The sequence below is a fragment of the Agelaius tricolor genome, unplaced genomic scaffold, assembly GCF_023055355.1.
Source record: "Agelaius tricolor isolate 1412-34295 unplaced genomic scaffold, bAgeTri1.0.p SCAF_9, whole genome shotgun sequence".
NCBI classification, from domain to species: Eukaryota; Metazoa; Chordata; class Aves; order Passeriformes; family Icteridae; genus Agelaius; species Agelaius tricolor.
The window spans coordinates 34,539,819-34,605,339 of NW_027269269.1; the positions used below are offsets into that span (position 1 = coordinate 34,539,819).

Sequence of the window (65,521 nt, forward strand, 5' to 3'; positions counted from 1 at the left end):
AAAGAGTTATGGACAGTCCGGATACCTTTTTCTGGGCAGCATAAGCCCGAAAAAGGACACACATTAACAGAGGATTAACCCTTAAAAGCAACAGCCTGTTGCATATTCATACACCTCATACATGATGCATAAATTCCATTCAAACACAGAATTCTGTCTGGTCAGTGTCAACTTCTTCTGAATCCCAACGGCGTGTTCAGGGCTGAGCGAGGTGAGAAGAAGTTCGTTTATTCTGATAATTGAGCAATAAATTCTCTTTCTCTGAAAGATTTAAGTGTCCTGTGGCTGCTATCTCGGTGCGAGTCCTTTCTTTAGAAAAAGTATCTTACATAGCATTGTTTTTATTTTAACATTATGTTATAACCTAAAACGATATTTAACACACTACTTAAGAAAATTAATACAGAATAACTTTCTAACATAACTCACATAATATTCATTTTAATATTTGTGAAAAGCCAGTTATAAAATACGCATTTTTCACACCTGTCTTATGCTAATTTCTTCTGCTTGTTTATGTAAAACAAAGTCCTTATTTTTAAAGGGTTAAAGCATTGTGCCTAGGCATTCTTGGGCAAGAATAAGATACACTATAACCAATATAGAAGCTAGATGAAACTTGGCAAGAAACAGGGAACAAAACTTGAAAAAAAATGGAGGGCAAAGCTTGCTAAAAACCAGTGAGGAAATCGCTGAAACAGCTAACAAGAGATGGCGCATGCCTACAGGAGAAGGGTGAAAGGGCACGGCAAGGAAGACGTCCAGCCTTCATCAAAGGAACACCAAGGAAGAGGTGGAGCCCTCCTCAGTGCGACCACCAGGGTGTCCTACACCTGCTAACAAAATGATGAGTTCTAAGGAATAGTTTGCCTAACCACACCTTTTCTGAGGAAAACAATGAATATGCATGAGTTATAACCATATATTGTAATCTGCTGTGTACCGATGTGCGCGTATTCAGGGGAGACATCCCCGCACACCTGGCACACTGAATAAAGCAAATATCCACTTCTTGGACTTTGTCTCAGAAAAATCTCTTGGCCTCATTTGGGGCAATTCAATTTCAAGGCACAAAATATCCAATAGCTCTTTTTAATGCCATGAATATCATGTTGAGTTTGGTTGGTTCCCTCCCCTCCTCCAGTGATTCCTAGATGACTTATGGTTCCTTGTTTTGTCAAGACTCTTATAAATCCTAATTTGAATTATTTAACCCCCATTCACTCCCCCTTTCCTCCACTGACTTTTATCTTTTGTTTCCTTTACCCTGATGTGTTTATTTTCTGCTCTGCCATTCCAGTCACTTAATTTCTCCTTCTACTCTTATGCATCTTTCATAATTTACCCCACTTTTCTCTGGCAAGGGGCAGGTTTTCCTACTGGTGGAGTCAATTTTTGTGGCATATCTAGGTTACTGTCAGGACTTCTTTCCTGTGTAAAATGTCTTTCATTTTGTATGAATCTGCTTTAATATTTTATCCCACATCAAAGAAGTATAATGAAATCATTGTCCTGAAATGGCTTTTCTGTGTTGCAGTAAAGGAGCAGAGATGGGCTGGAAGGTATTATCCCCAGATAGTATTTTGGTGCAAAATAAGCCACAAGATTCGGGGGAAGGAGAAGGCTGGAACAGCAGAGAAGATGCTCATGTTTGGAGTCTGGATTAGAAGAGAAAGGAATGGATCCATCTGTACTTTGCCTTATAGTGGAGAACACCAAAAGCCTAAGAACAAAATTATCCCTATCCCAGCCAAAAGCAGGACAGATGTGAAACACTGAAATACTTTCACTCATGACCTTTGTCTCAGAGCTAAGCAGCACACAGATGAACTACTTTAAAGAGAAAGATCCAAACATCTTTGCCATAAAATTTTATTCACACATCTCAGGATTACAAAACCACTCAGGATTCCATTACTTACCTTTCCTGAACAGCACATTTCCCCAAGCTGGTCCAAAATGGATCACGAGATGTAAATGATGCTTATGACCCTCATTCATAATGACAGGAGAGCTGCTCCAGTCCTGGTGATCTAGGGATACCTGTGAGGCAAGGTTGGTAGTTGTTTAATCTTTTTTTGGAAGAGTGTATTTGATTTGGCTGAGATGGAGTTCATTTTTCCATAGCAGCCTTCACAATGCTGTGTTTTGCATTGGTAGATAGAAAAGTGTTGATAACACACAAGTGTTTTGGCTACTTCTGAGCAGTGCTATCTCTCTAATATTGCCATTCCCCATCAAGGGGCTGGGAGTGGGCAAGATCCTGGAAGGGGGCAGAACCAGGCCAGCAGATCCAATTAACCAAAGGGAAATTCCACACTGTATGCTGTTAGTTCAGATATAAAAGCTAAGGGAGGGAGGAAGAACAGTGGGCATTCCTTATCCTATAGCATTTGCTTTCCAGAGCAACTGCTATGCATGCTAAAGTCCTGCTTCTGGGGAAGTGACTGAGCATTGGAAGTAGACATTAAACTTTCTTCCCCTGTTCTTATGCATGCAAAAAAAATTGCTTTCTTTTTGCTTTAGTAAACTGCCTTATCTCAACCTAATAATTGTCTTTTTGTCTTATTTTCCCTCTCCTGCCCGCTGGGAAGGGGAGTGATAGAGTGGCTTACTGAGCACCTGGCATCCAGCCAAAGTCAACCCACTACAAAGAGGAACAAGGGTTTGAGAAGACACTTTCTCAGGATCACAACTGCTGCACCAAACTGAATTGGGCCAGACCCTTCCAGTGTCCTTGGAAGGGTTGATTAAGAAGTCAAATACACACATGCAATATTTTAATAGGCACAAGCAATTATAAGGCACAAGCAAAGTACTCTTAATTTTCAGGATAGTGAGGCCTGGGCACAGGCTGCCCAGAGAAGTTGTGGTTGCCCCATCCCTGGAAGTGTCCAAGAACAGTCTGGATGGGGCTTGGAGCACCTTGGTCTAGTGGAAGGCATCCCTGCTCATGGCAGGGGTTGGAAGAGGATGATCTTTAAGGTCTCTGCCAACCCAAACAATTATGTGATTCTATGGTTCTAGAGTTGTTTCTATGGTTCTATAGTTGTACGCATGAATAAAGGCAACCAGGACCTGAAAGCATCACCCGAGCCATATTTTATTCAGATTCTTCTCGGTTTACCACAGATGCCTCTATTGAACTTCACTTGTAATTAGAGTGACTGGGGACATCCTGAAAAGATGACTGGTCCAGCCTCAGCCTAGAAGGAGGTGGAAAGAGAGGCAGATTTCCCTGCAGGCCCAGGTAGTGACCAAGCAGTGACCTGGGAGATTGTCAGCAGAAGAGAAGGGCAGAGGGTTGGAAATTGCAAGGAGGGATTTATCCAAGTACACAAGTCCACAGCACCCATGATGTTCACTCCAGCTTTCTTCAGAGCCAAAGAGAGAAACAAGCACTTCCAGGAAACAACACAACTCATCCTAAGGGAAATGGTAAAAATAGCTTGCATGAATCATGTCCCAGAGAACTGAGCCGGAGATGATAATCTCAAATATTTAAATTTATATTTAGATGTTTGATGTCCAGGGAATTGAACTCCCTAGTGTTGGCATCCTGTGGCCCAGAGAAGCATACAGAAAAGTCTGGAAGCATCTCACATGAAGTACGCATTGCATGAAGGATTGCACAAAAAATGGGAGGACAAAGCCTTGCTACAATAGCAAAATGTGAATTCTTTGCATCTAAATTTAATACATATACACACCAACCCCAAACAATGCCAGGGCTCCATCTGTTAACACAACATTATATGATCTACTCTGATGCTGTAAAAAAGCAAGACACTTTTTTTTTTTTTTGCTTGTTTACAAATAGAAAACCAAATCACAAAGCATTTAATTACTTTCATGCATTTGGATACTATAGCTATGGCACATTCCCAACCTTAGAAATGAGTGAGTAATGGGCTTCCTGCTTAAGTCTAGATGCACACAAATTATTCATAATTACTTCAGCAACATTTGCATTTGTCTCAATTTGTGTAACATTATGTACATGATATGCTGGATTTCCCAGTAAAAAATGCAAGGAAATGGTTAAACCAAAGGTGTACTACAAAGAGATATGGGAAGAACTTGATGATCCTTATGTATCCACCCTCCTCACAGTGCTCACCACTTCTTCCAAACAGACTTTGGAGTCAGAACCTTAGAAAACTTCATATGTCACAAAATCAAGGAATCACAGAATAATCTAGGTTGGTAGGGGCCTTAAAGATTGTCCAATTCCACCCCCTGCCATGGGCAGGGACATCTTTCACTAAACCAGGTTGCTCCAAGCCCTGTCCAACCTGGCCTTGAACACTACCAGGGATGTGGGAAGCCACAGCTTCTCTGGGAAGCCTGAGCCAGGGCCTCACCACGCTCACAGGGAAGAATTTCCTCTTAATATCCAATGTAACCCCGCCCTCTAGCCATGGGAAGCCATTCTCCCTTGTCCTGTCACTCCAAGCCCTTGTAAACAGTCTCCCTCTATCTTTCCTGTGGACTCCCTTCAGGTAGTGGACGGCCACAATTAGGTAATCTCTAAGCCTTCTTCAGACTGAACAATCCCAACTCTCTCCACCTTTCCTCACAGAGGTGCTCCATCTCTCTGATCAACTTGGTGGCCTCCTCTGGATTCGCTCCAACAAGTCAATGTCTTTCCTGTCTATACCTTTATGGACCTGTAAATAGGTGCTCTTGCTTCAATAAGGGTAGTAATGGAAGATAATATTAATAACATTATTTTTAAAAGTAAAAACTTGAACAAGTGCACATAGTAGCAGCCCAGAATAAGCAGTTCTTTCAGTGGAAGTTTGTTGTCTCCAGAGTCAGGGTCCATCTGTGCATCAATTGCATATTTGATGCTTGCAAAAGAAATTTGAAAGTGCCTCACTTTCAAGGCTGTTGTTCTTTAATCACCATACCTTAAAACCCTATCTATCATGCACAGCATATCACAGGATTCTAAACATTTTTCCACTTAATTGTTTCAAACACTTAAACACTTCCCCTATTAATATTTTCTCTCAGTTAAGTCCTCAAATCACTTCACAATGCTCCCAACAGCAACGGCAGGTCACGGGCTCTTCACCACACAGACCTGCCATGGATGTGCTCCCTGCATACTTTACAAGAGGCTCCAAACCAGCAAGGCTCCCTTGCAAGCCTTATGGGGGACCCCAGCCCCCTGAATGATTTGCAAGAGACCCCAAAGCCCTGCCTGCCTTATTGGGGGATCCAAGGCCCTGCAGGCCTAGGGAGGGCTCCTGTCTGCTTTACACTGATCAGGCTGCACACTCATACTCAGCCCACTCCAGCTATTTCACCCACTGCACCAACAGAGAGACCAAAATCACCAGACAAACATAGTAGCAGACATTTGGAATTCAGATGGAATCTGCTCAGGGAATTTTAACATGGATACTTTGGCTCCTTCATGCTCCAGAGTTCCAAGGTGAACTCATGTGATGCTGAGAGTCAGATGCTGGTAGAAGAGACTCCAAAGGTAGTGGCCTAGGGTCCTATGTGAGTCAGCAGATTGTTGAGGAAACTTCCATATTGGACCATCCAGGACCCACTGTGGCACTCACACCACCTGAGCTGGGACCGAGGCCCCTCGGCAGCTCCACCTTCTACACTCACACAGTCAGACTGGGTTTCCTTACTGGAAACTCAACCCCTGGTTTCCCATAGCATAGTCTCAGACATCTGGATCCTTCAAATAATTTAATTGTGCAAGAACAAAATAAAAGCTTGGGGTGAGAGCCTCCAAAAGCAAGGAGGAATCCCCAGGAGAAGAAACCCTGGATCAATGGGGACTGTGAGGCCCATGAGGGCTCTGACGGATATGGGGGATGTTCTCACCAAGCACAGGAAAACCCTAACCCTAACAGGACAATTGGATGCAGGGGGATACATTGTCCCTAAGGATGATGAAAAGGCTGAAAATACAAAGGTTGTGTCCCCAGGATGTGGTTGTTCATAGCATCCTCCTCATGGTCCAGTGGAGTGACTGGACTAAGGCATCTTGTCTTTGGGTGGTGATATACCTGTGGTAGTGTGTTTTTATAAGTTTTGCAGTTGTTTTATTGTAAAAGTTGGTTCAATGTTGGTTAAGTACAATGGTTCAGTCCATGTACCCCTGTTTTATCCCCTCATGATGGTTTCTCCCAAGTTGTTTACTCCTAAGTTTTCCCGCTGCTTGTCACTCAGTGTATCCATCTCCCTCTCCTCTCCTTGTATGGCCCTGTCAATCCAAGTAGTGCTGCCTCCCCTCTCCTGTCTGTCAACCCAGAGCCACCCATTTTATTCCAGAATGTTCTATGGCAATCACCCTGGTTCTAACAGCTGATTTGTCCTTAAGACTTCTCCCCTCCCCTGTGTTAACTCCATTGGTTTTGTCACGTTCCATACTGCTCCCCAAGTGTTTCCCCATTGGTTGTGTGATGTCCCCACCCCTTAGAGTGGCTCCCTTTAAGAACCCTAGCCAGGCCCATTTTCTTTGTCCCTGGTCCCTGACCCATCATGGGAATAAATTTTCCTTGGACTGCAAACAACTGTCCTCTCCTTCAATCCTTTGCCTCGGTATCCTCACGGTGACCTGCTGCAGTGTCACCCACACCGCTGCAGTCACTGCCACCTGAGAAGCCTCGGCAGAGGCTTAGGGGCAGCCTCTCTCATGTGTTCCCCTGGTCACTCAGGGAGCTTTGCTAGCTAGTATTCCACTGCTCTGTGACCACAGGAGAACCACACATACCCTCACTCTTGCTGATTGCCTGAGTTTCTGTGAAGCAACAGGAAGTGACAGTCAAGAAAGTAGCATTCAAGGAAAGCCCCAACATTTCCTATATCAGAACAAGAACTGGAGAACAAGTATTGGTATTGCTGCCATTACATTTATTTCTCTTTCCTTTCTTCAACCTCTTGCATGTCTGCTCCCTGGGTCTTCCCATTATTTATCCTGGACACATGACCATTAGAGCAAGTAATCGAAATTAATTTCATTTCTAGTGAAGGAGATATCCTTGAACATTTTGCGCGAGAACCTTGGAAAGCACCATGATTTCCCCATGCTTTATGGCTGAAAAACATCTGCAGCATCTGGACAGCATATCTGGGGAAGGAGAGAGACTTAAAACATGAGCCTTGTCTTGCCAAACTGCAAAATAAGGGAGGCGAAAAGGTTCTTTGTATAGAATGGGGTGGGTTGGACAAAGATGTTTTCAGAGAGTCCATCCTCCCTTCCCAATTTACCTACTTGTCCCTGCCTTTGGAATGATCAGAATTCTCAGAGCTCTCCTGTTATCATTGCTGCATGGCTGAAGGCAGGAGAGCAAAGCAGAGCGGTGCAGTCAGGACAGATGCCATAACAAGCTCCTTCCAAACAGGCTAAACCCTGCTGAGCTGGGGCTGTGGGTTGTTGCCACAAGTTCCAGGGTTAGCAAAATATTGCCCAGAATGTTCACAGGCATCCTCAGTTGCAGCCAGGAGCTCTTCAACTGGGCATAACAGCTACAAGGCTTGACTGACAGCTGTCAAATGAGTAATTGGCTTACAGGGGTAACAAACGCGTCAGAATCAGGCAGCTGAAACACACCGCTGTTCTGACCAACATGGAGAGGTGATGCTCTGGATTCTGCCAGGAGGAGAGGAAAGAAAATCAGGAAGGGAGAGAAACTTCCTCCTTCCATTGCACATTGTCCAGAAGGACACATCAAGCTGTGCCCAGTATCTCTTCTGCTTCTCCTGTGGGTTCCCCGCCCTTGTCCGAGGTCATGCCATTGAAAATGTTCCTTGCTGAAGACACTGGTTCACGAGAGCAGAGGCTCCCTGGTTTTCTTGCCTTTGGCTGAGCGGCTTTACAAGCAGCCTAGTCTTCAAGATCATCTTTGCACAGGCTAGGTGGAGTTCAGGCAGGCTGCTGTACTTCATCAGAACTCTTGCCACATGGGCAGTGAACATCCAAAATGTCTGGCACCAGCAAGGGTAGGTCATGATCAACCACATTTTCAATGACCTCTTTGATGATCTCTTCTGGAGCCAGCATGCCATCTGGGCTGTTGGAGCTACCTGCTTTACTAGGAAGCTAGGAGGACTCTTCCTTTTGTTGCTTCCAGTACGCACTTGGGAGAGGAATGCTCTTTTTCAGCAGTGTGCTCTCCCATGTTCTTTGCAGTGTTGCGGCTGTTAAGTAACAGGTTAGAGAGAAAATCCAAGTTTTGTTTAGACCATGCTTAGCTTTGGTTTCTTTTGGTGTGGGCTCTTCTCTGCTTTGACATTGCCTAACAGCTCAAGTCTTCTGCCAGGTTCTCCTGGCTGTCCCAGAAGCAGTTACCAGCAAGAGCAAGCCAAGGAGAGGGATATGAAGGGGCTCTCTGGGTCAGTGGGTATCGATGATTGGAGAGACAGGGAAGATGAGTCAAGGGGTCAGCTGGAAATATATGTAGGATAATTGAAAACTGTAGATGACTCGAGGGGCCAGCTGGGAATACAATTGGGATAGTAGCAGATAGCATATTTTAGTTAAGATTTTAAAACTAGTTAAGAAGCTAAGTTAGTAATATAGGTGGCAAGAATCAAGTACCTCAGTTAAAGAGTAACAAATGCATTAGGAAAGAGAAGCTAGGAGTGACAGGGATAGATGTAACAATTGTGAAGGAGCAGAGACCATAGAAATACCTTGCATTAAGAATAATTAAACAGGAAGGCTTGGACCATGACCAGCAGATCAAAAAGTCCTGCCAAGTGGCCATGGGTGAAGAGTTCACCATGAGGAAGACAGCTTTCTTCCTCCCATACGCCCACTCCCTTATTTCAAAATCCCACTGACCCAATTAAGGGAGTACAGTTGTGCAGGCATAATGGATATTCAGCTGATAATAATAAGAAGCAGGCAGGTAATGATAATGTACTATCATTAGAAACTGCTTGGATATGTAAAACCTTTTCTGTATAAAAAGAGAGCAGGAGTCTGCGACTCCTTGCACAGGTATTTGGAAATGATTCCACACGTGTCCAGCATGCTGCAATAAATACCCTTCTTTTCAACTTTAATTAGTTAAAGAGTCATCTGTCTGTGCATCAAAGACTTTGAGATGGTTAAAGAATACAAATTTATTGTGGAGTACAAATGCTTATATACTATTTTAGGAAGGTTAGTAATGTTTTACTACAATGATTTGGTTAATCCTCACATAAACAAACTTATACATTTTACAACATCTTTTGCTTGCAGAGCTTGATGTAATTTCTTTTCTTTTTCTTTTCTTTTTCCTTTCTTTTTCCTTTCCTTTCTTTTACCTTTCCTTTCTTTTACCTTTCCTTTTCTTTTCTTGTGAGTCTGTCTGATTTAATCTTCTTTCAATCTTGAAAGCTGTCTGTTCTTGCCAAGGCATTTTGTTTACCACATCTCTTATGCTAACCAGGTCCAAAGTCCATCATCTGTATCCCAGTCAGCGGGTACCCACAAGATGATCCCATCCACAGTGGTCAGGCCAGCATGGCACCAGTCCAGCAGCTGGTGCCATGGGGAGACCAGGAGTGCTGGAAGTGCTTCCAGGAGTGCCTTGGGCACAGGTCCACTGCCAGTAGCAAAGCCAGAAGGAGCAGAACACACATGGGATGTGTGAGCAGGTCTAAACAATGACTGCCTGTTGCCACCTGGTAACAGAGGAGGCAGAGTTGGGACATTGCTGTGGCAGTGCTCATGTGTCACGGCTTGGAGCAGGACTGGGGCTCTGGGGATGGAATGTCCATCACCAAGAGACTATTTCATACTCAGAGAGCCACAGCATAGTATCCTACAATGGTCTGGCTTAAGAAGAATTTTGCAATTCCACCCCCCTGCCTTGGGAAGGAACACCTTCCACCAGAACAGGTTGCTCCAAGCCCCATCCAGTCTGGCTGTGAACACTTCCAGGGATGGGGCAATCACAGCTTCTCTGAGTACCTTTGACAGGTCTTCACCACCTTCATATTGAAAAATAAAGATAAAACACAGCAGGACCTTTTCCCAGGACCTTTTCCCAGAACCTTTTCCAAAGAAATGTCTCTGGAAATTCATCTTTGGGGATACAAGCCTATTCCTCCTTCTCTTGCACTTTATTCTTTATTGCATTCTGTTCCTTCAAGCCTTAAATCCAACCATCAGTACCAGCTCCACATGTTTTGGTCCAACTTTATCCCTTCCAACCCAAAATCCACCTCCTTAAATCTATCCTCGGCACCAAATCCATATCCCAGCTCAAAATCCGCACTCCCTAGTACGAAATCCACGCTCCTCAGACTCAAATCCACACTTCAGCCCCAAATCTACTCCCAAATTCCTCCCCAGCTCCAAATCTACCCAGAGTCCCAAACCTACCCCCAGTACAAAGCTATCCCTAAATCTGCTTCCCTATCCCCCAAAGCTCCAAATATGCTTCTTTAATCCCAAATACACATCCTAAGCCCCAAATCCACCCTCTCCTGTTGGATGCTCCTCCCTCCCAGCCCCTCACAGAAGCCTGTCCCACCCCAAAAAGCAGACATGTTGGCAGTAGCAGGTTTATTCTCCAATTTTCTTTCAGAGGAATAGGACAGCCATGGTCAGCAAGAGGCTGGAGCAGGAAGGGAACTGTCACCGGTGTCAAATGGTGCAGTTCCCCTCTCCATAGCGCCGGCACTTCATCACCTTCAGGTAGGTCTCCACTTTGTGCAGGTCCTTCTTGAAGCAGGAGAGCAAGCCATAGTTCTGCAGTAGCGCGTCCTCACTGCGCAGGTGGATGTCAAATTTCTCATACGTGGCTTTGAGGATCTGGGGACCCCGGGGGCTTCGGTCCTGCAGCTCCTGCAAGAGGATTGCGAGGTTCTGGGGGAGGTGCTGGGGGCCTGGGAATGACATGGGCCACAAAAACCTCATGCAGGCTGGGGCAGAGTGGCTGGGAATGGCCCTGAGAGTGCTGGTTGCCAGTGGCTGAACATGAGCCTGTGTGTGCCCAGGTAGGCAAGGAGCCAATGGCACCTGGCTGGCATTAGTCATGGTGTGTTCAGCAGGACCAGGGCAGGAACAGCCCCCCGGCCCTGGGCACTGCTGGGGTACCTCCAGTCCCGGGGGCAGTTATGGGCCCCTCCTGGCAAGAGAGACACTGAGGTGCTTGAGCATGTCCAGGGAAGGGAACAGAGCTGGGGAAGGTTCTGGACCACCAGGAGCAGCTGAAGTAGCTGGGGAGGCTCAGACTAGCAAAGAGAAGCTCTGGGTGGACCTTCTCACTCTCTGTAACTCCCTGATGGGAGCATGGAGTCGGGTGGGGATCAGGCTCTGCTCCCAGGGAACAAGTGACAGGACAACAGGACACAACCTCAAGCTGTGCCAGAGGTGTTTCAGGTTGAACATCAGGAAGAATTTCTTTGCAGAAAGGATTGTTAAACATTGGAAAGGACTGCACAGGGAGGTGGTGAAGTCACTGTCCCTGGGGGTGTTCATGGAATGGCTGGACATGGCATTCAGTCCTCTGGTCTAGTTGACAAGGCAGTGGTCAGTCTTGGACTTGGTGATCTTGGAGGTCTTTTCCAACCTCAGTGATTCTGTGATCTTCCACAGGCCCAGTGCCACAGTTCCCACTGAACTTTAAATGAGAACAGGGGTTTCTCCCTCCAGTCTTAAAGAATATTTCAAACATGTTTTTGAGTGTATGTGTTTTCAGGAAGAGCAGTGATGCAGGGGTGATGCTACAGTGAGAAGGGAGCTGGGCACAGGGCTGCAGGGAGGGAGGAGCGTGTCTTTGGGGTTTTAAAATAAAGAGTAAGTTGCAGGGTCTCTCTGTACCTCCTCCAGTCAAGGAGACAGAACCAGGGAAATAATTCTCTCTTCTCTCCCCCTTTGTCAGAAAACAAAGCTCTAACCCAGACCCAAGCCATGTACATCTGGATCTGAGATCTGCACTCCTCCTGCCCTGCTGTGGTCACCAGCTGCCACAAACAGGAAAATTTTGGTTAAGGAAAAGGAGCCTTAAAGGGGTGAAATATGATAGTTTGGCTGGTTTCCGTGTACCATTTTCTAATGCGCCCAAGCACATCCCAAATGGGGACCAAAATCATAGAATCCTGAAGTCACAAACTGGTTTGGGTTGGAAGGGACCTTAAAGACCATCTCATTTGAAGCCTCCCTGCCATGGGCCAGAACACTTTCCACTAGACCAGGTTGCTCCAAGCCCCATTTAACCTGGTCTTGAACACTTTTAGGGATGGGCAGCCACAGCTTCTCTGGGCAACCTGTGCCAGGGCCTCACCACCCTCACAGTAAAGAATTTCTCACCCACACAAAAATCTGGATGTGGTACTGATACCTATCCCTACTTTCTCCTGCTGAAGTGCCAGGACAGAAGTCTGTTTACTCTCTGAGTCTGACTTTCAGAGTCATTTTAATGCTGGAAGATACAAACAATATTCCAGACTCATTTTCCACAGCTGCAGGTCTCAGAGCTCTAGCTACAGGGTGAGCCTGCCAGATAAACTTAATTACAGAATAAACATAACTGAAAAGGTGTCCTGGCAGATAATACACAATTTCATTTAAAGCAACAAAGCAAAAATGAAGTAGATTATAAAGGGGACTTAAGGCAAAGGTAGAGAGTGGCTTTTTACATGGACAGATAGAGACAGGACACGGGGGAATGGTTTTTACAAAAAGAGGAGAGATTTAGATTAGGTATTAGGAAGAAATTCTTCCCTATGAGGGTGGTGAGGCCCTGGCACAGGCTGCCCAGAGAAGCTGCGGCTGCCCCATCCCTGGAAGTGTTCAAGTCCAAGTTGGACATGGCTTGGAGCAATCTGGTCTAGTGCAAGGTGTCCCTGCCCATGGTGTGGGGCAGCTTTAAGGTCCCTTCCAGCCCCACACCATTCTGTGAATCTGTGACTAGTTCTTCCTTGAAGAGGATCACCCCACAGCTTTCAGCTCTCTGGATGCTGTAATGGTGTATGAGAGAAACACCAGGGTGCAGGTTTCCATCTGTACACAGATGTTTTTATAAAATATTGTATCATCACCAAATTTGCCACATTTTGAAGTATTTTACATGGAGATGTAGCAAACATTATTTTGCTGTTAGTACAACTGAATATTTTTTTGTTGCTGGGTTTGGGAAGACTTTATGTGTGAATTGTTCTGATTCCTGAGCAGTAGTGCTTTGTGATGGGTGTTTTCTTATCCTCCCTAGTGATGAAACCCAGTGTGCAGTATCATGATCTCATTATCTAAAGGTAAACAAAGTCCTAAGGATGCCACTGGTCTTCAGAGTGGAAGGTGGTGAGATATCTCAAGGATGTGTGAGAGCTGAGTGCCCTCTGTCTAGGAGATCTCTGCAATTCTATAGTCATGCTACATGCTGCAACTTACCCTCATCAGAGCTTGGATCCCTTCTTCCAGGTCCTTTAGTTTTTCATACACTCTGTCTGAGGTGCCAAAAACCAGATTGTTTGTGAACATCTTGCTTAGGTACTGCACCGGCGTCAGCCAGGACTGGATGAGAACCAGGGAAAACTGAAGAAGCTCCATGTCCTGAAATTGGGCAAGAAAAGGTCAGAGCTGTGCAGGGGTATTTGATAGCATGTCCTGCTCCCTCTGGAACACCTGGAGATGGGCTACCACTCCTACAGCTTCAGCAGACACAAATTTTTCTGGCTGAAGAGCACCACCCAGACCTATGTCCTGTGCAGACAATGGTTTTTCTCATGCTTAGGGTGGGAATGTGATTTACAGTGTAGCCCAGAAAAGGATTTCTTTCTTCATGCAGGGTTCAAGTAATCAAAAAGGGAGGAGAGGGATGAAGCACACTCTAGTGTTCACAGATGAAAACACTGTTCCTGCAGTGAAGCACAGCTGGGCTCTTCAGGCAGGCCTGTGCTTGTCCTGAGAGTGAAAAAAACTTACTGATTTCTGCTGAGCATCATCCTTCTTCATGGGAGCAGGGATGGTTTCCGAGTAACAAAATGCTACCTGGGAATTCTTGTTTGTGTGTCTTTGGTCCTCTGGAATATAGGTGCGTTCCTATGGAGACATCCCAAATACACACAGATCAATTGCCCATGTTCTGAAGAAGATCTCCAACACTTCCCAAGCTGTTCTGAATGGTTACTCTTTGCAAGAAATAAATTATGAGGTGCCTTTGGACAGGCTTGGCAGGTAGGAATATTGTGTTGGCATGATACCTACTGGGCCTAAAGGTCTTCCTATGTCAAGATGTTGAGGTGAACAGAAACCACATCTAAATTAGGTTCTCCCAAGGAGTAAATGATCCCAAAGGACAGCTCATGCCAGCTCCTGTCAGCAGAAGAAACTAGATAGTTTTAAGCACTCAGACTCTCCCAGGGCCAGAGGTGACCAAGGCAGGAAATTTTTGTCACATATCTGTGCCATGTCCCAGCTGATCTTGTGCAGCCATAGTCCTGGGAAGGGGGGATGAGCAGGATCAGAGTAGGAGGGCAGAGGGCTAAGAGGAGGAAACAGGGTCCAGTCTGATGGGACATAACCTGTGCTATCCTGTTTACACCCTGTCTCCTCATCAAAAGAGGACAAAGCAGACACCAGTAGATGAAAGGTGTCTGTTACACAGTCCTGAAGCCATCAGACTAAAGCAGAGGAGATGACCAGAGACCACAGCACTTACAAACTCCTTGTATGTCTCGGCAGCCAGGAGGTGAAGGTGCTGAGCCCTCAGCACAGCGTTGGCAAACAGGCTGGAAAGGGGCACGGTCGGGAAGGCGGCAGCTTGCTGTGGCCACTGCAGTCCCAGAGTCATCATGGCAATGGTGAGAGGAGAGAACCATGACCCTGCAGCAAAGCACAGCAAAAGGTGTTAGCCATCCTCAGGAAACTGGGTTGAGGAGGGAGTGGCACCTGGGAATTAATTCCCAGTCTCTTCTGTCCATGCTGTCTGAAGGCTCGTCTTCCTTGGTGCCTCTTTGCACCAAGAGTAGGCTTAGCCTTCTCCAAAATTCTTTGAAACCTTTTCACCAAGACCTGCCCCCACCAAGAGCCTGTGCTTCTCCTAGTGTTACCAGCACTGTATTCCTGGGTGGAGTCATGGTTGCTCCATGAAAACTAGTATGTGTCCCAATGTTTTTCCCTGATAGAGTCATGGTTTTCCTTTTCTCATGAAAAGAGCACGGTGCACTCTGGTTACACGAGCAAGCAGGGGATGATGAGTGCCAGCTGAAGGCCTGGGAGCACCTCGCTGTAGCCATGGTTTATGCTGTACTGCTGATGGGATGCTGGCTGTCTGCCTCGCTGGGGTGAGAGATGGTGGCACAGGATTACCTGTGCTCTGACTGGCTCTCTGGGATATGACTGCAGAATTTGGTGATCTTTGTCAGCCTGAAATGTTTTCAGCCTTTGACACCTGACTCACACTAGTGTCTGTCTGCTGTGAAGACCACAAACTTAATCTCAGACAAATACCCCTTGGAGGAGAAATGCCCTGGAGCCTGTAGGACTTGGCCTATTCAGACTAAAGATTAATTCATGAATTAAAGTCACATTGCAGGGAAAGGTATTCTTTTTCATTGGTTTATAAATTGCCATATTTAAGTCAGGGCTATCAGAGAGTTGTGTATCCCACCACATACCACCCCATCATCATCTCCTCTCACCCTACACACATGGCAGCACTGACAAATCCATTAAAACTGTAATAAAAAGTACCTGGAGCCATTTCTGCCTGGTGAGTTGTTCGGGTGTTGCTTGACAGTGAATATTTCCTCCTTTCACCTGTCAAGGGGAACTGTTGAGCCACCCTTTATATAGCAGGGAGTCTGTTTAAAATGGATCTGTGTGTCTACGACCACAACAACTGTGCATCTTCTCCGTGCATAAATGCACAGCTGTTGACAGTGGTGTTGCCTCATTGCAGTAATTTATACACAAATGTACAAGTTGGGAAGGTTGTTTGCCTCAGGATAAAGTCAGTGCTCAATGATTTTGTCATATCCTACTGTTTATCGAAAACAGAAGTTTTCTGGTCATTGGAGTACCCATCCCAAGTCACATCAATGCTTTTTTATGGTGGAATTTGCTTTGTCCACCTGCTCTTTCCTGTCTGGCTCTGCAGCCTTGGCTCACAGTTCACAGGCCTGACTGACCATTTTGGGAGATTTCTGACTTAAAGCAAGTGGCTAGTTGTGCCAGGGGAGGTTCAGGTTGGATATGAGGGAAAATGACTCCTCAAAAGGGTTGTACAGCCCTGGCACAGGCTGTCATGGGCAGTGGTGGAGTCCCCATTACTGGAGGGACTCAGAAGCTTTGTGGATGTGGCACTTGGGGACATAGGTTAGTGGTGTGCTTAGCAGTGCTGGGGGATGGAACAGTTTGTCTCAGTGGGGCTTTTCCAACCTAAACAATTCTGTGATCCTATGTTTTCCCCTTTTTTGTTAGTGGGGATAGAGCTGGATGGATGTTGTCAGATTAATCCTATTTCTTTCAATTTCTACAAAAATATCAAATGTTCAGCGAATAGTATTGCTGAGCTGGTTTGCTGTAGGTGTGACAAAGAGCTGCCATGCCTAGGCACTTGTTTGGGTTCCAGCCTACCCACTGCAAATCCAACTGCCAGAGCTCTGGGAAGTTTCCCTCATTCTCAGTCTGTGAGGAGATCTGGTTGTGAACATCTTCCTGCTCCTGAACAGACTAAGCAGAGGCTTGCTGTGGAAAGGAGGTAGAAGAGATAGGGAAGAAAAGGTGGGGAAGAGAATCATAGAATCATGGGATAGTTTGGGTTGAAAGAAACCTTAAAGCTCATCTCATTCCTAGCCCCTGCCATGGCATACCTTCCACTAGACCAGGTTGCTCCAAGCCCAGTCCAGCCTGGCCCCACAGCACACCTATACTTTCTTTTGAGCAAAATGAAACAGAACCTCAGATGGGCAAATACAGGGGGATCTTAAAGGCCTTTTATTCCTCATAAGGCACTGATTACCCCAAACCACACTGATTTGAACTTTTATTGGGAGTTCAGGGTCTATTTCTTTCTGGTCAAGTGGTGATTTGTTTTCTCCAGACCCTGTGTTTGCCATGCCTCCCCCAGACCCTGTGTTTGTCATGCCTCCCACTGCGGGTCCAGTTTCCAAGAGGCAGCATCGTCCCTGGTGCAGCTGGAGCATAGGGTGGAGAGGTGGTTAATAAACATGCTGTGGAGAGCATGGTCTGTTCTGAAAAGCCCCTGGGGTGGAGATGTGGTGGTGTCACAAGGTAAATGTCAGTCCTTGCACAAGTGGGAATGGCTATCAGGTATCCCGTCACCCAAGAGCCAGCAACATCTGGTTGTGTTTTTCTAGTCCAGGATATGTTTAAATAGATCAATATTTGTCAGAGATGAGCAGAGCAGCAGTACCTCAGCACAACCCACGCCCTGCTGCCTGTGAATGATGATAATGTACCACTGCAGCACCTTGCACCCATGTTCTGCTGCCTCTCGCTGTCACTGGCTGGCTCTCTAGTTTTGTTAGTGAAAGCTTGGTGCTAAGTCAACGTTTTTTATGTTGTAGCCAAGCATGGAGATGCTGGGATGATCAGCCTGTGGAATTCCCCTGAGCCTTGGGTTGTCCCCAATAATTTCTGGGCATTAAATGAGAAAGAAGCATTGTGGGGAAGGCAGTGTGACTGAAGTGTTGGGCTTGGGCACACCACTGGCAAAACTATAGTTGCATAAGCTCTTAAATATCAACTTAGCCTTTTTTTAGATTTCAGACACAGGCATTTGCAACCTAAAGGAGTATCTCTTAAAATCACGTGACATTTTCAAGTTCCTTTTCTTTTTTGAAAGAGAGAAAAACCCCACTTCTCTTCAGCATGTTCACACATCCACCCACCTTATCCTGAGCATCACCTACTCTAACAAGTTTCATTAAAGAAGTGAAACAATTCTCCTTGCAGGTTTATGTGCTCCCTGATTCCCAGAAGCCCCCCATTTTGGGATGGCTGTGTGGAGAGGACCTTCCCAGCCTGGCCTTACCTTCCTACCCCAACCTTCCTTACCTGGACCTTCCCGGATAAGCACAGCTGGTAAGTCCTGACCAAGGAGCCACTGCCAGCCCACAGCCTAGGCTCTATACATTGTAGGACAATGACATGACTGACAGAGGATTGAAGTGGCAGTTGATACCTCTTCTAGCTCACTGCTCGGAAGGTAAATTCCTTCTGGAATTTATGGATTTTGCTTAATGGAGGTAGGACTGCACAATTTCCCGGAACCCATTTGGAAAGATTTTAGAAACATAAATTCATAGAATGACCAGGATTGAAGGGGACCTTAAAAATGATCTTGTTACAACTCTGTCCACTAGACCAAGTGGCTCCAAGCCCCATCCATTTCGGCCTGGAACACTTTCAAGCAACAGCTTCTCTGGGAAACCTCTGCCAGGGCCTCACCACCCTCACAGCCAAGAATTTCTTCTCAATGTCATCCAACTCATCCCTCTGTCAGTGTGAAACCATTCCCCCTTGTTCTGTCACTACACTGCCTTGTAAATAGTGTCTCTCCATCTTTCTTGTAGTTTCTTTTATGCTAAAGAGGTCCAGGACTGCAACTCAGTCTATGCAAAACCAGCCACCCTTGTTCAAGCAGCCCTGATTCCAGTTTCCAACATGTGGAAATGTATTTTGCGATTATTTTTTTCTGAAAACCCTCCTGTTTTCTGCATCCATAAACGTTGGCTGGAGTTTTTAGCCCGCTTCCTTACTAAACCAATCTAAACCATGCTGTTTTTCTGCCTTACCAGTCAGCCTGGAGGTCTGCTGCTCATGCTCATTTGCCACATGGACCATTACCTCCCTCCCCTGCTTCTGCAATTGTTTTTCCATAATAATTACCCATAAGAAAAATCATATACAGAGAAGTGTGCATAAGCAGTCAGTAAGACTGCTATCTATGAAGTGCAATTTCCATATGACTGGCTTGGGGTTAGGGTTAGATTAAAGGGGTTTCAGGCCCAAGGAATAATCCTACCCATGTCCTGGGGAATCTCACAGTCACTGCCTGTGCCTCAGTTCCTCCATTAGTAAAATGATGGTCCTGACACTCATTAGCAACACAGGTGGAAAGCAGGTAATGATTGCGTAGACACAGGTAAATTAAAAATAAATCTCGCCGCTTCTGCTGAAAACAAAGCAAAGTCAGTCAATTTTGCCCCTTTCCAGTGATTTTTTAATAAGTCTTTTAAATTGAAATGCAGCAACAGCAAGTTGTCCAGGAACAGGCAGCAGCAGGGAATAAAATACAGACTCTGGGAAGAGTAATTCATTCCCATTTTTTAGTTTCTCTTTCCACCAGTGGATCTGACATCATCATGTGTCTCCCAGTATGAGCTGCCACTCAGGAACCTTCAGCCTTAACCCTCCTGGGCTGAATTTCTTGGTCAGTGCCTCTCCAAATAAATGCACTGTCCTAGGAGATGCCAGTGGGTCGGAGAGGGAAGGTGCTGAGGTCAGACCCCAGCTCTAGCTGTGCCACAGTCCCATGGAGATTCCCAAAACAGGTTCTGCTGAAGGGTTTTCTGTAGGGTGTGGAGAGGAGCCATCCCAAGGCACACAGTATGAGGAGGACTGGAGCCTCTCCACTCTGGGGATGGACTGTGAGAGGTGGAATTGTTCAGCCTGGAGAAGAGGAGGCTCTGGGGACAACTTATAGGCCCTTCCAGGGCCTAAGGGGGCTCCAAGAGACCTGGAGAAGCACTTTGGACAAGGCTATGGAGTGACAAGACAAGGGGGAATGGCTTCACACTGACAGAAGGCAGGGTTAGGTGGGATACTGGGGAGAAATTCCTGTCTGTCATGGTGGTGAGGCCCTGGCACAGATTTCCCAGAGGAACTGTGGCTGCCCCATCTCTGGAAGTGTTCCAGGCCAAACTGGATGGGGCTTGAAGTAATTCCAATAGTGAAAGGTGTCCCTGCCCATGGCAGGAGTGTGGAAGATGTTTTATAAGGTCTCTTCCAACCCAAACCATTCTGTGATTCTATGGCTCAGGGTGTTCAGCACAAGATGTCACAGACCTGCTGACTGCTGGGTGCTCAGTTTTGGCTTGATCTTGGCTTCCATTCCAAAAAAAGGCACTTTCTACTCCAGTGGTGCTACTGGGGGTGGTCAGCAAATACAGAAACTGCTGGCATGGTTCAACTGCAATTTTATAAGTCTGCAAGAGGGCTTGCTCAGTTTGTAATTTAATTTTGGAAAAGTCATCTTACTGCCTGCCTCAGTTTCCCCATGTATGAAAAGGGGTTTTGAAGAGGAGCCACTTTCAGAAACATTCCCCACTGGTTCAGCTCCCAGCTGGCAGAGTTAGGAAGAACCCTTTTCCTAGGATGCTCAAGAGGTGAATTGGACCAGCCCTGAGATGGGAAAGGATGTTGTGTGACCACGTACCTGACCTCTGTGCATTTCTCAACCCATTTACAACAACAAGCTCAGAGGTAGTCATATATTACCCATTTATTAAAATGTACATTTCTGGGGAAAACCCACAGAAGTCAAAGATTTGGTCCTTCAAACTGTGTTCTGGGTAGACTGCTTCTCAGGGTATTAGGGTTGTGATTCCTTCCTTTTTGTTGTTATGGTTCACTAATGCATGTTCATGGTCTAATATCTGCTTGGTTTTGTGCTCTGATTTTCTTCCTGCTTCCCTGCATCACTGTTTTCAATCTGACTCCATCTCATCAGACAAATTCAATCTGAAATGCTGGCAAATGTTTTCAAGTGAATTAAAAATTTGATTTATTTGGTGTTTCTGCTGCCTCAAGAAAGGCCATATATTCTCCTGATATTATGGGGAAATTGCTCTGAATTTATGAGAAAGCCAAGCTCAAATTATGGTTATTGAATATTTCCATTAGCAAGACTCTCTGCAACTATGAGATTTTTCTTCTTCTTTGCTTAAAGAGACGCTTGAATGAAAACCCTGGGCTGTTTAGAACTTGACATACTCAAAATTTGGCCCTTCCTGACTCCTCAGGGTTCTCATGCACCCAGCCAAGAGCTCTCAGTTACTCCTCTCTTAAGGCATTATTTATTTTTTACATTTAAATCCTTAGCTGAGATTTCCAGGACCTTTAATTGTTTTTATTTTTGCTGAGGGTTTCAACCCAATGTTTAACCCATTCCCCAGGAAGAGGCAAGGAAAACACCCTGTTTTACTGCCTTACACTTCAACCACCATTTCCTGAGCCACTTTCCTCTCTCTTCCTTGCACATCAGTATTTCAGTGTGCAGCTCTAATTTCAGTACTAAAATCTTGCAACTACAACCACTAGTCTCCACAGGGAAAAGCTATCTGAATTTGCATGACACTGGCAAATTCTTGGGGCAAACCCACAAGATTGCATCACTCAGTGGGGAAACCTGGCAGCTAAATTCTTCTAAGATGCCATCTTTGAAGGAACCATGGAATCACAGAAAGGTTTGGGTGAGAAGGGACACGGCAGTTGATCTCATTCCAGTCACTGCCATGGACTGGAGCACCTTCCATTAGACCAGGTTGCTCCTAGCCCTGACCAACCTGGTCATGAATACTTCCAGAGATGGGACATGTGCCATGGACATGTCCTACTCCCACTGTGCCCACTGTGAATCCCAAATGCATGGCTCATTTCCTCTGGACACAACAACTAAATTGCTTGTGGACTTCATGCCACTGGCTTCTCTCACCTATTGATCCCTCTTTTAAGTCCTGACTGTGACACTCAGGCTGGGTGGAAGAAGGTGCTTCGTTCAAAATGTTCTGTAAGGGCATTAGAGATTTCCCAGATGCTTTTCAATCTTAAGAGCATCCAAGCAATTTGGAGATACACTGCACTTTGTGTCTGCTGTTTGGCAATCAATGAAAGAGTCTGGATGAATTTGAGGAGAAGAAACAGAATAGTCCCCCTTGGTGGAAATAAGCTTATTGCTATAGAAAAGCACAATTATACAGTGATGACTATTAAAAAATAATTAAATAAGGATAATTAGTACAACGCTACATTAGCTATCAGATACTGATGATAGTCAGGACCAGCTGTTGATGATGTCTCCAGACTTCAGCAATGTATTACTACACAAGACAGGTGGTTTCTGCTCTGTGAAACACCTCATGGTTTTATAGCTCACTAGTGGTCTATTGACCACAGGTTAACACTGGATCAGTGCAGCAGAGCCTGTGCTTCACCACATGAGACACTTCTGCTCACATCTGCTTATTTCTAGGGTAATTTCATTGATGATGTGTCAGAACAGAGTCATAAAGCCATCCAAATGCTATCAAGCACAGCTGACACCTTTATGATGCTTTTTGCAAGTTAATCACTCACAGCTTTAATGACTGAAATGGTCATTGCTTTTATAGTCTGGATTTCCTCTCCCTTTGAAGGAGAGTCTGAGTTGCTTCTACCACCACAAGAGAAGGCAAAAGGGAAGCATTGACCAAGCAGAGGCTTAGGGAAAACCAAGAATCTAATACCTAAATTTTTCCAGAAAAAAAATTACATGACAAAGCAGGGCAGGATTTTCCCAAAAGTGAACTTGGCCCTTGGGGCAACCCCAAGTTGGGAGCTGCTGGTGACTTGTTTGTGCATCCAACATCTTGTAAATGTCAGACAGTGAGCAAATGGAAAGGGAATGCCAACACACGCCCAGTGGCTGGAAAGTCAGGGTGAAACTGGATTGTGGTGTCTAAACATTTCCCCAAAGAGCCTGTATTTACAAGGTTTGTCTTTTTACAGCAACAACTATGAATAACCCTGTTCATTTGGAGTGGAAATTCATGTCACAAGCCCTCTGGTTTGGTTGTGGACCACATGGCCTTTCCATCCCTATCTCCTAATGTAAATCTATTCAGATTGTGTCAGCTGCTTAAGTAGTTGGTCAGTTCTGCTGACATAACTGTCTAATTGTCCTCATTTATCGTGGCTCTTCTGGATGGGATTGCATTGTGAATTTGTAATTCAGCGCATCTCTCAGAGACTGGGGGCAGATGAGTGTCAGATGGGGAATGGACAGACACATAACTGGCTGCAAAAGGAAGTCGTAATTCATTCCCATTACAGCTTCTTGGCTCCATCTAGGCTGGGAGTTTAGGCAGGCAAAAGATCTAGAAAGATTTCCCTTCTAGTAAAACCTGCCATTCCTCATCAGACAAATTACCTTGCTGGATTTAGCAATTTAAGCTTCATCTTAAATTACATATGTTTTTCTAAAGGTATTTTATATAGGGTATTTAATAACATTTTATATGTGTTTTTTTAAATCCCATTTCTTAACTGTGCCATGCTTTATTTTTTTCACCTCACAACTTACCTCAATGAACATTGTCTTTCCATCCCATTTCTTTCATACAATTTCCCACAGAGTTAGTTTCAATCATAATGTTTCTCTCGAAATCATCCCTGCAGAAACACTGCCTGCAGGTGAAGGCAGATGCAAGTCAATCATAGAATGGTTTGGGTTGGAAGGGACCTTAAAGACCACCCAGTCCAGACCCATCAGCCTGGGTTACCTTGCGATCCCCTGAGAGGGCTGGTCTGGTGGTCACAGTAGGTCCCTGCCCGGGAGGGGATGGAATTTAGTCCATCCTCATCATCTCCTTCCAGAAAATAATAATTTTCTGGAAGGAAAATAATAATTTTCTGGAAGGAAAATAATAATTCCAGAAAATAATAATTTATATTGCTCTTAGATGAACTAGTGGCATGAGAAACCAAAGCCTCTCTCACTTTTAGTTTCATTTTGCTGTCAGAGAGCACTAGCAAACTATCCCCATATCCTTTACTTGTCCAGAACAAATACATGAGCAACAAAAACTTGTCATAAACAAAGTAAAAGCAAGTGGCTTTGAAAACATGCCATCAACAGTCTCTTTTCCCTTGTGTCATTTCTCAGCATACCCCTGCTACCAAACATGCTCACACACATCTCTTCCGCAGTGGGTTTCCCTGTGTAGGTGCTTCAGGATTCCTGGGTGTATTTGAGACCAATTCCATTTATCTTCCCCATCATAGTAAAACTGAGAGCAATCTGTACCTGGGATGGGGCTTAAACATTGATGAACTTGTGGGTTAAATAACTATTGGAGGTCATGGGTTTTTCCCTATTTGCTTTCCAAACTCATGTTTACATATGAGATACCTGTGCTTGTTCCTGGGTACAATTCGAACAGCCTGTGCAAGCTCAGAGATTAAACAGATGTGCAAGCTCCACCTTTTTAAAAAGTGTAATGCAGTAATTTGGTGGCTGAAAAGACCTTTGTAGACAGGTCCCAAAATTGCAGTCATGCCCATCATGTGAGGAGGAGGAGGCAGTATGTTCTCCCATGCATCCTTGAACCTCTTGGCAACTGCGTGGCTGCATCTTTCCCTCCTCTGTAGAAAAAAACAGCAGAGAGACAGCTTGGTTTCTGCCCAATGTTCTTGATTTTTGCAGGGAATGCTATGGCAAAAGTCTGGGATCTGAACTGGAAAAGCTCTGGAGATTCTTGGTGAAACAGAGCTGCTAAAGAAGGATGGAAATTCCCTCTCAGCTGCATCAGCACTTGGAGCCACCTACCCCAGCCACCCCTATGAGCTCTTCCCTCTCCTTCCTTGCCCCTCTGGTTTGATAGTCACAGGGAAAGGAGCCTTTTAATCTCTGTGTCTCACCCTGCCCATTCCCAAAACATGATTGCAAGTTTTCCTAGGCCATGCTGATGTTCTGTGCCATAACCAGGATATGTAACAGACCTTCACATGGAGGGCAGGTCCTAACTACCACCCCCTGCCTTAATCTTTTTCCTCATTCTGTATTTAGACTCCATAAAATTTTATATTTAATTTATATGGAGAAGTTAGGGAGATGGAAGGAAATAGTGATCAACTCTATAAATAAAGGGATAAAAACCACATGCACCATAAAGGAAGGGATAATCTGGACAGGAGAGGAGGTAATGCCCTAAGGGAAACTTACTAAAGGGAAAATCAAAGCAGAGCTAGCCAAGGCTAGGAGAAGGACTGTGGAGGGGGTTGTAATGAGATGATCCTGAAGTTCCCCTTCCAACCCAAACCATTCTGAGATTTTGTGAGGAAAAAATAAGTTTTTTGCATTGCAGGAGCTGGCCTGGTTTTGATGTGGTACATAAAGTCCTAGATATTCCATAATGTCATTGCTGGCCAGATGAGAACCACAAAATAAATGATCCACAAAATTATGGCTTTAGCTCGAGGGTGAGATGTGCTGTGACTTCACTGAGGGGTGCCTACTGGGTGGGCACATGATTCACTAAAATTGTTTAGAAGAGAGCAAGTATTTTCTTCAAGGAAAAAAAGACACCACCTTATTCAGAAAGAGTTAAAAGGTTCTGCTGCTTAAGAAATTTAAATCCCTTCACAGTTGTCAAAAGTAAAAAAAAAAAAACAGTGGGGGGGAAAGGGAGGGAAAATTACTGGTAGGTAGGTTCCTTCTCTTTGGCGTGACTGAGACCCAAGAGAAAGGCTAACACCAGAGATGCAGAAAGTATCTTTTTCATGTCCAAAGAAATCCCTTCAAGACAGGATACACAGCTCTTACGATACAGTTATTAAAGTTATTAGAAATGCCTTTGCCCAAATGAAGGTGGAAACGAGACCATACGCCAAAGTCAATAGTATGGATTTTACCTGATACTAAATATGAGAGGACACCTGTCTGCACCTCTTGGGATGCAGCTAGAGAGGTTGGGGAGAAGCAGGCTGGCACAGCACTGATCAGGATGGGCTGCAACAGCACAGCATGTTCCCCTTGGCATTCCCTGGTAAAACACCTTCCTGCAAATTTGAATCCTGTATTTGGTCCAGAAATCACCTCTTGGCTGCAAGAAACCAACATCTGCTTGCTTTCCTTGCCAGCTCCACACATCCTGCCAGGGCATCTTGGTTAGTGAAAGGAAAGACTTGGGCATCACCAGTGAAGTACCTTTGGGTTGCAAGGCTCCTGAGATTTTGGATGGATGGGAGGTCTGTCAGATTTGCCCAAGATTTGCAGCTTTGGGTCCTTGTGAGGCAGATATCTGCTCAAACATGGTCTGAGCCAGCTCACAAGGGACACAAAACATGGTACAGCTTTCTTCCCCAGAGGGGAAGGATCCCTGTTGCATTTTTCCATTCAAGGACAAGGACATGCTTTTGTCCAAACCCAGTTGTGTTGTTTACTCTTTGCCCAGAGCCTGCTCTGTCATTACCTTTAAGAGAGGACCAGGCAAAAAATGTCCTGTTGTGGAGGAGGCTGGTGACTCAGACAACAGGCACAAGGACAAGGTGTGCAGCCTTTCCACAGTGCAAATATCCTCATTAATCATCATTACAAAATCCAGGCAGTCACGAGGACCATTGAATGTGACAGAATAAGAGAAGGAAGGGGAGGGAAAGCAGAAAGTCAAGGAGGATCCTTGCTCCAAGGCTTCCAAACATCCTTGAGCTGGCCTAGTGCTTTTCTAGTAATACTTGGGGAGTTTGAGGTAATACATGCCCTGATCTTCCTGTTTCATCTTCCTGTTTCATTTTTCCTTTTTCTGATCACTGTTGCTAGGTAGATATGCTCAGGGCATCCTCTCTGTTTGAGGGATGGCACTGGAAGATCCACATTTTGCTATGGAGCACTTCTGAGCTTTCCTTGAATGCCAAAGGGTCAAAGAAGTAGAGAAGTATCCCATTTTTTTTTCTCTTTTTTTCCCCCAGGAGAGGGAGAAAAAGAGAAATTGTATATGTATTTGAGTATTTCCAACCATCTGCTCCTTCCAGGGACAGCAGTCCAACACATACCCATCTGCCCAGCATGCACTGCCTCACCTGCCTGCTCAGGGTCCTGGTTCAGCTGTTTCCATGACAAGAAACAGTGAGATGTAATTGGAGGCTCTTCCTTCCCAAGTCAGTGGGATGCTGATGAAAACAAATGCAGATGCCATGTTCTGAGATGCCTCCCTGCCTCTCTCTCTGTCCTGTGACCTGTCCCACCTCAGCTGTTAGGGGATTTATTATCATGAAACCTCTATCATAAAGATAAATAAACTTGAGGCTTTTTTCAAGGAAAGAGGCTCTGTTGAGCTGTAGATCCTCTTCTCTGCGAGATGCCTACATGCTGCTGTGACAGTCTCTTTTTTGCATGTGAGGACCCATCTGTAATGAGGCTGAGAGTTTTGACCAAGGTGAGATTTGTAGTGGATCTGGGTGATGGAGCTTCAGTGCTTCTCCTAGGGGCCCAAAAGCCACCCTTCCTCCTCTCCATGTACCCCTCATGTTTACCTCTATGTATCTTTAGACAGATGTAACCAGAGGCGAACTTGATTTGGTTTTGGGAAGGAATCTCGACCCATGTTTAATATTTGGGCTGTAATCAAACACCAGCTTTGACCCCTCTTTTTTCCCACAGTACATCCATGCTCTCATTGCGTCCATCTGCTACAAAGCAAGGCCATAAGTCTGCTTCAAACTTTTCTGCTCAAGGTGCTAAAATGCTACAGAAAGAATTCTGTACAGAGAATTCTGTACAGACAGCACAGGGCACCCATGAAGGGTTTTTACATTCACATGTAGACCATTTTCCACCATCTAGTAATCTGGATTAAAACAGACTTGTCTTGGCCACTCTGATCTAAGTTTATTTAAAACAAACTTCATCTGGGATTAAAAAAAAAAAAAAAAAAAAGCCCCAAACACACTCTTTTCCCCAGCAGCCATTTCCAGACTTTTGCTGCCATTACCGTGAGTTTCACTGAATCACAGAATGGTTTGGGTTGGAAGGGACTTTTAAAGGTCCCCCAGTTCCAACCCCCCTGCAATGAGCAGGGACACCTCTAACTAGTTCAGAGTGCTCAGAGCCCCAGCCAACTTGACCTGAAATGTTTCCAGGGATGGGACAGCCACAGATTCTCTGGGTAAACTGTGCCAGTGCCTCACCACCTTCAGAATGAAATAATTTCTTCCTCATGTCTAGTCTGAATATATCCTTTTGCAGTTGAAAACCATTCACACTTGTTCTATTACTGCAGGTCAAATAAAATCTCTGCCTCCATTTCTTACAAGCCTCCTTATTCCCATGCTCCATACTGTACAAACCCAGACTGCTGGACCTCTGCCTGCATTTGCAATTTCAAGGATACTCATAGCAGTAGGGAAAAGAGGACAGCACCTTTATCAAGAAATTCCTATTGGAGAGCACAGCAAGAATAGACTGAAACACAGCCTAGATAAAGCTATAGAGTCCAGGACTGGTGGTTTTAAGATGACACCCAATGGTGTGAAGCAAGACTGCAGCTAAGGTGTTCTGGCCACTAGGCCAGGAATAACCTTAAGTGTGCAAACTGTCCTTAAAAGATATCAGATTTAACTGGAACATGAAAATAATTTTTTTTTAAGTGAATGCAGGTGTAATTTCAGCCTGTGGCTGGTCTGGAACTGCCTATCCCTTCCATCTTCAGAGATGTTCATGGTGGTTTTGTAGTGATTTTTATTTTACTTTATTTTATTTTATTTCATTTCAGTTCATTTTATTTCATTTTATTGTATTTTATTGTATTTTATTTTGATCAGCGGAATATTTAAAAGACCTAGGCAGGAACAATGGTCCTCACACTGTCCAATGGGGATAGATGGTCATCCTCTAGTACAAAATAGGGATGTGCTTTCCATTCCTCAGAGGTGGTCTTCTGAAATTCTGGCACTGCCCTTACTTTGGCCAAGGTAAGCACTGTGCATGCTCGGTGTTGGAATGCAGCTGATACAGGCCTGGGGGCAGGGAATGCTTGGTAACAAGTGCTCTGGCACCTTCGTATGGGATCAGTCCCTGGAGGCTGACTGTTTAGGAGGCTGACTGTTTAGGAGGAGAGTATGCCACTTCTTTTGAGAAGGGCTTTGGGAAGTTCTTCTCTTCGATGGATGCAGTTGGATGGGTTTGGTTGAAGTTGTAGGTGGCAAGAGCTTTTTCAGCTGACATATTTGTGAGCTGTTTTTTGCCTGATATGTTCAAGTTTGTAACTGACTTGTTGAGAGTGAAAAGAGTTATTAGCACAAAGGAGTTTGTGTTGCCTTTTGAGTGTGGTGCAAATACGAGTCTGCACTTGGGAGGAGAAGATCAGCGAAATATTTTTGTCCTGACAAAGTTGATTGGAGAGCAGTGGCATTTGCAACTTGGATCTGCACTGGGTGTGGATTAGAGCTAGGCGAGGTGAATGTCCTTTGAAAAATTTGTTTTCTTTTCAAGTGGACAGCGTCATCATGTGGTTGTTTTTATGAGTGCTCATGGCGCCCAGGAAAAAGCCAAGTGTTTTTCTGTCCCGTTAGTGTGGGAGCAGTTAGGGTAAGATCTCTGTTGTGGATCCTGGCTCTTTGAGACCGAAAGAACATGACCGGGTATAGCGCTGGGAAGGAAAACAAATCATTTTATTGTTGGCTGTGCAGCTGGTAGGCTGCAAAAAAAAAGGGAATTCTAGCTCGGCTCATTTTCTTCTAGGACTTCTTTCTGTGGGACCAGCTGCTGAATATTTCTACTTTTGTAACTGCTCTTTGGCCTGAGATTTGGATTGTTTGTCCTTGGTCCCCAGCTAGAGAAGGAATTGTTTTGTCTACCTACACTATGAAGAGAGCTTCCTAACTCCTACTATGCTCAGAAGCTCAGAACTACACACTAAAGCAGTACAGAATTGAAAAATATAAAAGCTAAAACCCAAGGCATAGGCCTACCAACCGAATTCACCTTGGCAGTCATAAGGATTAAAATTCAGCAAGAGCTACTTGTGCTGCTACCTATGCCTCTTCCAACCCCTCTGTGGAAACAATTGTGCCTACCTTTAGGCTCCAGGATCAATGGTAAATGCAGTGGAGAAGGCAAGGACAGGTGAGTTGGTGTGGTTTATGTGGGGCACGTGAAAGGTGCAGCCCTGCACCTGGCTTTTACTTCTAGAGCCTTTTTCAATTAGAGCAGCTAGTGGATGCTTGCAACAAAGACATGAGAGTGAAAGAAGTGATGGCAGGTCTATCTGGGAAAGAAGATTCATTGTATGTTTCTGTGTCAGCCTTCCCCTCAGAGCAGCCAACAGCAGGAAACCTTTAATGAGCAAAAAAAACCTGTGGATGTTTTTCATTTTTTGTGTGCATATTTCAGCCTTCCAAAGCACATTCTTCAACCTGCAGCTGTTCATGCGAAGTCAGAGCTAACTCTTCTGATTTGTGAGACCACAAAGCAAATATTTTTGGCCTCTGGGCCCCATCTGTGGAAATTTTTACACGGGGGCGAGTTTTGGCAGCATTTAAATAGTTATCAAAAATCACTCCTGAAGAGCACTTAGGAGCATTGTTCTGGCCTGGTCACAGAACACATTCATTGCTGGGCAGCACGGACAAGGCTGTCTGAGGTTTGGGAACACACTGAGGCACAAACAGGCCATGCCTCTGATCTCAGGTCACAAACAACCTGTGAAAAGTACATATTATATGGCTCTACGCAGATATTTACTATATGTATTTTGTTGTATTGATTAGTAGAGCCGTATTAACATTTTAATAGTATGATAAATGTAGTTTTGTAGTTAAAAGGTAACTTTTGTATTTAAAATAGGAACTATGTAAGTGGGATATTTTTTTTTCTAAAGAAAGGAATGAGGTACTCGCACCAGATAGCAGCCACAGGACACCTAAATCTTTCAGAGAAAGAATTTATTGCGCCATTATCAGAAGAAGCTGACTTCTTCCTGCCTCGCTCAGGATCGAAGGCGCCGTTAGGATTCAGAGGAAGAAGTCGACACTGACCAGACAGAATCCTTTGTTTGAATGGAATTTATGCATCATGTATGAGGTGTATGAATATGCAACAGGCTATTGTTTTTAAGGGTTAATCCTTTGTTAATGTGTGTCCTTTTTCGGGCTTATGCTGCCCAGAAAAAGGTACCCGGACCGTCCGTAACTCTTTTTTTCTGTTGTCTCATATTGTCCTAATCCAAATAGTCCAAATTATTATTACTCTAATTGTATTACTATTTTTATAACCATTTTATTATTATTAAACTTTTAAAATTTTAAAAACAAGTGATAGGCGTTTTTCACACAACCACAGTTTCAATCCCACTTTAAAGACAATCTCGATTTAAATCACGGCAGGAGCCCCCCTCGAACACCGCATGATCAAAGCGGCGCAAACAACACCGGCGCCGCCTTTCAGCCCTCCGGTGTGACACCGGTACCGGGTCACCCCACGGCGGCCGAGCAGGACAAAGGCAGCGGGAAGGCAGAAAAGAGACGACCGGAGTGAGACACAGGCCGCCACCACTCCAGGAGCCGCCGGCCCCGCTCGGGGGCGGTCGCAGAGGACGAGGGGCCCCGCCCGGCTCCGCCTGCCCTCATCCCCCGCCATGGGGCTGACCCGCCCCCGCCATGAGGCGGACGGCGGCTCCGTGCAGCAGCCGGCATGGAGCGGCTGGGGCGGCGCGGCCGGACGGAGAGGTACCCGGCCTTGGGGGTGTTGTTTCCCCCTATCCTCCTCCTCCTCCTCCTTCTGGCAGGTCAGCGGGACGGGCGTGGGGCGGGGGACGGGCGCGGAGCTGCGGGCAGCGGGTGTGAGCGGGGCCGGCGAAGTTTAGCTCCGATGTGGAAGCTTTTCCGATTGAATTGGCATAGGGAGTTGCAAGGGGGTCCCCGGGCTGTCCCAGCAGAGCGGGAGCCCCTCTCTGGCTGCAGGGAGAGTGAACCTCGAGGAGACAGGGCTGAGGGAGGACCTCATTAACGTGTATAAATATCTGTAAATATCTGAAGGGGGTGTGCCAAGAGGATGGAGCAGAGGCTCGGTGGTACGGAGCAGTGGAGCGGGGAGGGGGGGCAACGTGCAGAAGGTGATGCACGGAAGTAACACCTGATCATGAGGAAGAACTCGACTATGAGGATGTCCACACAATGGAACAGATGGCCCAGAGTGGTTGTGGAGTTTCCCTGAAAAGAGATAAGTCAGGAACCGTCTGGATGCAATTCCGTGCCACGTGTGCTCTAGGAGGATTCGGCTTGAGCAGTCAGGTTGGACCAGATGATCTACTGTGGTCCCTTCCCACCTGACCCATTCTATGGTTCTGTGATTCTGTGAACCCACCCGTGTAGAATAGACCCATGATGTGAAGGGTGAAGGCACCTCTGCCCTTTTGCCAGGGCAGAGCCTGGAGGTGTCCTGGCATGGCATAGCTGGAGCCATGAGTACCCATGCCAGGAAGAGGTGACATTGCAAAAGCCTGGAGCTGCTGGCACAGGGCTGTGCCAAAGCCTTGGTATGGGGTGTCCTGAGATGGCAGCCCTGCCAGAGCCATGGTGTGGGGTGTCCTGTGTGGCAGTCATCCTGCATTGCTGCTTCCTATAGAAGTGCCTGTGCTACCCATGGCCTGCTGTTCTCCCTCTGGAGATGGGTGTCCTGCTGGCTGCCCCGATTGACTTGCTGGCAGGGCTGGTTAGTAGGATGATGGGTTGGTTGTTCTGGGTTTTTTCATGTGTTTTTTTAATCCAGCGGTCATCTCACAGGGTTAGGGTGTGTCTGCCTGGGCTGCCCCATGTGCTGTGTTGCACAGCCCTCTTCAGCCCACGCTTGGTGCTCATTTTCAAGTGAAGACCGAGTGTGAGCAGGTTCAGAGAGCTGACCTGCTAAAATCCTGTGAGCAGTCAGGCTGTGAGATTGGTCAGCAGCATGAGTCAGTGAGCAAAGGAGTCTCAGGGCAAGGTGGGAACTTTCACCTGCTTGGGGCAGGAATGGGAGCATGGCAGAAGCCGAGATGAGGAAGGGTTGCCCGGATCCCAGCACACCAACCAAAAGGGTCAGCACAGATGAAAGGCAGTAATGGCAGTGGGAGAATTAGAACCTCTCAGTGAGTTGCAGCCTGGGAAAGGGGAGCTACAGTGCACTGGGAATGCAGAAGCATGGTTTGCCATCTTTGATTTCAAGTCTCTGCCACTGCAGTATGTGACCAAATAGGTCACCAAGGGTGATGGTGTATGGGGCACAGAGTCTCTCTGAATTTATCCAGGGTGCAGCTGAAGCCTTGACTGTGGGGACAGTGATCCCCAAGAATGTTTTTACAGTGCAGTGGCAGTACAGTGTCATCTTCTTGGGGGAACCCGACTTAGGGCTTTGAAACCACTAAATGTCATGACCGCACAAGAGGTAGATACTGTTAAAATAGCTTCTCGTAGGAATAAAAAGATAGCTGCTCTTCTGTGTTTCTTAGTTGTAAAGAGCTCTCTTATTGTTGTTTCACAGATTGCTCGGTCCAGCAGAGCATTGTGGCTGGGAGCACTTGTGGCCTCAAGTGCCCTCAGTGGGGCAGGGAGGGCGCTGCTGGCCCCTGTGCCAGGCACTGCCCTGCCACCCTGGCCATGGCCCTGTGCTGGAGCACAGTGAGGGGAGCTGCTGCCACATGGCAAGGGATGAGGGATCCCCGGGCTGGGACTGGGCAGGGACTGGGAGAAACAGCCTGTTCTCAGACAGCTTCATTCTCTCCTGCCACCCTCCAGATCAACAAGAAAAGCAGTCCAGACTCAGGTTTCTTCTGGACTCCTTGCTGGAATGGAAAAAGTTGGTCTGTGGTGTCTTGGCATTTCAAAATGTTCTTTTTCACTTTAAAGGATTAAGTATAAGGGGGAACTGATATGGCCAGCTATAGAATACTCCATGGAAAGCACCTAAATCTGAAATGCAGAATGAGTGGGAATGGGCTGCCATTAGGATTACAGAGTCAGATCACACCTCAAGGACAGTGCTGTGATTGTATGAAACTGTTAGACTGCATTTTCTTCAAAGCTGTGCTGTATGAGATTTTGATGTTTGACATCATGAGTGTTGTTTTTATTCAGCAGAAGATTGTTTGGCTCAGTGTGATAATGACTGCAAGGCTTACTGCTGTGATGGGACTGCTCCCTACTGCTGTTCATACTATGCCTACATTGGGAATGTCTTTTCGTGAGTATATTTGCACTTTAAAAAAAAGGTGTGCTGTGTTCATGAAGTCAGTGTAAATTTGCTGTGGCAAAACTATGTTTTGGCAATAAACTGAGGCAGTGTTTGGGTTTGTTGTTTTCAGGTTTGTTTGTTTTTTTCCTTCCTGGTAACAATCTTTGGTATTTCTTTGAGGTCTCATGTTACGTGAATTTTTGAAACATACCAGAAAGCTTGTTAAAATTGTGGGTTCTGTCCTTAGTTTGTGTACAATAATATAATTTCTGAAGCTAAGCTTTAGAGATAGTGAGAACTTTGTTTCAAGCTTGAGCTGAAAAGATCTGTGAATAGAAATCTTGTATGTTTTGTTGAAATGGTTTCTCACACTGAGTTGATAGTGACTGAGTAGTAATTCAAATTACTTGGATTTGGAATTCATATTGCTTTGAGTACTTTTTTTTTTCATTTTCACTTTTATTCACTTGTTTGTTTTTGTTAAATAATGTTTTGGCTGTTGGTGGAATTTATTGAACAGATTCTAGGTGAGAATAGTCTGAGTCATGTGTGAAAAACGCCAATCACTTGTTTTTAAAATTTTAAAAGTTTAATGGTAATAAAATGGTAATACAATTAGAGTAATAATAATTTGGGCAATTTGAATTAGGAAAATATGAGACAATAAGAACAAAGAGTTACAGATGTCCAGGTACCTTTTTCTGGGCAGCATAAGCCCGAAAAAGGACACACGATAACAGAGGATTAACCCTTAAAAACAACAGCCTGTTGCATATCCATACACCTCATACATGATGCATAAATTCCATTCAAACACAGGATTCTGTCTGGTCAGTGTCAACTTCTTCCTCATAAGCCTAACCCCGAGCGAGGCGGGAAGAAGTTCGTTTCTCCTGACAATGGGGCAATAAATTCTCTTTCTCTGAAAGATTTAGGTGTCCTGTGGCTGCTATCTCCCTGCGAGTCCTTTCTTTAGAAAAAAAATACCCTACATAGCACAGTTCTATTTTAACACTTTTTTATAACCTAAAACTATATTATCCCACTACTTAAGAGAATTAATACAGCATTACTTTCTAACACAAGACATATAATATTTGTTTTAATATTTGTGAAAAGCCAATCATAAAATACATGCATTTTTCACATCATATCTCACAAGTTGTACATTCATGTGCAAGGGCAAACCTAAATGAAAGATAAAATGTGGTTCTTCATGATAGAGCATCTTATTTTCTGTTGCATCAATTACACTAGTAATTTCCATAGCCTTTAGCATACAGTCTGTGACTTATTTTTGGTTTGTGAGAAATGGCTACTTACTTTTAATAATTTTAGAAGGGTTTATTAAACCTTATCAAAAATACAACAGAAGACTGAATAGAGAAAATATTTCAGTGCCAGGAGCAAAGGATTTTTCCCCACCATGTGCTCGCCCACACAATGGAGGTTTTGCCTTTAACCCTTTAACCCCTCCCAAGGTTCTGTTCATCGACTCTTCTTCACTGTCCAGTGGTGGAGATCACTTCCTCAGACCCTGATTGGAGGTCAGATGTCACCATAGTGACAAGCCAGCCCTCCCAGATGTCCCAACCCCAGCTGTCCCTTGATAACCACGTGAGGGGGTACAACATAACTATAAATCTATAAAACTTTTCTTAACCTATATACATGATATTTGTCTGTTAATTGTGAGAGTCAATCATTGCATTACTCATCTATCACAGGTTTATATTCTTGACTAAAACCAGAGAGGATAAAAATGACGTGGCATATGGACTGCCTGGTACTTGGGGAAGACTGAGTGGGAAGGTGATAGTTTATTTTTTTTTTAGAATGACTCCTCTGATGCAAGTTTTGTTTCAGCCATGGTACCTGGGGAATATTCCAGTGTTCCCATCAGTATATTTTATAGCACTTTGAAGGAGTAGGCGGAGTGATGGTATTTTAATACAGAATTGATCCACAGTTTTTAAAACATATCACATGCTTCCTGGGCTTAAGTAAATAAAATTATGGTAGAACACCAGAATCCTTAATTCATCTGGAAATGACAAAGCATGTATTTAAGATGGATGTTGTAGAATGACAAGTGATTTTTTTTTTTCCTGATCACCGAGTGAATGTTTGCTTTGACTTGTTTTTCTATTTTTTCATTTCAAAATTGTTTTTTTCCATTTACAAGCATCAAAGGAGTTTCTCATTCTGAGTACCTTGTTCCAGACCACGTGCAGTTAGGAATGATGGACACAAGAGCATAGGACATCACATTGTAAGAAGGAGGCTTCCAGTAGAACAAGTGGATTTAATCTCTCACTCCTGTGAGTGCATAGCTCACTAGCATTTGTCTAGCCTGATGTAGAGGGCCTGCTGAAGGCCTTGACCAGGGGGTTCTTTAGAGTGACTGCTGAAATGCTGTAACCATGCCTTCAGCACCAAGCTGGCACCTTGTCTTTGGTATGTTTGTTTAACAAATGTAAATTGATATTGAATTAGAGCCAAGTGTGAGTGGCTCTGACACATTTGGAAGGGTTTGTGTGTATCTGGGTGGATTTGAATCCTAGAGGAGGCTCTTGCAAGTGCTGTTTGCCACAACACAGCTTGAAGAAGACATTTGATAATTCTGACTTTTTATGGCTAAATACTCCAATGCATAGACTTGAAGATCAGTCAGCAGTTGTTATATTCCTTTGACCCGAAATTTTGCATGACTAAGTCACAGATTTTTTTTTTCCTAAAAGCAGATGAGGACATGTCTTCTTTAAATATGTCATCTCATTTTGAAAACTTTCCCCTTCCCTCCCCTCCTCCCTCAGGCTTTATCCCAGGCTCAATTTCACTCCTCCATCCCCAGCTCCTCTTCTTCCCCACCCTGAGTGGCAGAGGGAGTGGGGAATGTGGGTATGGTCAGTCCATCACAGCCCATCTGCACTGCTCCTCACACTTTTCCTTGGTTCAGTCTGTGCTGGGTTGCAGTGTGATCATCTCCTTGGTACTGGAGATGATCTGTAGGAGTTGGAGAAATTATGTCTTCTCTGACTTACCAGAGTTTTACATGGACCAAGTATAGTAAGTGTCATTTGAATGCTATGGAGAGGAGAAATTATTTTGAAACTCTCCAAGGGAGATCCTTGTCTGGCAAATATCTGGGTTGATAATTGTCAGCTTTCATAGACTTACATTCTCTCAAGCCAGCTGGGGATCCAAAACAACTTTTTGTCCTCTGGGAAGAAAGAAGAAGCTGTTTTCTGTATTGTGAATGTTGTCACACATGTGTGGTGTTGATCAATTAAAAAGATGTGAAGCTCTTTAGAAATCTGGGAAAGAGATCATCTCTTTCTCTGCCCGTGTCCACTGAGGCTGAGCAGAAGCACGGTGCAGAATGCCAGTGTGGCAATCCAAAGGCAATCCAAAATGCAGCCTTGGTGTTCCTCTGTAGAAATCCAGCACAGCTATAAGGCTAGGAAAAGCAGATTATGTGATCATGACTTCTGTGTTGGAGATGAATTTAAACTCAGACTTAACTGTTTGCCAGTACTCTGAGCTGTCACAGCTTGAGCAGGATTTACATTTTTATTTGGTTGAGTTTGATTCTGTAAGGAACTAAATATGCTAAATGAAACAGCTCTCTGTGCAATTAATAAATGAGGAAAAGGCAAAAATAAAACATGGTTGTTTCCTTTGACAATTAAATAGGAATAAAGGGCCTCTGCTTTAAATCTATGAGCTTTCTGCTAAGATGCTCATTACTAATGAAAACCTTTTCCTCTGAAATCTCCTGAACCTTGTTTTTGAAGGGATAAAAATAGGAAAAAGAACTTCATTAAATTGCTCTTTTGAAATGGAAGGATTTCATTTATCTGTTCCTCTGCATCTCAGAGGCTGTTGTTTACAACAGGGTCTTTCTTCATACCACACGTAATCTGGTAATGAGTCTAGCATAACCTTCAGTTTCTAAACTGATGTTTGTTGTTTGAGATTAAGGGCTTAGAAAACATGAAGGCATGTATGTTACTTTATCCAAATGAGTTCTCTGATCAGAAAAAGAGAAGTGGTAAATCTCTTTCTTTTTAATTATCTATGTGATAAAGGAGGGTTGAAATAGAATGTGACAAAAAGGATTATTAAATAACTCCTAAGCAAAACCCAACTATAGAAACATTACAATAATTAAGTAGCTAGAAGATCACATACTTCATTACTCACAAGCTGGCAAGTCATAAGAAACGTGCAAGAGCCTTTTTATGACAGGAAATACATCCATTAAATTACTCCATTAATCCATCTACACCAGTCATTTTATTCTCTTTCTCTATGGGTTTTGTATCGACTTTACCTTCTATTCAGTGCTGTAAACAAGAGGGTGCCATTGGAAACAGGTAAAAATGCCTTTCCATGACTGATAAATCATGGGGTTTTTTGTTCAGACAGACAAATGTAGCTGAAATATGTAATAACAAAACTGCAAAAAAAGCCACTCAGAGTGTAGGCTGTCCATTGGATCCAATTGTACAAGAAGTTTAAAAATTGAACTGTATGATGAAACACTTTCATAGTTTTCCCTGTTTTCTCTAGTTTCTTCATTATACATGGTAATGTTTTGCTTTCCTCCATTCTTTTGAAGTCTTAAATTTTTTTTAGTGTTCCTGGTGGTACTTTGCTCTTGTGCAATGATTATAATTCCTCATATATGCAAGTGATTTATTTGCTAATTAATACAGCTGACACCTTACTCAGCTGGTGTTCCTACTCTCCATCAGTCCTTTTTCAGTCTTTGCCTGGATGTGTTTTTGTCATGTGGCCAAAATATAGTGGCTTCCCATAATGGGATATCATTCTGTGGTGGGAATATGTGTATGCCAGGTGATCAAACCATGACATTCTGCATGTTCTTATGTCAGGTGTCTGGAACTGACTCCTATCACCCCCACATTGCTGTCCTATTCCTAAAGTGTGCCTGTCCCAAATTTCCTGTTTGGAATGTTAACTGTTGTCCTAGGGTGACTTTATGATGCTTACATCTCCATTTGTCTGCCCCAGAAATAAATTTTGCACTTTTGTCTGTTTAGCCCCTCAATAAGTTTTGCATGGTTCCGAGAGCCAAGGGGAGGAGAGAAGTGCAGTTATCAGAAACTGCACTTGCTCCCCACATCCTTCTCCTGGACTGTGATGTCTGCAGCACAGACAGCAAGAGAGAGCTCTCCTTTGCTTTAATTAGTTTTAGCTAGCTGAGGCAGAGAAGTTCCGTGCACTGTGGTTTTTCTTTTTCTTGGAACTGTTTAAACTTGCTCTGCACTGAACACCCATGTAAGAGATGGTCCGAAGTTTCTCTCATTTGCCTCACGACCGTCATCAAGGATGGAGATTGAAGCCCCCCCAAAGACTGAGACTGAGACCCCCATAATTCTAACACAGCAGTGCTGGGCTGGCTGAAGCAGGATGTTTGCCAAGTGTTACCTGCAGGTGTGCTCACTGGACCAAGACTGGTTTCCCATAGAAACCAGTCCTGAAACAATGGGTCCTGCTCACTGCTGGGACTGGTTTGTCCTGTTTCAGAACCGGACTGTCTGTACTTGTTCTCAGTGGACTTATTCTCCACTGTCCTGTACCTGTTCCCCTCCCCTGGAGGACTATAACAGACCCCTGAGTTAACCAAAGACTTTCAGATTCTCCCCAATGTGACAGGACAGATCTGTTGGCTGGACCACGAGGATTTGTCTCTCCATTGGTAGCTACATCCCCCGCTCTTTCTCTCTCTCTCTATCCTTTATCTCCTTTTTAATCCTTCTATCACATTTGCTGTGGGCACTCAATAAAAGGTGCATTTATTTTGATTGATACTGAAATCCCCTCTGTGTTGTTTTTGCACTCTGAGATCAGTTAATAAACCATCATGACCCCCGCTTGTACGAGCAGATGGTGACATTACAACCCAGCAGAGCGCCGGCAGCTCACGGACCTGGGCTGTGGCATTTCCAGCACCAGAGGGACTGATAAGAGACTGAGTGAGCTGAGCTACAGCCCATAAAGAGGACTTTCTGAGTCTGTCATCTCTTTTGGAGTGGCAAGAGGTTTTATTGTTTAATATTGTTCATTTTTTTGAGGAGGTGAATGCTTTGCCTGTTAAATAAACAGTTTTTTCCACTTTTCTCCCAGGAAATCTTTTTCCCGAACCAGTAGGGAGAGGGACCACTTGAGTTTGCTTTCTAGAGGAAACCCCTTTAGAGGTTTTCCTCCACATTGGCCCTAAACCAGGACAACTATCCATATAAAGGATGAGAAACAGTGAGGCTGTTGCTTGAAAATTGAGGCACAATCAAGAGGTGGGGCACCACTGCTCATAAAACTCTGATTGCTATAGAGATGTCAGTGAGCCTCATTAGCTTGACATCAGGATTAGACCTGATTGCGTCATCTAGACTGTTGGTTCCTAAAATCCTGTTAATTCTTGCCTCTCTCCCCAGCTCCTTCTGTTTCAGCTGATGTCACAAACCAGACTCAGGGTGTTCTGCTGCTTCTGCCAGGTCCAACATACTATCACTAATTTTTCTTTTCTTGCTTTCCTTGTTCCCCTTAAGTGCTTGTCTCAGTTTAGAGACAAGTTCAGGAGAAAATCACTCTAGAATGAGTGTTTCCTCTTATACTGGTTTTGCACAGCCTAGTTTTTGGTAGTGGAATGGCCACAGAGGTGATTTCTATGAGAAGGTGTTGAACACTTCTACCATGCCCAGCAGAGGCAATCCCTGATGGCTTTGAAGATGGACATGCTGCTGGCCAAAACTTGGCCAGTTAGAGAGGCTGGTAATGCCTCTGTGATAACATATATAAGAAGAAAATCAAAACAAAGTTATAGTTGATAGTTCCCTCTGGCCTTGGACCAACCCAGATTGAACAGTCCAGGAAAAAAAACAAAAACAAAGGCCACGGAAGGATTGCTGCTATAGTCTCCAAGGCCAGGGAAAGGGAAAAAACCCAACTTCTTGCCTAAGTTAACAAAAACCCAAGCTAGCTAAGCAGCAAAGTAACCACCGTCCTCACTGCACCATGGCCACTTGGGGAGTGAGGCTTTGAAAAAGCCTGTGCAGGAGCCCCCAAGGCTCCCTTCTTCCCCTAGAACAACCTTAAAGCTACAGCAACCATAGAGCAGATGGTAAGGGAATAGAAAAGCACCCCAAGACAGTGCTGGAGACCCCATGCCACATTTAAACAAGTTCCACTCTTAGTGATGATGTGTTTTGTTGAATCAGGACGTTTGGATTCAGCTTGGCTTTTGAGTGTGACTAGCTTTGAAGTTTGAGAAGCACAAGGAGAAATCTTCAGCAGCACAGAGAGGCTCAATTAATTCTTTCTTTTATTAGCCTCTTTGGTTCTTCAATGTACTTGCTCTTAGATTCCCCTTTTTTACTTTGTACTTATTGTACCATTTGCCTTTTTGCTTCGCATCACTCTATTCTTTCATTTACCACTTGCCTTCCCCAAAGTGGGAAAGCATAATTCTACTTTGTACCTCAGAAAATTTGCAGTACAGTCCAATTAATTTCGTTAAGTTGGCAGTTCAGACTGCCTGATCTGTGACATGCTTCTGGTACCACCAAGGATGCCACTCCTATGCCATGAGACAGGTCTAAGGGTACTATCTCATCTCCCTTGGTCCTGGTGGGACAAAAATATCTGTACTGGAGTAAATATTTGCTTAAAAGTGTTCCTGTGTTTTCTGTGGGACTAGTTAATTAATCCAGTTGCTTTGAAAAAAAAAAGAAAAAAAAATTTAAATTTAGAGAAGTTTGGAATGGAGGCTGTTAATCCCTCTCTCAATCTGTGAGCCCAGATGCAACATGTGAGGCACAGTCCCCAGATGTGGTGTGTCTGGAAACCTTTATTAAAAGTGTACATAGCTTTTATAATATTTTTACTGTCAGGCTAGAATAGCATGAGTCTGGATAGCCAATAGTATAAATATTCTGATGACTGTAAGCAATAATATACATGGTTGATTCCCTAAAGAGCAACATCAGCTTTGTTTCTCTAAGACAAGCACTTGTATAACAATTTCTTCTGCAAAACTACTATGCTTCTGCTACTTGTTACACACCTTGTTACATCTCTCCTGCCTTGACTGCATAGTCCTTTCTTTTTTACTAGAAGCTCTTTGTTTCCTTTCCCCACACCCCGAGCTTTGGTGACTTAGCACTGACTCAGAGAGACGCGAGTCCTTTCGATGTCTGTGTATTTTTTTTTCATACCTACTGCAGCTTAGCTCTGAATTCAGAATTTTTGCTTGTATTGCACTGGTAGGTCAGTGCAACCAGGCTCCCACTATCACAGGCAGCCCATAAATGTGCCAAGCTCAATGTTCACAGTTCTCAGTAGCTCACAACTGCTGCATCTACTGGAAAGCTCTTCCAGAGCCATCTTTTTCTGGTCATCGAGAATATTTTCTTTCACAAGCTTTTTCTGCAAGTCTTCTAATTCTTGTAATATTTTTTAAATTGACCCTTCATTTTGATATGAAATTGTGAAATAACATTTTTCATCCCTTTTCTAAGTGATGGATTGTGGACTGGGTTTGTTTTGGGGAGCTGTTACATGGCAGAGTATACATCTGATGTATGTATCACATGTGATTCTTGGGGTGTCCTGTGCAGGGCCAGGAATTGGGCTTGATGAGATGGATCCCTGATGGATCCATTCCAACTCATCACATTCTGTGATTCCGTGATTCCCATCCACTGTATTAGTTAACTGTGTACATTTAAGTATATTTCTTGATTCAAAAGTGTAACTCTTGTTTAGTCAGTGGGATATGTGGTTTGCACATACATAGAAGGAAAAGAATTGCTTTCCTGGGTAAACATTGCTTTGTGTTACTTGACTGTGCTGTTGACAAGCCTGTCTGCTCTTTCCAACAGTTGCACATTTTTCTGAAGTGACTATAATGGACTGTGATCCTTGGAGGAAAAAATTTGACATCTTGAGCATATATCTTAATGAAAACGGTATTAATATGTTGTTTAGTGGTTGTGGATGCTTTTGATGTTTTGAATATTTTGCAAGCCATGTAATGGCATTCAGTCACCTCCTTCATGCTGTTGCAAAATGGTGTCAAGTTTAGATTAGTAACAGGTTGTGACATAACAGCAGGATTTACCTCAAGGGAAACGTCACAAGATGTTGTATTTATAGATCTTTCTGTCAAAAGAGCTCAGATTGTCACTTCATCTGGTTCTGCTACCAGAGATATTTTCATGGATAGGTCTTCTGGCTTGTGGATCCTATTGTTTCTTCCCATGAGAAACACCAGCTCTGGTGAAGTGCATGGATTTACTAGGGCACACAGGATGGCAAAGGGCAGCTGAAGGTTGGTTGCACTTTGGTGTTCCTGGTTGTGTTTAACTACTGTCAGATGTGGTAAGAGCCTTCTGCCAGGCTTCCTTGTGCTTCAATGAGGAGAGAACAAAGCGTTTCTTTTTGGCTTTACCTCATTAGCATAAAAAGCAAGGTAACATGTCACCAAAACTGTGAGGAAGGAGCCAGGGTGCAGGGGGTGTCTCTTCTGCACAGCTCTACAGGAGTAAGGAGTGTCCCATCTCCTGGGAAAGGGGAGGAAGGGCTTGGATCCTCTGTTTGCGTTACCCCACTGCGTGGGGTTTCTGTATCCTCCATGCAGGTAGCTGAGCCAGGATTCCATGCATTTGCCAGGGAAGTTATTGCTGACTCATCAGTACCTGGCTCTTCTCCAGGCCCCACTGATCAGCTGAAGTGGAGGAGGTCAAGCCTAGCTCAACATTACTTAATGTGTGTGTGGATGTCTGTACCGCGTGGTGACTTCTGCATCCTCAGCATAGCTGCACTCAGATAAAGCAACTTTCATCATTTTATGGAACCTGTAGGAGCCACAGCATGTTTCTCTAACTATAGTTTAATTTTCAGGTTTTTTTAGTTTTCTGACTCATAGTCCTCCAGAAGCATAAAATGATTCATATACCCAAGCACTTAGCACCTTTTCCATTTGTAAATGGCATTTCATGCAAGCTTAATGAGGATATTGCAAACCACTAAAACCATAATTTGCTTATGCTTCGTAATAAGGTTTGAATCCTGAAAAGACTTATGTTAATACTTTCAAGTTCATTGTAGGTTTTTGCAAATGGTGATTTAGAATCAGAATGTCCTCTGGCTTAGTCTCAGTGGGTCTTTGTGCCCCTTATAAGCTCTGACACAGCAACTGGGAAGAGGGAATGGGGAAGAAAAATGGAATGGGTGCTGTAAATCTGACAGAAAGAAAAAAATGCAGCAGAGGCTTTTATTGCTTTCACAGGGGTAAGATTTGAGTATTAAAGTACATTAGAAAAAGACAAGATGAAAATCTTTTTTTTCATTTAATCTGCTTTAGAATTTCTAAAATTAAACTCTCAGTGTCTTATTATTTTCATATGAAGATATGAGGGAAAAATCCTTTTCCTGGGTAATTCAAAGCTCAGATAGATTTATTTAGTCTCAAAATATATGTTTCTAGCTAGCACTGCAGTTTTAAAAAGCTATTGCATGGTTGCTCAAGCAATGCACATATTTTATTATTTTAAAATGGAATAAAATAATTTATGATGTTAGGTTTTTAGTGTCCTAATTCACACTTTTTCTGCCAGATCATCCAAGAACCACTCCAGATTATTCAATCATTATTCAATTATTTTTAAAAAAGCACTAAATATTTTTCATTTGTCTAACTCATAGAATTCTAAAAGCAGTAAAATCTTCTGAGTTGAAATTTAATAAATGCATTTAATTAATGCATTTTTGAGTAAAAGTAGATATTCTCAGAATCAGATTTATGAAAAGGTCAAAAGGCATTTTTTTCTGGTTCTTAAGGTAGTGTTACTTGTTTGTATTCAGATATTTTATTACTTTATTTTATTCAATGTTCTTTTCACTTTGTTGTTGTGAAAAGGATTTTTGGTTAAAATTTTCCTCTCCTTTGTTGCATTAAATGGCAAAATTCTCTTCTCTGTCTTCCCTCATTCTCCAATAACTTTAAAAAAAAATGGAAGAAAAGTCAATAAGCTTATCTTTCAGGAGTGATTTATCACTCATTAAAATGTCAATGAAAGAGTCCAACTGAAGCAATGCTAAGAGTTAGGAAAGGACCATGAATTCCAGTTCCTGCAAAGCTCAATGTGTGTTTTGCTTTGTAGAATTGGAAATGGCTTGGCTCCTTGCAATCAAAGCTGTTTTCCACACGTGCAGGTGTTGCCACCGGGGAACTGGAAACAGCCCTGACACTCCTTCAGCAAGTGAGTCCCTGTGCTCCCTCCCTCACCATGCTGGTCTCCACGCAACATTCCATTAAAATGAACAGGAGCATTGCTGGTCTTTCCAGAAGGTACAAGATGAGCTAAAGCCTCCAGTTTGGTTACACTCCTGGACTGCTTTTCCAGTGATGTGGGCAGTGCAGGAGCCTCTCAGAGGCAATGATACAGGTGTATAATGTGGTGGTGTTTGCAGGGGTCCCAGGATGAGGGAAGAGATGCGAATCTTGACTCCATGTTTCAGAAGTCTGATTTATTATTTTTTGATATATATTATATTAAAAGAAAATTATATACTAAAACTACACTAAAAGAATAGAAGAAAAGTTTTCATCAGAAAGCTAGCAAAGAAAAGGAATGGAAAGGAATGAATAATAAAATCTTGTGACTGCTCCCAGCCTCGACACAGGTGACTGTCATTGGTCATCAAGTAAAAACAATTTCACATGCTGGGTAAACAATTCTCCAAATCACATTTCAAAGCAGCTGAAGCTTCTCAGCTTCTCAGGAGAAAAGATCCTAACGAAAGGATGTTTCATAAAATACGTCTGTGACCGTATATGCAAAATCACGAACGGGACAGGACTGCTGTGGAACGCGTCTCCAGCTGTTTTATTTTCCAGCATCAGTCTCATTACATGGTTAGGACAGTGGGAAGATGCCAGCAGCTCTCATCCTCGGCAGCAGCCGAAGAACTCAATGTTTCAACTCACTTTAGAAGTTTTTTAACCAATCACACAAAGAAAAAGCATGCTGACAGTAGTTTTATCCAACCACTCTAAGTACGCACACCTTTGGTTAAAACAGTGCTTGCTTATTTTGAATACAATACCTGCTTGTAAGCCTTAAAATACAATTTTACCTCTGATTTTAAGGATTCCCACAGCGTACACCCAAGATGGACGACAGTCATGAGATTTTTCAGGCAGATATAAGTTTGGTCTGTTTTCATATCAGGGGTTAATTTTCCAATTACAGCTTCAGGTCGTTAAGTCACATTCCTCCAGTTTGCTCCCCCCAATTTACTTTTGTTGATACTTTTCAAGCCTGAGGCTGTGATGATAACCTTGGTTCTCAGGCCTGGAAGGGTTGTTTTGCCTGACCAAACTATGATGAGAGCTTGCTAACTGTGACAGCTACAGCCGGTCTGTAGCTGCACACATAAATTGGCTATAACAGACACCAACTCAACCAGCCTAGCTCATTAAAGAATGGAAGTAAACAAGTCCCTGGATATGACAATTAATGTTAATAAACTCAAACAGGGGACCTCAGCCAATCCCATTGAATCCTGAACGCAGACGTATCATTGGCCAGTGAGCTGGGCGGTGCTAAGACTCCAACCAATCAGATGTTTAAGCGCAGGAAATTTGAAGCCCCTATAAAAGGGGGCGCCCAACAATAAACCTCAGCTGCTGCTTCATTAGCTCACTGTGTTCTTATTGCATGCCTGTCTCCAAAACTGTGACAACTAACACTCTGTATGAAGTTCAGAGTTAGACACTAATGCAATACAGCATCTGAAAAATATAAAAGCTAAAAACTTAAGGTGTCACTGCACTTTTGAGTCCCCTGGCTTCTGCTGTGCTAGCACAGACCCTTCTGTGAAATGCCTGGGGGATGCCCTGTTTGGGGAATAGGTCCCAGCTCTAAACAGCTGAGTAAAGTCTAGATTTTTTCACTCTGCCCCCTAAATGAAACTGAGAGAAGAGTGCTGCTGCTTTTTTTTTTTTTTTCCTAGTGTTATTTTTCAGAAACTGCAATAAATAGGTACGATTATCATGTTAGGAGCTGTAGGGTTTTCTGCAAACTGCCATTTAATTCCCTTTCATTGGCTAAGGAACCAGTGAAGCAAAGATGTTCCAGGTGAAGGAAATATGGCAGCAGAGGATGGTTAACTCTCAGCTCTGCCAGTGATGACTTAACAAACCTAGAAGTAAAACAACACACTTTTGAGATAATATCAGTATAGGAGGTGATACAAAGGTTGGTCTTTATTAGAGGCCTCCAGAGGCAGATATGGAAGTTTCCACAAAATGCCCAGCCCCACATGGGGTGAGTAGAGTTTTGTAAGTTTAGCAAATTAGGATAATTGACAAAAATCACCACTTAGAGACATAAGTGCTGATGCAATTTCCCGCAGTTCAACCTTCTCTGAATCCTCCCCCCTCAAATGGAAACTAAATTTTGTTCATGAAAATGTGTCTTGAAGAGCTGGTTTTCAGCCTTAGTTCCCAGAAAGAACCAAGATAGGATATGGGCCTTGTACCCCCTGGGGCTTGGAGCTCTGAAATATGTTTTGTCTTTCTGCCTAGGGAAAAGGTAGGGAAAAGTACTGGGAAAAGTAGCCACGGATACAACAGTAGATTACAGAGCTACAAATACATGTGTAAAGAATACAGAGAATATATAAAAGACAAAAATTATGTGGCATCACCTGCACCAACAGCTCATGCCACAATGCTTGCAGTAGTGGGTGGATGGCAAAAGGCTGTGAAGGAATTGGTTTTATGTGGAGAAAATGAAATACAAGAAGGACCAGTCTTTGCTAGGCAAAACTTTGCAGCTGAAGTTGATTGGAATGGATAGAGAGCTGTGAAACAATGAAGACAAGATAGCTTGCTTGTTGAAACAGCAAGATAATGAAGGGCATCTCTGAAGATGCCTTGAAGCATGGCAGAGTTCTCTGTTGGTTTCCATATCTAGCGTTGACTTCTCTTGTATAGCCCATTGACTTGGAAATCTTGAGGAATTGCTACTTTTTATTACAGCAATTGGAATTCTTCCTTTTTAAAAAATCAGTTAATCTGTGTGTCATTTGCATCCTGCCTTGGTGAAAGCGTTAAAAGCTCCATCTCTTGACCCTTTCTTTGTGTCTGCACAGTTGTCTCACTGACCACTGTCTCACTGTGTCTTGGTGCAGAATGTCCCCTGGCACACCAAAATCATGTCATGTGTGGCTGTTTTGGGGATTTGTTACAGGCATAAGGCAGGCAGCAGATAAGCCAGAAGGTGCTGAACTATCATTCTTTCTGGCAACTGTGACTCTACAGGTTTGCCTTCAGGCTGGGCAAAAATAACATCTAAGATACTCTCCTGGGTAAAACAATGCAGGTTTGACTGCCAATAGGTCAGAGATTCAGGATCTAACTGGTAATATGTCCAGAAGTCAGAATAGTTACTTAGGCTGCTCCAGCAAGAGCAGGATTCACCTGCATTGAGCTCATGGAGTTTGTAGAAGCTACTATAATTACAATCAGTGTTAGAAAGAATATGTTAAGAATTACTAGAAATACCATTGCCCTGTGATTCTCCTAGGGGACTACACTCCGTAACCCAGCTGCCAAAAGTGATCTGTAACTGGGGTTTAATAACTTTTTGGAAGCCCACTTTGTCATCCTGACTTCTCTTGTGCTTTAATTCTTATAGGGGTGAAAGTTGAGCAGTGCTGCTGCTGCAGTTCTTATTAGTCCAAGTAACCAAGGGGTTTGCCAACCAAATTGGATAAATAGTCCAACACTGCCTCCCTCTGAATCACATTGAGTCTGATTAAGAGTCCAAAGAGTGTTTTTTCCAAACAAGAATATCTGGATCCAAGTACCAAAGATCATTGATTTTTTTTTTGTTTTATTTTATCTCTGAGAGTTTTAAAAAATCACTTATCAGCTTTGTCACAGTTAGATACTGGCACAGTGCTTCTTTTCAAATGCCTTGAAGAGTGAGAAATTAAAGGGCATTTATTAATATTAGCAGTAGTTTTTCAAAGTGTATTGCATGCATTGTTACTAATTTTATTCTAGAGATGCAGTGCCAACAAATCATAAATACAGAGAGTTGGCAATAAATTAATTGGAGAACTAATAAAGTACTGGAATTGGGAAAGATGATGAGATGAAAGAGATCAGCTGAGCGAAGTCTGAGAGTGGCACATCTTTCTTGCAGTAACATGGTGATGAGTATTGTGAAGACAGAGTGAGAATACTGATCCCTGCATGTTTTTAACAACATTCCATACTTGGTCAAATTGTTGTAAAATTGCTAATGTTAGCAATTATGGGATGAAAAGACCTTTATGCCAGTATAAATGCATTTCTGGTGCAGAGCACTGTCCCTTCTGCAATGAGAATTTCTAAATTGATACAGTATTATAAAGTGAGCTGGGCTTTGGCAAGACTGGTAGCTCAAGCTCACCTGTGCTTGAGCCTGTGTCCTGCAGCAGAGGACAGGAGCCCAGACACTGAGGCAGAAAATCCATAAACACTCCATGGTGCATCCAGGGAGAAACAGCCCAAGCTCCCAGAGGGCTTGGTGGGCTCTGGACTGACCTTACTCTCAGAAATGACACTTGGTAATATGGTAAATAGTGCCAAAAAACCCTTATTTCCTGACTGTTTGACAGTCAAGAAAAAACAAATCTAATACCATGTTCTCAGGAAACAGCAAAGGAGGTTGAGAAAAAATGCAGTGAGGAGTGGCCAGGGCTTCAAGGCATGAAGCAGTCCCTGTAGGCAGACCAGCCAAGAGGGACCAGGTTTCTGCAGGGGAAGAGTTGGCTGGCAGGCACGATTCTAAATGTCTGTAAAACCACATGCAGTGCAGAAGGAAGGGGTAGCTGGTAGGTGATGAGCTGAGGGCTAGGATCCCCAGAGAAAGCTATTGGGCGTTTAATTAAGAATAGTCACACAGGGAACAGTTTGCCAGACACATAATGGCTTTAAACTGACAGAAGGCAGGCTTAGATTAGATGTTAGGGAAAAATTCTTTACTGAGAGGATGGCAAAGTAATAGAATAAGTTGTCCAGAGAAGTCCCATCCCTGGAGGTGTTCAAGGCCAGCTTGGATGGGCTTGGAGCTATCTGGTCTAGTAAGAGACATCCCTACCAATGGCAGGGAGGTTGGAACTAGATGGTCTTTGAGGTCCCTTCCAACATAAACCATTTTATGACTATATGACTCTTTTATAGTTAAGCCAGGAAATTCTTTGCCACCTGAGGCTGTGGGTCCTAAAATTTACCTGAGCTTAGGTCAAGGCTGGACAGGTTTGCAGAAAAGAAATCCATCAAGTGATACAGTAAAAAATTAACCACCTGTCTGGGACAGAAATGTTAAGCTAGGAACGAGATTTATATTCTTTCCAGTGGGATGTTGCTAAAAACAGGAGAAAAGCTTCTTCTTTAAATAGCTGATTTTTATCTTGACAGTGTCTCTTGACATTTCTACAGCTTTAAAATTACTTTTCCCCTCTCAGTCTTTACTTTCCCATGTGTTATTTTTCTGTGGCAGTCCTCTCCTCTTCATTGGCTTTGTTTCTGTGAAGGACTTTGTAGGCACACAGTTTGTGGAAATTGGGAGTGGGGCTGCAGCTGAACCTCATCCCTAATGGGCCACAGCTGTGCAGGACAGGTGAGCAGCATTGCAGGTAATGAGACATGGAGTGCCAAGGTGCCCTGACCAACCACCACAGGGTACAGGGGGCACACAGGTGTAATACATGTAGGATGAAGGGTGTAAAAAGTTGTACTGAAGAACTATAAAGAGCTGATGCTTGAAGCCTTCTTCAGTGTAAGTTATACCTTCTCTGTCAGGACTTTGCATAATGTTTTTCTTCAAAATGTTCCCTTTTTTTAAAGCTTCCTAGTTGCTCTGTGATTCTGTTGTGTAGTTTCCAAGTCTTCTTTTGCTTTAGTCTTCTTTTGCAGAAAGTGTCACTTTTCTCTTGGGCACTTTCCCTTGAACAGCTCTAAACCCCACCGTATCCCTCTGTGTCTCTATACAGAAGTCTAAAATATCAATGAGAGAAAGAGGGAGAAAGCAAGCAGGTTTTAATAAAAAGGCAGATTTGTTTTCAAAAATTCTGTAACAGGACAAAGAGAAACCTGAACATTTCAGAAAAAATACATGCTTATTTTTCTTCATATATGTGAGAAATGGAGTTGTAAAGGATTCTCAGAACCTCACTGAAAGCTCACAAAGCTGTTGTACATTTTGTACATTTGCATGCAAACTCTGAGATAAGGTGTGCTGACTTAGAAAGGCCATGGAATAGAGATGACATTGTTGAGAGAGAGATTGAACTAGAAACAAGTTTCGAATAATGGCCTTGCAAAAAGACTAGATATTTTGGAGAATTAGAACTGTGAAAGATACATTGTAGCAAGACCACATGGTGTAAATAATAGGTGATTGGTCTTAGAAGTATTAGCAGCATTGTGTGGTAAAGGCTAATAGGCTGAAAATTATTTATAAGGTACTGTAACCAGGAAATAGGTTGGTTTCTGATAGAATGGCATTGAGTTTTACATCTCTTATGTCTCACCCTTCAACAAGACTGATACTGGAATAAAATCTTTTAAAATGCCTTTCTGTTGCCCTGTCTCTGTAAAGCTGGGATTTTCCAACACATGTATTCTAGTCATAGGCTTTCCACAAAAAGAACAAACATTTCTCTTGCCACTCTATTGCCAGGATTTGATGCTGAGAAGATGCAGCCTGGTAAGTGGAGGCAATGAGCTCCTGGTTTCACTGGGGCCATTGTGAGGGGCTTTAAGGGCAGATCTCTGAGTCAGAGTGAGTTCACATTCTGACTCACCATTAGCTACTGGTATGGACTTACATGTATTCTGTTAAATACATTTGAAAGAGTAAATCTCCTTTAGTCCTCTCAATCAATATAGTTGTGCTGAGGCTCAGAGGCCTTTTCCAACAGAGGATTTCAGCCCTTTTTGAGTTTCAGGTGGAGGCAGATGCAGAGGGGTTTTCTACAGCTGTGTCATGTTAATGAAGAGTGCTGCCCACTTCTCAGCACAAATGGAGTATGGAATCTGGCTGAACATTTCTGGAGTAAATGGGATGCCTTTGAAAACATTGAAGGTGAACTATTTAAACTGTGTTATACAATGGGCTTTATTAATACAGGAATTTTAATTTAGCACTGGGAAGCTAATGTGTACTGTGTGTTACATGCTTCTAGGATGGAGGTTGAGTTTTCCTCAGGGTGCAGCTGGTTGGAAGCACCAGGAGCTGTTGTGGTTTCTGGGGTTTGAGCAGATCAGCCAGGCAGAGTGTACCAGGGATGTGGGAGCTGGGCAGCAGTGGGCCATGAACAAAGCAATGCAGGACTGGAGGGCAGTGGTCAGCAGTGACTGGTTCTGCTGCTGGGAATCCAGCTGGGAGGGGGATTATTTCTGCCTAAGGGAGTTCCCTGCAACTCTGATGCAGTGCTCTCACCAAGTGAATGTAGCAAAAGCAATAGGGAATCACTTGTTTGTAAAAGGGGTACCATAGTTTTTTAATTGTGATATGATTAGAGAGTCTTTTGGAATAAAGAGAGTAAAGTTTTAAAGCATCTTCTGAATCGATCTGTTGTCTCCTATGACACTTTCTGTCAAGGCAGTGATGATGTTGGTCACATCTTCCAAGAGCATCTTTGAAAGGAAAAAACTTCTTTTTTCTTAGATGCCAGTTATGCTAGTTGTGTTTCTCAGTTATTCATGGTGGTTAATACAAAGCACTTGATCTCATCGGCATTTTCAGCTGCTGGTTTTACAGCCAGGTGTTTGCTGTCATGAGTTAGGCTTCTGTTAATTAGGGCTTCATACATTCTGCAAAGCATTAACAGATTTGTTCTCCCTGCACACTCTTCATTCATTGCTGCAGAACAGCAGAAAACAATTTAGCTCTCTGGCAGTGTATTTATTACAACACCATATGTTCTGTGTTTACTTATGCTGTACAATTAAGTGATTGTACTGCAAATCATGGCCAAGTTCCTGAATAGCTGGGGCCTAAAAACAAGCTCTTAAATTCATATTTAGATTCCCAAATAGATGATCTTATTTTCAAGTATTGAGTCCATCCTGATTCTTGCTGAGTTTTTTGAGGTGAGCAAACAATCAGCATTTTGAAAAACAGGCCTGCTATATTTTCCCATGCTTCTGAGGGGAATCTAAACTATGGTTTAGACTCCTCTTGATATCTGTGGTATTGCAGTGCCTGTTATATTCTCTACATTGCAATAGTTCCTAATGAGGCTTGTTCATGCTGACAAACTATGAATTTGGATTGCTTAAAATATTCAGTAGAAAGGTTGCCAGCAAGGTTCCAATTTGGAGTCTTTGCTGAAAGATGAGGAGAGGCACAAAGTAAGAATATTTCTGTCAAGTCACTGGGCTTTTTTCATGAAAGGGTAGGCTATAAATACCATCTTTCATATAACATGCTTAACTGCCTGTAGCTGGCAACTAACCTGAGGCAAGTAGGGTTCATCAAAAAGTCTGATTTTGCTCTCAGTATTATTGCAAGCTCTTCAGTATGTCTTAGTAAGGTTCTTTTTTTTGTGGTTTTCCAAGGTTTTTCTCCAACGTGTGAGTACAATAAAGCTTTCTTTCTTTTCTCTATATTAAAATTTCAAGGAAATTCTGATTCATTATTTCAGGAGCTGAGTTAAATTCTTTCTTCTGGATCATTTTAAAAGAAATTGTTTAAGTCTCAAATATGTGTGCTGGCTAAAGCAGCAAATGTGTGAAATGGTGGTGTTGCTTTGCTTTATGCTGCTAATCCTTGAGAAGAGGATGCTGTCCTTACTCTGTGGGCTCAGAAGCACAGCAGAAGGACTTCTTGACCTAGAACAAAACAATGACAATATTCTGTGAAAGTATATCATGCACATGGATGCTTCTGAAATATATTGCTGGGGATAACTTAGGCTTTCTTTCCAAAAGAAAATCATACCAATATGTCACTGTGATATTTTCTGAAAAATCCCTTTGCCAGGATATGTGGTCTGGAGGTTGTTTACCCACAGGTGCATCTTTGGTTCCATGTGGATTGTTTTTAATTAATGACCAATCACCATCAGTTGTGTCAGACTCTGAGGAGTCAGTCACGAGCTTTCATTATCATTCTTTTCTAGCCTTCTGATGTAGCCTTTCTCTTTCTTTAGCATAGTTTTAGGATGTAATTTCTTTTAATATAATATCATAAAATAATAAATCAGCCTTCTGAGAACATGGAGTCAAATTCTCGTCTCTCACCTTGTGCTGGGGACCTCACAACACCACACCAATGCTTTTCAGAAAAAAAAGAGAGCTTACATGATGAGGGGAAAAGGAAAGAATTATTCCTCATAATGTAAGTAAAAGTAGATAAATTTAGATGGTCCTAAAACAGGAGGATTTAATATATGATAAATCAGCCGAGTGATCTGGCACAATTGCAAAGGTGACTTTGAAAGAATTTCTCATTTTCTTTTCAGATGTCTTTCATTTTTCATATTCACGTTGCCTTGATGGATCAAAATTTGAGCCATTTTCAATAATTAATATGCATTTTTTCCCACATAGAGGCTGCTCTTGAGAAAATCATTTTGCTTTGTAAACGTTATTTGTCTGAGTGTGACTGCATGTCTCCATTCCCCTTGCAGAGGCACAGCGATAGCTGGAATTGTTTTTGGCATAGTATTTATGATGGGAGTGCTTGCTGGGATTGCCATCTGTATCTGCATGTGCGTGAAAAGCACCCGTGAGACTCGAGTAGGGGTCATCCGAGCAACGCACATCAACACCATCAACACGTACCCAGGTAAGGAGGCAAAGGGACAGCCTTGCAAGAGTGCCTGTGGTCATGGCAGGAGCGTTATCCTTGGATAGTTACAGCTCCACACTCGTGATCTGGTTATTAAAATTCTTAGAAATGCCTCTGCCCAAATTAAGATGCAAACGAGACCATATGCCAGTGACAATAGTATGGGTTTGGTCTGACACGAGAGAGAAGGAAATAGAAAATAGGTGGGGGGACAGAAAGGTAGGTGACAGAGACAGAATAAGGAAAATATCATCACTCTCGGGGTCCCAGCGATGTTCCATTGATGCTCTCCAGCTGGTCTTCTTGGTGGTGATGGTCCCCCCTGAAAGTATAGAACCCAATGGGATAATATGGCTCAGGCCAGGAAGGAAAACCCAGGCACTTTCCTGGGGCAGGGGGAGTTTTCCATTATCCCATACGACAGACTCTGGGTTCATTGCATCACATGCAGTCCTGTGGTACAAGGCTTCAGGAATGACTCTGGGGGGCACTTTGGTGGGGAGAGGGTCTTTGATGGATTATGGCACTCCCTCAGCTACCTCTCACATGTCCCATGGATGTCACCTGTGGGGCTGGGGGTTCCACAGCTATAATAAAGCCTCTAATCTGGCCTTATTATCAAGCAGAGCAAGATAGCCTGGGAGCCCAGTCCTCAGGGAGACTGGCCAATGCAAGGAGCCAGCTGCACATGAACAAGAACAAATACAAACACCAGAACACTAAAGAAGAAAGTGGGTGCCCGAAAGCTGGGCTAGCTCGAGGCCGATCGCTGCGGGCTGCCCTCTAGCAAGCTTGGTGATTATCAGCTCTTTAGTGATTGCAAGCTCTCTTAGGATCTCAGCTCTTGCTTGCTGGGTAGGGTGCCCTTGGCTGAGGCTGCAGCAGAGGCGAGAGAGAAGGAGAGGTCCTGGTGTTCCACAGCGATGGTTTTGTTGGGGGAGTCTGTGAAGGGTCCCAGCGGCAGCTCTTCTGTCGAATGGGCTAAAGTAGGCCCCTTTTATAGGGTTAAAGGGAATCCAAACTTGACCAATAGTAAGGGTTAAGTAACATAGCCTATGGGGTTACAGAGATAAGCTTTGGGGCGGGGGTCAGGGAACTTATGTTGCTGTCTCAGCAGTTCCTATTGTTTGATTCTCCATGGGGCCTTAGCCAGGTCCATGGGATTTACTACACACAGCTGAGCTGGCTTGTGTAAGGGAGGATGGGTGTTCACTGCCTCTGACCAGAGGTTACACCCAAAACCTCCTGCCCCTCCTCATTTTGGGGGGGGGAAACCTGGCTTCTGTGGGCTGTGGTCTCCCCCACCCCAAATTCAGCCAGGGAAGAATCTATGCTGGGTTTGGCTTTCTTGTGCATACACTCTCTCAGCCTTGTTTGTTTTTCTCTAGGCCTGAGATGATTGAACAATAGCATCTTATCTAGGTGGTTTAGCTTCCAGTCTAAAGTTTCAGTCAGGTTTCTTCAGGGGGGCTTCTTTGGTTATAGCTTCTTTATACAGTTTTTGTTATAATGGGCAAAACTCTTTGATATCAGTGTTTGAGGCATGAACTATTTCAGTCTCTGACACAAAGTAAATGGGGAATGTGACTACAGCAAGAGGCTCTTCTCAGTCTGGAGGGGAACAGCACAGCTCCTGCTGAGAAAGGCAGGACAGCTCAGCATGCAGTGTCTGGCAGCACAGCTCTGTCTGGGAGGGTTTATTCAGCTGCTGAGTGGGCTAAGGAGATCTGGCCAAGGTGACACACTTCACAGATGGGTGGCTCATGGTGCCTGCAGGAGTGTGTCAAACCCTTGCTCAGGGCAGTGCTGCATTTTACAGGACAAACCATTTCCCTGTGCTAGAGGCTCTCTGGCTATAGATCAGTTGTTCTTCTTTAGTGTTCTGGTGTTTGTATTTGTTCTTGTTCATGTGCAGCTGGCTCCTTGCGTTGGCCAATATAATGGAGGCCAGGCATATCACAGAAGGGGGAGAACCTGGGCAATAAGGTCTGTGGACCATAGTGCAAAGGCTTTGAGTGGTGGTGTGGAGTCTAATGCACCCTGAGCTGTTTTTTGCCCAGAGCTCACAAGCATTGCTGGGTGCTGCAGGATCCCAGGTGAATTCTACAAAAGCACATGGGCATCTCTGCAGGATGTTCTGTACTGCATGTCCCAGCAGGAGGGACTGCTGGCCGGGATGCAGTGCTCGATCTCTGCATCCATCTGGCATCATGCCTGAACTGGAATTTGGAATACAAATTTGGACAATGGTTATAAAATCATAGAATGCACTGGGTTAGGGTGGACCTTAGAGATCACCTAGTTCCACCCCCCCCCAGTCCCAGGTGGGGACATGGTGCTGAGGTACCTGTTTGTGCCTTAGTCAAAGTTAGCTGAGTGTTGGACCTGCTCAGTGCAAGTTTCTCTGTGAGTTAAAATTGTTCTGATGTAATTTTTTTGAGGTGCAGGCAGCAGCAGGAAGGCACAGGGTCTGCAGCATCCCAGGGGACAGTAGGGACCCCTTGTGCCTCTGGGGCAGTGCAGTTGTGTCCAGAGTAAGTGTGAGCTGGTACCTACGGCTGTGTATGAGCCAGCTTGGTGTAGAGTCACCCACTGCACCGCACTTGTCAACTTGCACCACTCTAGGAGCACCAAAGGAGGTGGCACCAAGCCAGCTGGGGTCTGCAAGGCATATTTGCCTCAATTCCACATCTACCATATGAAAATGGCCATATTGTTGAAGAGAAAAGCAGACCCTGGATGCAGCATAATGGTGTTTGTGCAATTCAGTGACATTGTTAATTACAAATTCAGGAGCAATTGCCTTGGGATAACTTTGGGAGTTCATTGTAATAAAACGCAGAGGTGTTCCATGCATGAAGTCTTGTCATCCCACTCCTAGAGATCCCTACTTTTATATTCCCTCCTGTTGCAAAGGTTGCAGAGAACCTGAGGTGCATTATATATACTTACCAATAAGCTATGCAATACTTTTTATGTATTCCTTTATTGTACCAGCTCTAATGTCTGTTTTCTCCCTCACAGCATTAGGTTCCATTTAGAATGAAAGCATCTGTAATCATCCTTATAATTTCAACATTATTTTGTGTACAGAGATGGGTATGAAAGAAAATGGCATTATTAACCATGAATTGCTGAAGAGCTACTTCAAAAATAAATAGTTGCTGCAAGCTGTAAAAACAACAGCAAAATGAAAAAGCTCCAGGGCTGTAACCTTTTCCTCCCCAAGTCTGTTCCTGCAATGACAGACACACCCTTATCTCTCAATCTCCAGGCAGTTTGACTCTACACCTCAAGGCCTCTAGTTCAAGCATCAGTTTGAGCAGCTCTTCCTCTCAGCAGCAGCAGCAGGTTTTGGAGGATAGGGAAGCTTGGAAATGTTTTCTGTGTTCCCTGCTGTCATGAACACTTCTGGAATAATGACTGACCTGGTTTGGCTGTGTGGCTTGTGGCCAACACTGCCCTGCCATTACCTGCTTTGGACAGGAACAGCAAGTGTGAGGATGCTCTTGCTTCTGCCTCAGCCACAGCGGTGGTGTAGTGTTCAAGGGAGCAGAGCATGCTTTTCATGGCACAGCGGGATTTGAGTCTCTTCCCCCATCACAAACATCCTTGGTTTCTGTTTCCACTCTTTGCTCCTACTGTTTTGTTGCCAGTCTGCCTGAGACATCTACAGAAGGGATAGGAGAGCATCTGTGGTGACATAAACGGACACATGAGCAGACTCTGGACCTTAAAATTTGTAGAGAATACTCCATTTGGATGCTGACACAGAGCCCTTAGTTCTGCCTATCATTCTGCAGCATTCACTGTCTTTTTTTTGTCAGTGAATGAATCCTTTTTCTTTAACATTATTAGAAGTAATTGAGGAAAAGTTTTCAGCTACTTCTGAATATTTTTGTTGCCTCCTAAATGCCTAATCCAGTTTATGAATGCTCGGCTCTCCTCAGATGTCCCCATTGGTGTGAACAAGGTGAAAGCTTTGCTCTTTCTCAGCCCAAGCTATGCTAAGATGTCTTGCCCTGGGAAGTGTGATGCTGCTGTGTTTGCCATGGTGTGGCACCTGGAGATCCAGAGGGTGTTTGAGGTGTCTGTGGAGATCAAGAGCCCTGACTGTTTCATTTTGACATGACATAAATGCCTGTTGCTGCTGAAGGAAGTGGAAGGGAATGGATCTGATAAACTCAGCCTTTCTCTCCTGAAAATGTTTAGCTCTACCACGTTTGCCTGGTATCATCTGCCATACAGGCACTCAAACCCTGTTACTGGCACAGCCTATTGGTAGGCACACAGCTAAGGAGGGAAGTAAAGGGCAATAAACAATGACTCACATTGATATAAATTGACTGTATAATGGCAGCCTGGAAAAAAATGAACGAATTGCCAGGAGGTTTTATATCAGTTGCATGCAAGTCTGGATATCAGCAAGAAAATAATTGAAGGCTGCATCTGAAAAACAGTTTTTTGACTCTGTGTTCTTTTTTCTCCCATTTCAGTGGCTCCACCACCATACAGTTATGAACATGAAATGGAGCACCCAGCTGACCTACCTCCACGTTATACTCCAGCCCCACAGACTGTGATACAGTATCCCCCACCCCCTCCATACCCTGGATATTCAGGGAAATAATTAACATGGCTTCACATGGATATTGACTGCCTCTTGAAATAGCCAGCACTGCTGGGACAATGCTATTGGCTCAGGGACAAATAGGATTGGGTTTTGCATCAACACATGTGGCCAGGTGTTGAAATAAACTGGAAAGGTTGTCAAGGCTCAGGATGAATAAAAATACTGTCCACTCTGGACCATCATGTTTCATGATTAAGCAACATGTGACCAAAGAAACAGTTCCTAAAAGTTAGTGTTTGATGAGTAGTGCTTAACACCAGTTCTTAGCTTCACCTGCAGCACATGGGAGTGGGGGTTTTCCCACACAGGAATGTGCAAGTGGTGCAAATAGTTCAACAAAATGTTTCAAAAGCACAAGAGGGTGCTGGGCTTATTCTGGAGGAAAGCATCAACTGTTGTCTTGAGGTAACCACTATGCCCTTCCTTGAAACGAGGGGAATAAGCAACAAGAAAGATTGAAGCTGTTTTCTGTTTCTACTTCCAGCTGATAATGCCCAATGATCACTGCATATTGGTCTGATAACCATGTTACAAGGAGAAGTGCTGGTAGAGTTTTCTAGTAATTAAAAAATTATGGGTAGTATTTTTGGCCAAGTGCAGATTTTTTTTTAAGTGCCTCTTTTTAAGCAGTTTGTGTCTAGTTTATGAACTGAAATGTTAACATAAGGAGAAGTTTTGTATGTGAAATACGCTAATTTATAGCTGATCTATTTTTACATGGACTTAAAACCTCTATACATTGAAAATATGCTAAAATGCCTTTTATACCAGCAAATGATGTTTTGATTTTCATATAAAAATACTGAACCAGCAGAAATCACAAATGGTAGAAAAAATGCAAAACAAATATTAAAATGTCCTAGATTTGACATCAGTTCAATTGGATAAAGCCAGGGTTTAAAAATTTTTTTTACCATTTATGAGGATATCCAGCCTTAGCAAAGAGATGAGGGTGGAGACTGTGAGCATCTGATTACTTTTGAATGTGTCTTGGGCAATTTAAAACTGTAGGTCATCAAGTAATATTTTTACATTTGCCATGCATGCTGTTCAAACTTAATTATTCTCCACTATATGCAGTCCAGATCTTCATGATTTAAAATATTCCATGTACTTATGCAGGTAACTATAACTCTGCAGCAGCTATTTGACTTCAGAATAGCGTATTCAATTACCTAAAGCATCATCTTTCAGTGTTGAGACTATTGTTTTTCTCAGGTCTATATGCAAACCACAAAGAGTGGGTCTCTTCAAAAATTTAAAAGTGCTGAATGCTCTTGGTTTGAGTTGGATGTCTGAGCAGTTTGAGAATGCTACAGCTGTGGCATCAACTGCAGGTTACTGCTGGTTCACAGAGATCAGAATGCATTTAAATGTTCTCCAGTGTAGCCTTTCTCTTCAAGTGTATTGATGTAGTAACAAATAAAAAAGCAACTTGCAAAAAAGGAGTTACTGTATCCCAGTGAAATCAGCCTCTCATAATCCCTGAAGTCTGGCGGTTTTGGTATTTAGTCCTGATTCAGGGAAGAACTGAAGCAACATTTAACTGAGTATAAAATTTATTCAGAGGCATTCTTGAAACAAGGCATTACTGACTGTTCTTGCTCAGATTTTGCAGTTGTATTTATCCTTCCCAGGCTGACTAAACTTACCCCCTTGAAACTCCACTTAAAAGTGCAAATGGCCTCAGTCCCTGCCAGTGTAAATTCAGAGGATCTGTGTTGTGGCCATTGCCCACACTGAGTCCCCAAGGTACTTGTGACCTAGTCAGAGGAAAACTGAGCTGCGTCTCAGGTGTTTGGTTGCTGTTTGGTTACTCCTTGGAGTCTTCTCTGAGAAAGGAGAGTTGCATTCTCATTTCTCTTTTGCTGCTCAGAGGTGACAAGTCCTGAGCTGGCTTATCGTTACAATTACTTCTGCTCTGGGTATGTCCTGTGGCATTTCAGCTGTTACCCTGACCTGTCAAGAGATCCCAGGTGAAATCCTCCCATGAAGAGCAACCCCCTGTGTGTGGTGTTTTGGCAGTCCCTACTCAAAACCATATGCTGGGGTGTTGATGTGCCTGCCAACATGGTGACCAGCATGAAGAACAGATCAAACATAGCTTTTCCTGCAGAGAACCCTGTTTCTGCTGCATCATTCTATGCTAGTACGTCAATACTTTCTAGTTTTGAATAATATTTTGGTGCCAAAAAGTTACCTATAGATAATGAGTATTGTCACTTTCCCATTCCTGTATTTCATTTCTTTGTGCTGAACATGAAGACACACAAATCAAAGAGGGGTTTGTATTTGAGTAATTCAGTCTTCTGGAAAATACAGAGAAAGGAAACTATCCTATAGATCATAAATCTTCCCTTAGAGAAAGAATTTTTCCACCCGTGACATTTGTCAGAACAAGTTAGGGAACAGATTTCTTGCATAAGAAGGAATTTCCAAGACTAAAAGTCTTTGATCACAGTTTTCTGTTTTTCAGCTTTGTGATTGCATGGTTCCTCTGATGATGTTACATAAAGGACATAGTGACCAAAGTACCTGCAAGGTTTAGGTTACTTATTCCAGGGAATATTATGGAAATGAGAAGTTGAGAATGTAGTAGTGATTGAGAGCTATTGTTTTTAATTAAAACAGCAGTGGGAATGTTCATTTTCGTATGTTAGTTAATGCTGTGCAGATCTCCATACCAGACAGTGATTTTAATCTCAAAGGACAACACATCTCTTTTCCTTGCTATAATTGCATAAAACAAAGGTATTGCCCTTTCAGCAAACCAGACAAAATTAGTATAGAGTAGCCTAAAAGAGGTGATGATTCCATTGAAAAGAAGTAAAACTGAGAGAAATGGAGAGCAGGATGGAGCCTAAGCGATTTATAAAACTGAAAGAATAGAACAAAAAAGTTGCTGTGTAACAAATGGAATCATTTGACAATAGTAAAGTTCTATTATTTGAGTTTAGTTGAAAAAATGGAAGTGTTCCAGTGCCTGAAAGGTACTGCAACAAGGCTGGAGTGGCACTTGTATTTACAAGAGCATGTAGGAGAAAATGGGGAAGTTTTGCTACAATACACAAAAGTCCTTCATGAAGATGTTTAAGCCATAAATTAAAACATTTCAGTCTCTGACATATGGGAATTCTTCAAATGCTGTAGTAACTCTAAAAATAATTTTTTTAGAGACCATGGAATAAAACACAGCAGGTACTTAACAGCACACAGTAATAGCATCTAATACCCTGAGGCAAAAATTGCACCAAAGAATTAATGGAAGTTTAATTTATTTCTTGTGCTTCCCTAAGATATCAATGTTTGGACAAAAAACCTTGACAAAATAATGACCAGGACTTCAAATCAAGTGGCTTCTATGATTACACCCAGCAAAGTGGTTGTAGCTTTTACATTGCAGCAATGTATGAGATCCAAAAAGCAGAGCCCTTGCCCAAGCCTGACTTGTGGTACACGCATTGTAAATCCTGTTCCCACCCTGTTGAGACATTGGTGTACAGCAAGCAGAGGACTGAAAAAAAGAGATGTGATGGTCCATCACTTCAAAAAGAGAAAAAGAAATGCAGAAAAATATAACGGTGAAGATTTTTCTTGTTCTGTATGAATTTCATAGGACAGCTCACTGTCACTGTATGAAGGGAGCAATGAGCTGGAAGTGTGTTAAAGAGCTGCCATGCAGTATGGAAAATAGCTGAGAGAAGGATCTGGGGAGCTCCAGCTCCAGGACCATGTCACTTAAGGTTCTGGAGGCAATAACTAGAGCAGAAACATTTATCCGTCTGGTCTGTGAAGATTAGGCAGTCAATATTTACACAGCTCTGGAAATGGAAAACATTAGTTATTTTTCTTGCCATACTACGCACCATTAGTGTTTACGTCATTAGTGAAGAGTAGAAGAGAGCAGGCTTTGGATGCCATTGCTACCACAATGATGACTCAGAGGGGACTAAAGCCAACAGAAACAAAAGGAAAGCCAAAGACAAGCAGTTCTGAAGAAAGTGTCTTTTTTTTGGTGAAACTTGCATATGGAGCTGGTTCCTTCACAGAGGTGAGTTGGCCTGCTGCCAGCAAAGGCAGCTGGTTTTGGACAGCTATGGTTGTGGATGATGAACACTGATGAATTCCAGGGACTGTTCGTGGATGTGATGTGACCTTGCTGTAATTCCTCCTTTGCCCATCTTTTTAGGATATTTAATTTTTTCTCTGTTAAAGGCCATTGATCAATCCATACAGGATGATCAGTTTTGCAGTTCAGCTTTAAAGTGGTAGGTTTTTGATGTGGTTTCCATCACAGGCCCACTTCCAGTTTTGCTCCCCATTTGGACAGGATGTCTCCCCCAGACAATGAGAGGCTTCTGAACAACAAAGGGACGTACCATTGCTGTCCTTCCTTCAGGACCTGTAATGTTAATCATGGATGCACTTTGCAAACACACAGTAGCACTTCCAATCCCAGTGAGGGAGCCTGCAGGAGCTACCAAATCCCAATCACTGGGCCAAAACATGTGAGAAATTACTGTGACATCTACACCAGTGTCCGGTATGCCTGTAATGTAAATCATTTTACCACAGTGAGTCAGGCTGCAAATCAGTTCTGGTTGGTTGGGGTCTAAAAATTGCACCCAAAAGACCTCAGGACCTGAGGTTCCAAATGGCACAGACATAACTGAATTAGCTGGAAAGTTGTTTTGCTTGGGTGTATCATGGTGAGAAAGAGTTTAATATCGTGGATTTACATCATTATGATCATATCATACAGATAAGGCAAGGAATTGTTCATTTGAATCCAAATTTTCTTCTAAATTTTGATCAATATTAGACCAATTAGTTAGTGGAAATGGAGGATTTACCTCTGCTTTAGATTGTGTTTTGCTTTTCTCTCTCACCACTGCTGCATCTGACACAGAGGAAAAAGGAGTGCTGTCACAGCAACCAGCCATCCCAGGAGCCCTGCCAAGAAGGGCGGGAGAGCAGAACTCAACATTCCTCCTAGCCCCCCTGGACGCAGTAAAAGACTCTCCAGGATTTTCTCATGGCACTGGCTGGTCCTTTGGATCCAGGCTGTGTGGAGGGTTGGGGCAGCCCCCTGTGGCTCGGAGTGGCCGGCTGCCTGCTGCAATTCCGCATTGCGCAGGATGCCTCCCAGAGCCAAGCTGGCACCAGTGCTAACTTGGGCTGGTTTGAAAGTGCCAAGTGCCTCCTGCAATCTGCCATCAGGAACCTGGGATGGTGAGTTTTGTTTGTTTCCTAGGGAAAAGGGCCAGCGTTGGTGTTCAGGGGCCTATGGTGCTAAGTGGCTGGCCCTCTGCTAGGGTTCTGAAAACCAGGCCGCCCCTGCCCTATTCATCACTCCGCCCTTCACCCCTCTCCATCCCACCCCTGCCCCGTCTATTACTGCCCCCACCACCCACCAGTGACTCCCTGCAGCAGCACGTGGGATCTCAAACACAGGCTTTGGTTGACACACAGACATTGTGGGCTGAGGGGCAAAGACAGAGTGGCTTGACAGGGGGAAAGCTGACACTGATGGTTAGGGGTACAAAGGACACAGGATACCAGGTAGGGTTAGAGTACAGGTGCAACCCTAATGTGGGACAGCCCCAGAACCCTCCCAGCAGCTGCAGGCAGTTACTCCAATTAAAAGGTAGGGATGATGTTTGTCAGCTAGGGAGTTACAGGTAGGGTCTGGGGGCTGAGCAGGTTTTTAGGAGTTTTTTAGGGTTTTTTTTCAGGGCTTTAAAAAGGTATTTTAGGGTTGTTTTTTTTTTTTTGCAGGAGTTTTTTAGGAAGTCTCTGGGAATGTTTAGGATACCTACAGGGTTTTTTCAGGGCTTTAAAACAATTTTTTTTTAGGGTGTTTTAAGGGCTGTCTTACTACTAATTAGAATTGTTAGGGGTGCTTTTGGGTATTCTTGGGGCTTTTTTAGGACTACTTAAAAGTTTTTAGGGATTTTTGAGGAGAATTGAGGGTATATGGAAGACTTTTTTAGGACAAGGGTATTTCTAAGGTTTTTGAGGGAATTTTTGAGGGTTTCTTTTAGGGTCTTATCAGGGCATTTTAAAAATTTGTGGGGTATTCTTAGAGCTCTTTTAGG

General features: G+C 43.6%; 2 protein-coding genes across 2 annotated transcripts; one reads left to right on the top strand and one right to left on the bottom strand.

Annotated features, from left to right (window-relative positions):
* Positions 1-10,615: 10,615 nt before the first annotated feature.
* Positions 10,616-18,784, bottom strand: LOC139593239 (somatotropin-like). Its single transcript, XM_071433927.1, has 5 exons — positions 18,736-18,784; positions 14,634-14,797; positions 13,898-14,014; positions 13,364-13,525; positions 10,616-10,816 (listed from the first exon to the last, which is right to left on the bottom strand). Exons 1-5 carry the CDS (start codon positions 18,782-18,784, stop codon positions 10,616-10,618), a joined length of 693 nt encoding a protein of 230 aa, XP_071290028.1.
* A 12,604-nt stretch (positions 18,785-31,388) lies between these two features.
* Positions 31,389-60,654, top strand: CYYR1 (cysteine and tyrosine rich 1). Its single transcript, XM_071433915.1, has 4 exons — positions 31,389-31,482; positions 33,809-33,911; positions 54,630-54,787; positions 59,287-60,654. Exons 1-4 carry the CDS (start codon positions 31,389-31,391, stop codon positions 59,418-59,420), a joined length of 489 nt encoding a protein of 162 aa, XP_071290016.1. The 3' UTR covers positions 59,421-60,654.
* Positions 60,655-65,521: the final 4,867 nt, after the last annotated feature.

What these genes read in the sequence shown, in the direction of transcription:
- LOC139593239 (XM_071433927.1), bottom strand. Translation starts at nt 18,784, where the DNA reads ATGGTCCATGTGGCAAATGAGCATGAGCAGCAGACCTCCAGGCTGACT. An exon ending in GCAGACCTCCAGGCTGACTG is followed by an intron (nt 14,798 to 18,735) that starts GTAAGGCAGAAA and finishes GCTTTGCTGCAG; the next exon opens with GGTCATGGTTCTCTCCTCTC. An exon ending in GGATCCAAGCTCTGATGAGG is followed by an intron (nt 10,817 to 13,363) that starts GTAAGTTGCAGC and finishes ATCCTCTTGCAG; the next exon opens with GAGCTGCAGGACCGAAGCCC.
- CYYR1 (XM_071433915.1), top strand. Translation starts at nt 31,389, where the DNA reads ATGGAGCGGCTGGGGCGGCGCGGCCGGACGGAGAGGTACCCGGCCTTG. An exon ending in TACATTGGGAATGTCTTTTC is followed by an intron (nt 33,912 to 54,629) that starts GTGAGTATATTT and finishes TTCCCCTTGCAG; the next exon opens with AGGCACAGCGATAGCTGGAA. An exon ending in CACCATCAACACGTACCCAG is followed by an intron (nt 54,788 to 59,286) that starts GTAAGGAGGCAA and finishes CTCCCATTTCAG; the next exon opens with TGGCTCCACCACCATACAGT.